The sequence below is a fragment of the Prunus persica genome, chromosome G3, assembly GCF_000346465.2.
Source record: "Prunus persica cultivar Lovell chromosome G3, Prunus_persica_NCBIv2, whole genome shotgun sequence".
In the NCBI taxonomy this organism is placed as follows: domain Eukaryota; kingdom Viridiplantae; phylum Streptophyta; class Magnoliopsida; order Rosales; family Rosaceae; genus Prunus; species Prunus persica.
In genome coordinates this window covers 8,747,576-8,798,853 of record NC_034011.1, presented here as the reverse complement: position 1 = coordinate 8,798,853, position 51,278 = coordinate 8,747,576, and the positions used below count along the sequence as shown (strand labels likewise).

The window sequence follows — 51,278 nt, the reverse complement described above, 5'->3', positions numbered from 1 at the left end:
CGAGAGAGAGAGAGAGAGAGAGAGAGAGAGAGAGTGCTAGGTTGTACTCGCTCGGTTGGTGGGGGCGTGGGAGGAGGTAGTCAAGTTGGGGTGGGACTGAGAGGAGACAATGGCAACGATATCAACCATCCCCACCCAACACCACCACAGATATCGCTGGAAGTGGGGATGGGTTGTGTTTTTGACTGTTTTTTTTTTTTTGGCAACAAGAGGGGCTAAGGGCGCAGAGCAAACAGACTAAGCACAAACAACACGGGACCTGGACACCCAATATAAGCACAAACAACATTGGACCTGGACACCCCAATAGCATCCTCAACCAAACAAGTCGCAAGAAATGTAGGCACCTCAGTAAAATACTGCACCCCAGTGCCAAACTCAGAACTCTTAGAAGCCAAGATGTGAGCTGCCACATTCTGCTCTCTGAAGATGTGCATAACAGAACATCTCCAACCAGCTTGCACCTTTAACTTGCAACACCTAATAAGGCTAAACAGGGGGTGTGTGGAAATAGTAGAGCTAGAAAGAAGAGCCACATCCACACTAGAGTCACTTTCCATCTCCACAACACGAAAGCCAAACTCCAAAGCCAAATGAAGACCCCAAAAAATGCCCCACAATGCTACAAGAACAAAACCAACACCCAGGTTCACAGAGAAACCCTTAATCCAAGCACTATAATTATCTCTTAAAAGACCACCAGCACTAATAAACCCAGAAACACTGTTACGAATTCCATCTGTGTTAATCTTACAAACTCCATAAGTAGGGGCTATCCAATGAAGTTGAACAACAAACGGCACATAAGAAAGGGAAGGCGGTTTGGTAGCGTTAAACCACTCCAAAGCATACTGAAGAAGTAAATGATGTGGTTCACCAGGCATAACAAACCTTTGATAAAAAAATTCCTTTACATCTCCATTTCCAGATAAACGACAGATAAAGTGCAAAAACCAAAGGCCAAGGCAACCCGTTATAGACCTTTCTTTTAGATTGTAGATTCCTTAACAGCCACTCATTAAAATCCACCATATCAGGGCTAGGATTATTTCCAATTTGAAGACAATTCCAAATGGCCAAAGAGAAAGGACAATCTTTAAATAAGTGAGCAATAGTTTCCATAGGATAATCACATCTAGGACAAGTAGGAACTTGAGTGAGGCCTCTCTTCTGCCTTTGCACATTAGTAAGCAACTTTCGATGACAAACAATCCAAAGAAAAGTTTTAACCTTAGGAGGGAGTCGTAACCTCCAAAGAAACTGCCAGTCCCATTTAACTAAACGAACTATAGGCTGATTTAGCCGAGAAAGAACCATTAGTCGTGAACTGCCAAATATATCTATCAGCCCCACTGCCATTAAAACCAGCATGAACACTTAAATTAACTGAATAATATGAAAAGGAAGACATTCCCTTAAGCAGTGAAAGTCCCAGACCCCCTCATCCAAAAAATCACCAACATTCAGCTGAAGCATTTCCTCAAAAAGATCAATGAGCAAATATTGATACAAAGGACCACAACTCAACCACCTATCAGTCCAAAATAACACATTATCCCCATAACCAACTCTCCACTTAACACCTTTGGAAATGACAGAATTACCATAAAGAACACCCCTCCAGACACTAGAGCTACAAGGGAAAAAAGAGTCCTTCACAGTTAAAATGTTTTGGTGTTTTAAGTACTCAGCATACAAGACCTGAGACCACAAACCTTGGTCATGTTGAAGAAGTCTTCATCCAGTCTTAGCCAAAAGAGCTTGGTTCATCCAAGCAGACCTTTTAATGCCTAACCCACCAACTACCTTAGGTTTACACACTTGCTCCCAATTGACAAGATGGATTTTAGAAGTATTACTGGTATGCCCCCAAAGAAAATTCATGTTGAGCAGATCCAATTTATCACCGACAGACATAGGCAACTTGGCAGTTTGTATAGTATAGATAGGAATAGCATCAGTAACAGATTGAAGCAAAGTAATTCTACTAGCCATAGACAACGTATGGCTCTTCCAAGAAGCTAATCTCTTTTGGACTTTAGCAATAACCTCTTGATATGTTTGTTTACTGACTCTAGTGGGACACCAAGGTACTTACCAAGGCTAGCAGTGAGAGGAGAACCACTTATCATAGCAATTGAATTAGCCAAATCAGAGCACGTATTTGGGGAAACACATATCATAGACTTTTCAAAGCTAACTCGCTGACCAGACAACTGACAGAAATCATCCAAACACTATTTCATCAACCAAGCTTGATCAATAGTAGCTTCCCCAAAAAGGATTAAATCATCAACAAAGAATAAATGGGAAATATGAGGACCTCCTTGACAAATCTGAACAGACTTCCAAGCTCTATCCTGAATCTTTTGTTGAATGAGATGAGAGAGTTTTTCCATACACAAAACAAATATATAAGGGGAGAGAGGGTCCCCCTGCCTAATACCACACTGAGGAGAGAAAGAGTCAATTAGCTCCCCATTAAGAATGGCCTTGTACTGCACAGAAATGATACACTGCATAAGCAACTCCAAAATGCTTCCTTTAATGCCCACTTCCCAGAGAACCTCCCTAATAAAAGGCCATTGCATACAATCATAAGATTTGGATAAATCAATTTTCCAAGCTATAAAACCCTTCTTCTCTTTGGCATATTTAAAATTGTGGAGCACTTCTTGAGCAACAATAATGTTATCCGTAATTTGTCTCCCTAGAACAAAACAAACTTGGCTGGAGCTGACAAGCTTAGTCATACATGGCCTAAGCCTAGCCACAAGGATTTTAGAGACCACTTTATAAAGAGTTGCAAAGGCTAATAGGCCTAAGCTGATTCATAAACATAGGCCTCTCCACTTTAGGCACCAAAGCAATCAGAGTCTCATTTAAATGATTAAGAAGGGTGTGGCAGTATTAAAGCAATCATGCAAAAAGGAAAAGATATCATCAGCGCGAACCCCCCAATAATCTTGGTAGAAAAGAGCAGGGAAACCATCAGGTCCTGGGGTCTTTAATCTACCAATAGCAAACACACTATTCTTAATCTCTTCAATAGAAACCGGACAGCTAAGACCTTCAAGATCAGCCTCTTCAAGGCTAGGATACAACTGAGGAAGCAAAGCATAGTCACCAACCATATCGTAAGCACAAAACAACCCTTGAAAATAATTAACAATAATATGTTTCATGCTCTGTTTCTCAGTAATCCAATCCCCAAAATCATCATGTAACCATTCCAACTTATTCATTCTTCGTCTAACAACTCTAGATAGATGAAAGAACTGAGTATTCCTGTCCCCTTCTTTAAGCCAGGTATTCCTGGACTTTTGTAGCCAAAAAGTCTCTTCTTGATCCAGTAGTAAATTGTAATCTTTAGTAAGCTCAACCTCAAGCTCACTAAGGAAAGGATTATGCTCATGACAAAGCTTCTTTTAAATTCCTGCAAGTCTAGCTAAAAGATGCCTTTTCTTTGTAAATAAACACCCAAAAACCTGCTGATTCCAAATGCCAAGCGGAGCCACGAGCCTAGCTGATCTGTGCACAGCATGACCATCACCAGAACTCCAAAGGTTCGTAACAAATTCCTTAAAATCAGGATGAGACATCCACATGGCTTGGAAACGAAAAGGCACATTTGTTCTATTAGGATAATGTTTGGAGTCAAGGCGCACCAAAATAGGACAGTGATCTGAATTCACCCTAGGAAGATGCAGGAGGTGAGCCTCAGGGAACAAAAGACGCCAATCAATACTACAAAGGCCCCTATCAAGCCTCTTCCAAATATTTCCTTCAGCATTCTGTTTATTACACCAAGTAAACTTTGCCCCAGTGAAACCCAGGTCAACCAAATGGTTACGATCAATCCACTCAACAAAATTTTTACCACCTTGATCTAAATTACCCCTACATTTCTCATCCACACTCACAATATCATTAAAATCACCTAGAACAAGCCATGGCAGATTGGAAGCTTCAATAAGACCATCAAAGTACTTCCACAAAGCTTCTCAAATCCCAGGGCAAGGGTTTGCATAAACAATAGCGAGGAGGCACCTATGATTCCTCAAAGTTACTAACGCAGTGATAGATTGGCTAGAGTGCGGAATAACTCGAAGAGAAACTGAATTCCCGTTCCACAACAACCAAACACCCCCAGAAAAACCAAAAGCATCAACAATATGGTAATGAGAAAAACCCAAACTCTGGGCAACACTGAGAGCCCTAGAGCCACTTATTCGAGGCTCAAGAATAGCAAACACATCAATGGGATAAGCCTTTTTTAGCGTCCTTAATAGTACTAGCACACCTATCTTTACCAGCACCTCTAACATTCCAAGCAATAATATTCATCATAAAATGATCATAATTAGGGATAATATTAGGTACAAACCTAAATCTACACATGCTCAGCCTCAACGGCTTCAAAACCATCATGCTCAAAAGATCTATCAGCTTCTAGTCCAGTATCAAACTCACAATGTTCAGAGAAATTACCCTGATGATCCATATCACTCGCATCGGAAGGCTCAACCTCATTAATTCCCATCTCACTGATATCAGGAGGTTCATGACCACAAAATGAACCTCCCTTACCCAAAGGCAACTTCGGAAAAAGAGAGCCACCTAAATCAAAAGAAAACTTCCCTCGAACATCATCTTGAATATCAGACCTCACAGGTTCAATATCATGACAAGAGAAAGATTTAGGCCCAGCTCTTTCTTCCAAGGCCTCCTTAAAACAGAACCACTTTTAACACCACCACCACTAGAATTAGCTACCACGGAATTGGAAATGTCTTTGAGAGGTTTTTCAAACACCCATGTGCCAGAGTCACGAGAGGAAGCAAATTTCACCCCAGCACTTTTCCCTTAGTAGAATAAGTATTGGCAAAAGAACCCTGTTTTTTAGAACTAGAATCACTAGTCTTAACAGGAGTAGATCCCTCCATATCCTCTTCTCTGCCAACCTCCTCAATCAACACATTGAAACGAGAACCAAAGACAGGACTAATAGCTTTCGTACCAGTATCCTTTGTATTCCTCTTGCTAAGCTCAGCACCCTTCCGTATATCATTTGTGCTATTCTTCCTAAAATTCCATGGCTTCAACAACATCAACTCCCCGTGCATCTTTGCTGGAAGCTCAGCCTCCTTTGTAGCAGCACCTAAATTCACATTAACCTGGACAGTAGAAATATCCTCCATACAATCAGCATTATCTGACTCTGGAACCTGCTGTTTGGCTTGCAAAATAATAGGGCAAGAATCTCTCCCATGCCCAAAACATCCACATTCAAAGCAAACCAAATTAATTCCCTCATACACAACCCCATATGTACGGCCTTCAATCTTAATGAATAGGCTTAGCCAAATCAAGTTCCACACAAATTCGAGCAAACTTACCACGACCTTGACTGAGAGTAGGAGCATCCCCCTTGACCGTAGCACCAACAAGATTTCCAATTTTTTCCATAACATCAACACGAAAATATTCAACGTTCAGCCCATTAATTCAAACCCAAGCAGTCATATGGGTGATCTTCTCCTCCTTCGCATTAAACCCAGGCTTCCATTTCTGTGTCACAATGTATTGGCCAGCAATTTGCCAAGGACCACCAGTGAGCACGTATCTCATATCTTCCTCATAAAGGAACTTCACAATGAAGTAGTTATTCTCTAGATCTATTAAGCTCATAGGACCCTTAAGTGCCCATCTCTGGAGAAGACGAGATCTGAGAAATGTGTAAGCCAGAGGACGACCCATGAGCTTAATAATTACAGCAAAACGCCAAGGCCGATACAAAGAGCTCTTTACTTTGCCTGAGAAATGTATTGAGGGAATTGCCCCTTGCTGAATTACAACATCATCATCGCTTAATTTTGACTTTTTTCAATTTAATGTTATGTTATTATTTTACTTAATTTTTTTTTACTTTTTTTTAAATTATTTCAAAAATAAATACTTTTTTATGAATATTTTATTGCACATCAGCAAAAAAATTGAAACTCATGTTTGCCACGTCATCATTTAACATATGTATTAATGGCCTAACTAACCTATTCTTTTTTAATAGCAAATTGTTATTATACCAGGCATAGAATTCTGAACCTATTTATGATGAATTCTTAAAAGGAATGGTCTACAATGGTAGTTTTCTATTCTTTTTCTTATTAGTTTTCTAATTTATGATGCCTTTACTATACAATTACTTTTATTTTTACACTTGGGAAGTTCTTCTCATGTTAGTAGAAATTAAGGTAGATTTATGGAAGATCTTAACTCCACTTTAAATGTTCTTCCAAGATTTCCTGCAAAACAAGAATAATAAATCGGATAAACACCAGTGTGGTGGTGGTCTTGGGCCCTCCGATGCCCAAGTCGAAAAATAGTCTCAAGGAGATGTGGGTATTTTAAAAAGGAATAGGAGTATTTTCTTAGGGAGAAAATGGGGGTGGTGTGAGAGCCACACAGAGAGAGGAGGCATGTGTGCCTTTAGGGTTTTCAAGCAAGGGTTTTGGAATTACCTCTTTTGTGTGTAACCTTTGGTTTTCCTAAAAGAATTATTCTTTCTATCCTTTTGGAAATATTAATTCTCTATTTCATTACCTTCTATGACAGCCAAGTTATCCCATATTAATATTGAGTGCTGCTATTTCTACCCACCTGTCTTATGTTTCCACCCACCTTATCTTTAAACTTTTAAAGACAAATTTAACCTCATTATATAAAATGACTTAAAAGGACTTCAGGAAAAAGAAAGAGGAAAAAAAAAAAAAAAACTCAGACTATGTTCTTACGTAACCCTATCGTTTGACAGAAAGACAAAAAAACAAAAGAAAGCTATGACTCCTAGCTCATGATTCCTCTTATGACTTTTCAATGAGCAGAACTCAATTCTCAAAGAATTTTCTTCTCTTTTCGATTCATTCAATCAAATTGTTTATGAAGAAGAAAACAATAGGGGAATGGATGTTGAAGAGAACGATTTTGGCGAAAAGGTAAGGAAATCCTTTTTGAACAGAATTTCTAAGATCTTTACAATTACTTAAAGCATTGGGAGATCAGTATTTCTTGGACCCTAATTTTTTTTCTTAAACAAATTAAAAATATGAAAACCTGAGGATGAACAAGTTTCTGTCAGCGGACCAGAAAGTTTGGAAGGTGGGTAAAGAGGTTGCTGGGTGCGTTTAGAAATTGGGGAGCGTGCGCCAGGTTTTGGTTTCAAGGGCTGGTCATTTTTTGCATGCTGACTAGCCATTGTCATCAAATTTCGTGATATGAAGTTGCTTCTTTTATCGTTTTACTACTGTATTACTTACTATTGTTTGCTTTCAGATTTCAAATTTCGTAGAAAATAAGATACAGCAAAAATGAGAGAGAGATGTGTGGGCATCATATGGAGAGAAGACATGAGCAGAGAGAATAAAGGAGAGAGGAAATGAGGTAACAATTAAAAGGGTATTTTAGGAATATTGGTGGGTGGAAAAATAGGATTGTGTTTTTTAAAATTTATATGGTGGGTGGGAAGATAAGGTATGTGGGAAAATAGGACAGGTGAGTGGAAATAGCAGCACTCTTAATATTTGTCTTCATCGTATAAGTACGCAGTTTGTTATAACAATTTGGATTTTTATATTTTTAAATAGATGATATGCAAGCATGAGAGTCGTATTGTGGATTCTCTCGCCAAAGAAAATAAATGTATCGACTTCTGATTTGATTGCAGTAATCTTAGAAGATTTTTGTTCAAAAGAATCATGAAAAAGTGTTACTTGGACTTATTAATTGGTCCACCAAGAAGGATGACATCTTTTTTTTTTTTTTTGAGAAACTCTATGATTGCATTCATAATTCAGCCAAAAACGCCACTAGTCACAAATGGCTAATACAAACTAGTCACAAAAGGGCCATTACAATAACAGAGCAAATTAAGAAAATCAGGTATGTCTCCACCAATGGTCAGGCAAGATCGAAGAAACTCTGGCATAGGCATCCCAACTAAGATTGCAAATTAGAATAATAAAAAAGAGATAAAGCTTGAAAAAACCAAGCCATAACAATACAAATAAAACTCTCACCAAGGAGAGATGAAAATCTCTAACAAATGAGAGATGAAAAACTCTCACAAAAGGAGAGGTGAAAACTACACAGAGAACCCAAAGAGTCTCTGCAACTTATTCCAAACATAAAGAAATTGCGAAAAAGATGGTGGTGGAGATCTGACGCCGAAATATAGGTGAAGATCTGACGCTGAGCCGCAGCCGCCACTAATGGTTGGATGAATATCATAACAAAACGAAGACAAATAGGGAAAACCCTTTGTCTTTGAAAATGGGGGAAGAGGTGAAAGGAGGAAGAGAGGAAGAGAAGAGAGGAGAGGAGAGGGGGGAAGAATAATGGCTTCTTCCCCCCTCAAGATGGAAAAGGCTCTAAGAGTGTTTTTTGGGAGAAAGGGGGCCAGGGTTTTTTTGTGGAGAGGTCATGTTCTTTGTATAAATGAAAACGAACCTTTAAGATTAGAAGGATGACATCTATATTCAATCGAATCGATGATTTACCAAATAACTATGGTATGACATTCCATTCTATTATACTTTTAAAATAATGTCTTCTATTTTTCTTTTGTGTTCCCGTAAAAGATTATGGTAATCTTCTACACACACGCAGTGACGGACCTATTAAGGCTTCAAATTGCCCCTTTGCTCAGCTGATGTACAGATTACCTTATTTCCATTTTCAACATTTAAGTAAATGTCTTTGTTGTTTTACTTTCATTTATTTTTATATTACTCCATTTACTTAAGTTTACAATGTAAATAAGGACGTACCCCCCATTTGGATTCAAATAAAAATACTAGAAAATTAAATTCCCACCAACTCAAAATATGAAAAAATCGGTTTTAGTGCAAAATACGATTTATGATAAAAATGATGGCTCATTAAGTCAATATATACTTCATACTAAAATTTCATAAAATTAAGTTTTCTTATTTGATGTGTAAGGAATAAAAGCCGCCAAAATTATCTTGTGAAAATGATTATTCCAAAAAACCATTTTTCATACTTATTCAATATTTTTATATAAAATAATTTTTAATGTATTATATGAATACATAAAGGGACCTAAGGTCAATTTAGGTAAAAAAAACCTTAGATGTTCAATCCACAAACATTTTTTAGCCTTTCAAAATTGCATCTTCGCTAAAAAATTCCTAGGTCCCAGTGCACACACATACACAGATATTCGTATACATGTCTACTCATACCACCACAGTTGGATCGCTTAGGACTACTTGCCCTTGTAGTGATAAAATCATTGGTGGCCTCTAACCATGTCCCTTTAGGCTTTTTGCTGGCTTGCTTGGCTGCCTGGTCGACAAAATAACACACCTTGAACACATGACCCACTCTGTCGCACACAAAACAAAATTCTGGCAATTGTTCGTATCGGAAATCTACTAACTCTATGTTTCCAGAAGGTAGAATCACCTTTTTCCTCACCGTAACGACTTGGAGACATCCAAACAAACACGCATCCACATAAATCTACCCAAACACTCCCCATCCATGCCCTATGTTACATCCAAACACTGTCCAAGATATTCCCAATTTGTCTCCCCATATTTGTCGGCTCACAACTCAGTGGTACGTTATGGACTTCAATTCAAAATTCTGCATACTTTAGATGCATTTTTTTATGGAGCAATACTACCACCAGGAATCTCAAGTTATACTAGAGCTTTTCAAAATTCCAAGGCCCACTGCACAACACCTTCAGTCAATCCCCTTCCGTCACAAAGATGAACAAAAAGATATTTTCACCTAAATCTTTCACCCCCACCTCACGAGCTGTGTTCTAAATCATCAACATCGTTTGCTTGAATGTCTCCCGGTTGAAAACATTAGTTGTAAAGACATTTCCAACCAGGCCCGTCTTGAGTCGCTCCCCCACGTCATCGACATCATTTTGTCCTACTAAATCGAATCATTCTCGTCTTTAGTTAGGATGAGTACTTTCTCCAATGAATTTACCACCTCTTCCATTCCAACTACTTGGATATAGAAGGGAAACCCTGGTATATCACCAGTTTGGTAAGAAAATAAAGAAAACCCCAGACAAACCAGGGATGGAAAACCCTAAAGAAAACTCTTGTTATGGGAGAAAAGCTCTTACCTTAAGGCCCCATTTGGTTCACAGAATGGATTTGAGGGGAAATCACTTCCCATGTCATTTCCCAAGAGATGCGAAATGAAAGTAACCAGGAGATATCACTTTATTTCTTTTCCCATGTTCGTTTTGAGTAGGAATGGAAAACAAAATTTGTATAATTTTCCAATTATACCCATATTAACTCAAATAAAAAAAGAACGCATTTAATGATATATTGTAATTCTAAATTTTTATGGGGGACAAAATGATCATGAAAAATGTGCATTTAATGTTGGTTCATTTTCCCAAACTTTCCAGTGATGAGGGAAAAAAAATCCAAGGGGGGAGGAGGGCGTCACTTTCCCCACTACTTTCCCACGTAACTCATGGAATACGTTGTCTGCCCGAGAACGCATATCCTCGCAGAATCGGGTGATCAGCCTGAAACCCATATCCGTCAAATCCCCGCGCAGGACTCAGGATGATATAATCAACCCGAGAACGCAAATCCTCACACCACATGGTTCAGGGGTCCCCGAGACTCGTGGGCATTGTCATAAATGACTAGACTGTTCCGAAGGCAACTGGGGGGGCGGTACTCTGGTGGTGGGTTTTGAAAACCATTTTCCGAAACTTATCATAAAATTCCTCTTTTTCCACTAATCCAGTTTCCAAATTCTCTCTCAAATTTCCAAAAATCAATTTTTAAATAGATAACCAAAAATCCTTTTTTAAAATGTGATCAATCCCAAAATTCCTTAACTTGAACTTGACCATGCATAATCTTTCAAAACTGTTCTCAAACTACATTCAAATATGTACAACATACTATTGAGAAAACTAGTATCCATCATTCATCGATTTCAAGCCACCGAGCATATATTTAAATATAGACATACAATCAGGCATTTAATTAATTCCTTATTCATGCCAAAATCCGGTTATCCAAGCCATTCCTTATTCATGGAAAGTAAAAGCGATAACATAATAATTCATAAAAATTTAATGAAACGGTCAAAACACAATACCATTTTAAAACAAACCTCCAACTACAATTACAACTACTAAAAGGCCTCGACCGAGCCAACAAAGCCCACAATCTAAGTCAACTGGGCTCGAAGGGCCCACAACCCCAATTGCTATATGACAATTCCTATTGGTCCATAACCAAAAGTTCAGCCCATTCTAGAAGTCCCGTCACGATCTAACGGTCGGTTTGACCCCGATCGCTGAATTTGACCAATTGGGCTCTAAGGGTCCACAACCTCCTATTTTCGATCCAAACTTTACTATAAGTCCAACAAGGTCTACTTAACAAGTTTTCAGAGTTTGGTCTCGATCACACGATCGGATGGTAACCGGTTTACTTAGCCCTAGAATCATTGATTAGGAGTATCCGAGACTCCCATTCTCGATCCACCAGTTCGAACACAAATCTTAGAAGTACGAGGAACAACGCATTAGAAAATGGGACCGATTGAATAGTCCAAACCTATTGAACCCGAATATCGCATAACAGGTGCAATATCCGTTCGACAGTCAAACGATAATCAAATCGAAATCCAAGCATACCGTCGTGCTCAGGACAACAAGGGTAACAATTTAGAACTCCATGGGCCGCCACCCACCGCCGGCAGCGCGTGGGTGTCTTAAAAGATTTTTCAGCGACGAAAAATCTCCAAACCACCAGTGAATACCTATGCCAACAGATTTAGACTTACTAGGGGATCAAGTTTTGTTCTTGGACCACGGCCAAAAACTAGTCGGAACTAGCCGAATTGAAGCCGAAACCGTTGGCTAAAATGGGTATTTTAAACGACATGTAAAACCTCAAAATTTATCCAAGATACCAACATAAACAACTAGAGCACGTGGATGGGATGAAGATTCATACCTGGATTGGGTATTTTAAAATCCAACTTTGAAAATTTTACGTTTTTGCCACTGCACTTCCGTTGACCACAACTTCTTCGTTATAACTCCGATTTGAGCCCACTATGTGTCTACGAACTCATGAGAGCGAGCTCTACAAAATGGTGTTACTAAAATCCTCAAAAACCGTCCAGATTGAAAAGTGACTAAAGTAACCCTACCCCCAAGGGCTTAATTGTAAATCCACAATTAAATAATCAATTGAACAGTATTTTTGGGATGGGGTGTTACATGCGAGCTCTCCAGAAGATTGCCACATGAGAGCTCGTGCCTTTACCTTATGGAAAGAATACTGTGGGATGCGGGTTGATCTATACTATGAAACTCAAAGCAGATGGATCCATTGAAAGATAAAAAGTTAGATCTTAGCCTTTTTTAATTGCTTTAATTATTATAAATTTAGTGAACAATTAGTATTTAAATTTTTTAGTAATTTCAAAAATTACTTAATAAATTGTAATTAATTATTTTAAATTATTTTGTGGACTTTGTTTTTTTATTTTATTTTGTACAAAATTAGTTTATTTAGTTTAATCTGTTTGAATATTCAATATGTCTAAATATTTTAAAAGTACTGTCGTGCGGCTATACTCTTAAAACTAAAATATACTTAACAGGTATAGCCGCATGGCTATACGCTTTAAATATTAATATATTTTAATAGTACAGTCGCACGGCTATACTATTAAAATATTTGAACATATTAAACAAAATAAACTAATTTTGTAGAAAATTAAAGTCCACAAAATAATTTAAAATAATTAATTACAATTTATGAAGTAAATATTGAAATTAGTAAAATATTTCAATAATAATTATTCACTAAATACATAAAAATTAAATTAATTTTAAAATGGTAAGATATTACTTAATTACAAAAAAGAACACACTTTTATGCAGTATAGCTGGTCGGCTATATGCTTGACATCCATTCAAATATTTATAGTATAGAATATTCGCATAAATAACAAGTATAGCCACTCTTTAAATATTAATTTGTTTTAAAAGTGTACTCCTTGCTTACAATGGCGGCCGCACAATAATAACGTCCAGACCGTCCGGATGAGAGAATAAATATATATATATATATATACATATATATACACACACACATTCACTTTGTCTGATAATCTTCAATTAATATAGTGGAAGGATCAAAATCAAGCTGGTATACTAATCCCAGCTTCAATTGGCCAAGCATCGAACTGGTTGTAGGCCAAGAAAAGTATATAGAGTAGAAACTGAAGCATTATCTAGACAATGATGAATTAGTAAATGTATGTTTTAACACTAGCAATTTATTTGCAAATATTAAATATATTAGAATTTTATAGCTCAAAACATGTGAAGGTATCTGAGCGAAGAAAAAAGACCTGTACAAGCACCACAAAATCAAAAAAACCAAAGAACACAACAATTTATCTTTAGTACTTTCCATTTCTTTAACCCAGCATAGGTAGCACAGGCAAGGGCTTTTGTCACACAAATAATGGTGGGCTTGACATTAACATTGAGAGGTAAGAGGGCCTTTGTTTCCATTGTAGGTGAGATCAATGTCACCGGTAGATAGCAAGCAAAACCTATGGATTATAAGAAAAATTAAAAGAGTATGGTAAAAAATAGATGAACTAACAACCACAATGGTGCAAATGGATTATTTAAGCTAAGTAGATGAATTAAAGTTGTTAAGGTGAGGCACTTTCTAGTTGGATGATATTAGAAAAAGTATATACGTAGATGCGCCAATAGTGTAGGCATGGTCTTTTCCTGTTCATCTTGTTAACTCTATCCAGGTGTGTATGCATGGTTTTGGTCCTCCTTTTTTGGAATATACATATATTGCGGGGTGTGGAGGAGGACAACAGTACTACAAACAGCTTAGCACGTTCTAGATAGAGATTTGGTGATGAATATTCTCAAGGTTAAACGGCTTACTAATTATAGGACATAAAGCTAAACTAGAATGCAACTGTGTATAAAAATAGTTAGTGATTGGTTGGATAGTTTGATGGTGTTGAGCCTTCCCAATCGGACTATAAATTGGCCTCAACTCAAAATGGAGTTTCATCATCCTTCCAAAGGGAAAAAAAAGAAAACAGAGAATAAAATAACAAATTGGAAGGAAAATCAAGATGGCTATGAAATTAAGTTTCTTGGCAATGCTTTTGTGCTTATTGTTAGCATCTACACCTAAGGCTCATGCTAGTGTGTTTGACGTGACAAGTGCAACATACGGTGCAAAGCCTGGCTCTGATGTCAGTACGGCCTTGGCCAAGGCTTGGAGTGATGCATGTGCATCGCCATCCGCGAGTAAAGTTGTCGTTCCGAGCGGGACATACAAGTTAAAAGAAGCAACTTTCAGAGGCCCCTGTAAGGCTCCTATTGAGATGCAAGTTCAAGGCACATTGCAGGCTCCAGCAGACGCTGGCCAACTCACAAGACCGGATACTTGGGTTGGTTTTCAGTACATTGACATGCTCACCTTATCAGGTGGTGGGACTTTTGATGGCCAAGGAGCACTTTCTTGGAATCAAAATGACTGCCACAAAAACAAAAATTGCAAACCTCCTCCCGTTAATCTGCGGTTTGAATTCCTCACAAATTCCAAAGTTCAGGACATAACTTCACTTAACAGCAAATTTTTCCACATCCATGTTTTCCGGTGCAACCATACTACATTTCAACAGCTTACCATCACAGCACCTGACGAGAGCAGAAACACAGATGGAATCCATATCGGGGCTTCGACTGGTATCAACATTACTCATTCAAAGATTGGAACTGGGGATGACTGTATTTCTATTGGTGATGACTCCCACAAAATCACAGTGACTGGTGTTACTTGTGGGCCAGGCCATGGAATAAGCATTGGAAGCCTTGGAAAATATAAGGAAGAAAAGGATGTGACCGGGATCATAGTTAAGAACTGCACCCTGACTAATACGGAGAACGGTGTGAGAATCAAAACATTTCCAGATTCTCCTTCGCCTAGCTCTGCCTCGGGTATACACTATGAGGATATTATCATGGTTAATGTCAGTAACCCTATCCTCATAGACCAATTGTACTGCCCATATACTAAGTGTGAACAAAAGCCTCCGTCAAAAGTTAAGATCAACAATGTCAGCTTCAAGAACATTAAGGGCTCATCTTTCACTCCACTTGCAGTCAAGCTTGTATGTACCACGGGCAAACCGTGTGAGAATGTGGAGTTGACTGACATTGATCTCACCTATGGTGGAGACAAAGGCCCTCTTACCTCTGTGTGTTCTAATGTCAAGCCCACAATTACTGGCGTGACAAAGGCTCTTGGTTGTGCTACATCGTCCTTGGCACCTCTTCCTTGATCCAAGAAGTAGAAAGTACTGATTAATGTTCTCTATACATAAATTGATGTGTTCTACTTTGCTTTTGTGCTACATGTTCTCTCCTTTGTCCAAGATAAATGAATACACAACACAATTTTCATCAATGCCAATAGGATTTAGATCCCTCTTATACCATTGTTGACCTATTTGATCCCAATTTTCATCACTGAAAACTTCCCTTGTGAATTTGGCAGTAACACCGCATGATATTTCTGTCTTATATGCCTAAACTTACCAAACATTTAAAGCAATTGATTTCTCATGAACCAAACGGGTCTAAAGGAAGAAAGTGTAGATCAATAGAGAGACTCTTAATTAGAATAGGGGCTTAAATACCTCCTCACTTTACAACTGGGTCAATATACCCCCTGTTAATGGTTGTGAAAAGGCAAATGCTCCACAAAGGCAAGTTTTGCACCAAGACGTTTAGGCTCGATTAACTTGGTAACAAATGATGAGGATAGTTGATGTCAGATCCGACTGAAGGCTCCTTATCTCTAGAACACACAGAGAACCTCTTGCTCCAGGTATTTGAACTTGGACTCGGCTGAACCATTTGCTCTAGGCATGTTCCTTTGCATTTTCTAACCACTTCATCTTCTTCTCCTTCTTCTCAACTGTATGCTATGGGTGGGTATATGTCATAACAATTGTCTGTAATGGTGGAATTTGTGAAATTAGGGCTCCTCTATTTTTAATTTGGCCTCAACTATTAGGGAAGCTGAATAGTGGTAGGAAAACAGGTTAGAAGAACTATATTGTTCTCCAATTATATTGCACATGTGTCTCACATGCCACGTACGAAGGAATTTTAGATGAAAAGTGATAAAATCTAACGGTAGGTATTAAATTGACAATTTTAATTAATTTGGGTGTTAAATTAGCTGATTTTTTAGTTCATAAAGTTAAGTTCGATTGGGGTCCTAATTTGGGGAGGTCTACGACAATTTACTCTTTATGTACAACTTTTGAATAGGATGAAAGCGTATCCAAATACTTCTATAAACTTTATAAACTGATGTGGAAAAAACTCAATAATTGATACGGTATTAATTGCAGTGGATACGGTATCAATAAGAACACGTTTGTTTGCTCGAGTTCATAACCTAATTGGAAGGCATCGTATTGCAAGATATGTCAATTCCTACGCAAGACCGGTATTAAACCGTATACAGCAATGAAAGCGTATCCAAATACTTTTCCTGGGCAAGGTTTTTATGAGGCCATGTTTGTTCGCTCAAGCCTGTAACCTTTGACAATTTAAGGAAAATTTATTAGTTCCTCTAAATAAATAAATAAATAATATCCGAATACTTTTATAAATTTTTTATAAATTAATGCGGAAAAATCTAAATATAATCGGATACGATATTAATTGCAATTCCATAGAACCAAGACCGGCAAGTTCAGATTGGTCCGGTTCTCCTAGTCATTTTAGTCAATAGCTAGACCGTACCACATCAAATGAATAATATTGATTTATATTTCTTTTTTAGGTGCGAATCAGGCCAAACTAGACCATGTCCACCCCTACAAACAGGAGAGAAGGGGTGGGTCTAAAAGCCCTCCCTTGTCGATTTTACCGTCACCTTTGACAAAGGCAAAAGCCTCCTCTGAGAGAGAGAGAGAGAGAGAGAGAGAGAGAGAGAGAGAGAGAGAGAGAGAGAGAGAGAGAGAGAGAGAGAGAGAGAGAGAGAGAGAGAGAGAGAGTGCTAGGTTGTACTCGCTCGGTTGGTGGGGGCGTGGGAGGAGGTAGTCAAGTTGGGGTGGGACTGAGAGGAGACAATGGCAACGATATCAACCATCCCCACCCAACACCACCACAGATATCGCTGGAAGTGGGGATGGGTGGTGTTTTTGACTTTTTTTTTTTGGGCAACAAGAGGGGCTAAGGGCCCAGAACAAACAGACTAAGCACAAACAACACGGGACCTGGACACCCAATATAAGCACAAACAACATTGGACCTGGACATCCCAATAGCATCCTCAGGCAAACAAGTCGCAAGAAATGTAGGCACCTCAGTAAAATACTGCACCCCAGTAACAAACTCAGAACTCTTAGAAGCCAAGACGTGAGCTGCCACATTCTGCTCTCTGAAGATGTGCATAACAAAACATCTCCGACCAACTTGCACCTTTAACTTGCAACACCTAATAAGGCTAAAAAGGGGGTGTGTGGAAATAGTAGAGCTAGAAAGAAGAGCCACAGCCACACTAGAGTCACTTTCCATCTCCACAACATGAAAGCCAGACTCCCAAGCCAAATGAAGACCCCAAAAAATGCCCCACAACGCTACAAGAACAAAACCAACACCCAGGTTCACAGAGAAACCCTTAATCCAACCACCATAATTATCTCTTAAAAGACCACCAGCACTAATAAACCCAGAAACACTGTTATGACTTCCATCTGTTTTAATCTTACAAACTCCATAAGTAGGGGCTATCCAATGAAGTTGAACAACAAACGGCACATAAGAAAGGGAATGCGGTTTGGTAGCATTAAACCACTCCAAAACATACTGAAGAATTAAATGATATGGTTCACCAGGCATAACAAACCTTTGATAAAAAATTCCTTTACGTCTCCATTTCTAGATAAACGACAGATAAAGTGCAAAAACCAAAGGCCAAGGCAACCCATTATAGACCTTTCTTTTAGATTGTAGATTCCTTAACAGCCACTCATTAAAATCCACCATATCAGGGCTAGGATTATTTCCAATTTGAAGACAATTCCAAATGGCCAAAGAGAAAGGACAATCTTTAAATAAGTGAGCAATAGTTTCCATTGGTTAATCACATCTAGGACAAGTAGGAACTTGAGTGAGGCCTCTCTTCTGCCTTTGCACATTAGTAAGCAACTTTCGATGACAAACAATCCAAAGAAAAGTTTTAACCTTAGGTGGGAGCCGTAACCTCCAAAGAAACTGCTAGTCCCATTTAACTAAAGCCTCAGCAGGTAAAAAGGAACTATAGGCTGATTTAGCCGAGAAAGAACCATTAGGCGTGAACTGCCAAATATATCTATCAGCCCCACTGCCATTAAAACCAGCATGAACACTTAAAATTAACTGAATAATATGAAAAGGAAGACATTCCCTTAAGCAGTTAAAGTCCCAGACCCCCTCATCCAAAAAATCACCAACATTCAGCTGAAGCATTTGCTCAAAAAGATCAATGAGCAAATATTGATACCAAGGACCACAACTCAACCACCTATCAGTCCAAAATAACACATTATCCCCATAACCAACTCTCCACTTAACACCTTTGGAAATGACAGAATTACCATAAAGAACACCCCTCCAGACACTAGAGCTACAAGGGAAAAAAGAGTCCTTCACAGTTAAAATGTTTTGGTGTTTTAAGTACTTAGCATAGAAGACCTGAGACCACAAACCTTGCTCATGTTGAAGAAGTCTTCATCCAGTCTTAGCCGAAAGAGCTTGGTTCATCCAAGCAGACCTTTTAATGCCTAACCCACCAACTACCTTAGGTTTACACACTTGCTCCCAGTTGACAAGATGGATTTTAGAAGTATTACTGGTATGCCCCCAAAGAAAATTCATGTTGAGCAGATCCAATTTATCACAGACTGACATAGGCAACTTGGCAGTTTGTATAGTATAGATAGGAATAGCAGCAGTAACAGATTGAAGCAAAGTAATTCTACCAGCCATAGACAACGTATGGCTCTTCCAAGAAGCTAATCTCTTTTGGACTTTAGCAATAACCTCTTGATATGCTTGTTTACTGACTCTAGTGGGACACCAAGGTACTTACCAAGGCTAGCAGTGAGAGGAGAACCACTTATCATAGCAATTGAATTAGCCAAATCAGAGCACGTATTTGGGGAAACACATATCATAGACTTTTCAAAGCTAACTCGCTGACCAGACAACTGACAGAAATCATCCAAACACTATTTCATCAACCAAGCTTGATCAATAGTAGCTTCCCCAAAAAGGATTAAATCATCAACAAAGAATAAATGGGAAATATGAGGACCTCCTTGACAAATCTGAACAGACTTCCAAGCTCTATCCTGAATCTTTTGTTGAATGAGATGAGAGAGTTTTTCTGTACACAACACAAATATATAAGGGGAGAGAGGGTCCCCCTGCCTAATACCACACTGAGGAGAGAAAGAGTCAATTAGCTTCCCATTAAGAATGGCCTTGTACTGCACAGAAATGATGCACTGCATAAGCAACTCCAAAATGCTTCCTTTAATGCCCACTTCCCAGAGAACCTCCCTAATAAAAGGCCATTGCATATGATCATAAGCTTTGGATAAATCAATTTTCCAAGCTATAAAACCCTTCTTCTCTTTGGCATATTTAAAATTGTGGAGCACTTCTTAAGCAACAATAATGTTATCCGTAATTTGTCTCCCTAGAACAAAACAAACTTGGCTAGAGCTGACAAGCTTAGTCATACATGGCCTAAGCCTAGCCACAAGGATTTTAGAGACCACTTTATAAAGAGTTGCAAAGGCTAATAGGCCTAAGCTGATTCATAAACATGGGCCTCTCCACTTTAGGCACCAAAGCAATCAGAGTCTCATTTAAATGATCAAGAAGGGTGGCAGTATTAAAGCAATCATGTAAAAAGGAAATGACATCATCAGAGCAAACCCCCCAATAATCTTGGTAGAAAAGAGCAGGGAAACCATCAGGTCCTGGGGTCTTTAATCTACCAATAACAAACACACTATTCTTAATCTCTTCAATAGAAACCGGACAACTAAGACCTTCAAGATCAGCCTCTTCAAGGCTAGGATACAACTGAGGAAGCAAAGCATAGTCACCAACCATATCATAAGCACAAAACAACCCTTGAAAATAATTAACAATAATATGTTTCATGCTCTGTTTCTCAGTAATCCAATCCCCAAAATCATCATGTAACCATTCCAACTTATTCATTCTTCGTCTAACAACTGTAGACAGATGGAAGAACCGAGTATTCCTGTCCCCTTCTTTAAGACAGGTATTCCTGGACATTTGTAGCCAAAAAGTCTCTTCTTGATCCAATAGTAAATTGTAATCTTTAGTAAGCTCAACCTCAAGCTCACTAAGGAAAGGATTATGCTCATGACAAAGCTTCTTTTAAATTCCTGCAAGTCTAGCTAAAAGATGCCTTTTCTTTGTAAATAAACACCCAAAAACCTGTTGATTCCAAATGCCAAGCGGAGCCACGAGCCTAGCTGATCTGTGCACAGCATGACCATCACCAGAACTCCAAAGGTTCGTAACAAATTCCTTAAAATCAGGATGAGACATCCACATGGCTTGGAAACGAAACGGCACATTTGCTCTGTTAGGGTAATGTTTGGAGTCAAGGCGCACCAAAATAGGACAGTGATCTGAATTCACCCTAGGAAGATGCAGGAGGTGAGCCTCAGGGAACAAAAGACGCCAATCAATACTACAAAGGCCCCTATCAAGCCTCTTCCAAATAATTCCTTCAGCATTCTGTTTATTACACCAAGTAAACTTTGCCCCAGTGAAACCCAGGTCAACCAAATGGTTACGATCAATCCACTCAACAAAATGTTTACCACCTTAATCTAAATTACCCCCACATTTCTCATCCACACTCACAATATCATTAAAATCACCTAGAACAAGCCATGGCAGATTGGAAGCTTCAATAAGACCATCAAAGTACTTCCACAAAGCTTCTCAAATCCCAGGGCAAGGGTTTGCATAAACAATAGCGAGGAGGCACCTATGATTCCTCAAAGTTACTAACGCAGTGATAGATTGGCTAGAGTGCGGAATAACTTGAAGAGAAACTGAATTCCCATTCCACAACAACCAAACACCCCCAGAAAAACCAAAAGCATCAACAATATGGTAATGAGAAAAACCCAAACTCTGGGCAACACTGAGAGCCCTAGAGCCACTTATTCGAGGCTCAAGAATAGCAAACACATCAATGGGATAAGCCTTTTTTAGGTCCTTAATAGTACTAGCACACCTATCTTTACCAGCACCTCTAACATTCCAAGCAATAATATTCATCATAAAATGATAATAATGAGGGATAATATTAGGTACAAACCTAAATCTGCACATGCTCAGCCTCAACGGCTTCAAAACCATCATGCTCAAAAGAGCTATCAGCTTCTAGTCCAGTATCAGACTCACAATGTTCAGAGAAATTACCCTGATGATCCATATCACTCGCATCGGAAGGCTCAACCTCATTAATTCCCATCTCACTGATATCAGGAGGTTCATGACCAAAAAATAAACCTTCCTTACCCAAAGGCAACTTTGGAAAAAGAGAGCCACCTAAATTAAAAGAAAACTTCCCCCGAACATCATCTTGAACATCAGAGCCCTTAACTTGCAGCCTCACAGGTTCAATATCATGACAAGAGAAAGATTTAGGCCCAGCTCTTTCTTCCAAGGCCTCCTTAAAACAGAACCACTTTTAACACCACCACCACTAGAATTAGCTACCACGGAATTGGAAATGTCTTTGAGAGGTTTTTTAAACACCCATGTGCCAGAGTCACGAGAGGAAGCAAATTTCACCCCAGCACTTTTTCCCTTAGTAGAATAAGTATTGGCAAAAGAACCCTGTTTTTTAGAACTAGAATCACTAGTCTTAACAGGAGGAGATCCCTCCATATCCTCTTCTCTGCCAACCTCCTCAATCAACACATTGAAACGAGAACCAAAGACAGGACTAATAGCTTTCGTACCAGTATCCTTTGTATTCCTCTTGCTAAGATCAGCACCCTTCCCTATATCATTTGTGCTATTCTTCCTAAAATTCCTTGGCTTCAACAACATCCACTCCCCGTGCATCTTTGCTGGAACCTCAACCTCCTTTGTAGCAGCACCTAAATTCACATTAACCTGGACAGTAGAAATATCCTCCATACAATCAGCATTATCTGACTCTGGAACCTGCTGTTTGGCTTGCAAAATAATAGGGCAAGAATCTCTCCCATGCCCAAAACATCCACATTCAAAGCAAACCAAATTAATTCCCTCATACACAACCCCATATGTACGGCCTTCAATCTTAATGAATGGGGTAAAAGGCTTAGCCAAATCAAGTTCGCCACAAATTCGAGCAAACTTACCACGACCTTGACTGAGAGTATGAGCATCCACCTTGACCGTAGCACCAACAAGATTTCCAATTTTTTCCATAACATCAACACGAAAATATTCAACGTTCAGCCCATTAATTCAAACCCAAGCAGTCATATGGGTGATCTTCTCCTCCTTCGCATTAAACCCAGGCTTCCATTTCTGTGTCACAATGTATTGGCCAGCAATTTGCCAAGGACCACCAGTGAGCACGTATCTCATATCTTCCTCATAAAGGAACTTCGCAATGAAGTTGTTATTCTCTAGATCTATTAAGCTCATAGGACCCTTAAGTGCCCATCTCTGGAGAAGACGAGATCTGAGAAATGTGAAAGCCAGAGGACGACCCATGAGCTTAATAATTACAGCAAAATGCCAAGGCCGATACAAAGAGCTCTTTACTTTGCCTGAGAAATGTATTGAGGGAATTGCCCTTTGCTGAATTACAACATCATCATCGCTTAACACCAACTGATCCTCCGCCATACCAAAATCCCCAGAAACTTTATCCTTAAAACTCATCAGGATTGGAGGAAGAGGGGGAGACGGCTCGTCCGATTACAGTCCGCCAACATCCAATATCTCCAGGGTACGAGCTCTTTTCTCGCCAGCAATAGGGCCATCGTTAAGGGAACCACCCACCCCAGCAGAGAAAACAAATTCCGGCATCACAGAGACCGTCGTCGACGACCGCTGTAATCACAGCCTTGAGCACACGCAAAACAAGTGAGGAAACAGAGAAAACCTTCAAAGCGCGTGAGGCGAGTTCATCTTGTCTCAAATCTTTTTTAGAGATATTATATGAGAGAGAATAATTGTATCTGTGTTTTTGACTTTTTTCATTTTAATGTTATGTATGTATTTTACTTATTTTTTTTTTTTACTTTTTTTTAAATTATTTCAAAAATAAATAATTTTTTATTAATATTTTATTACACATCAGCAAAAACATTGAAACTCATGTTTGCCACGTCATCATTTAACATATGTATTAATGGCCTAACTGACCTATTCTTTTTTAATAGCAAATTGTTATTATACCAGGCATAGAATTCTTCACCTATTTATGATGAATTCTTAAAAGGAATGGTCTACAATGGTAGTTTTCTATTCTTTTTCTTGTTAGTTTTCTAATTTATGATGCCTTTACTATACAATTACTTTTATTTTTACACTTGGGAAGTACTTCTCATGTTAGTAGAAATTATTGTGGTAGCAAATTTCCTCCCAGGTAGATTTATGGAAGATCTTCACTCCACTTTAAATGTTCTTCTAAGATTTCCTGCAAAACAAGAATAATAAATCGGATAAACACCAGTGTGGTGGTGGTCTTGGGCCCTCCAATGCCCAAGTCGGAAAATAGTCTCAAGGAGATGTGGGTATTTTTATAAGGAATATGAGTATTTTCTTAGGGAGAAAATGGGGGTGGTGTGAGAGCCACACAGAGAGAGGAGGCATGTGTGCCTTTAGTGTTTTCAAGCAAGGGTTTTGGAATTACCTCTTTTGTGTGTAACCTTTGGTTTTCCTAAAAGAATTATTCTTTCTATCCTTTTGGAAATATTAATTCTCTATTTCATTACCTTCTATGATAGCCAAGTTATCCCATATTAATATTGAGTGCTGCTATTTCCACCCACCTGTCTTATGTTTCCACCCACCTTATCTTGCCTTCAGGAAAAAGAAAGAGGGGAAAAAAAAAAAAACTCAGACTATGTTCTCACGTAACCCTATTGTTTGACAGAAAGAGAAAAAAACAAAAGAAAGCTATGACTCCTAGCTCATGATTCCTCTTATGACTTTTCAATGCTCAGAACTCAATTCTCAAATAATTTTCTTCTCTTTTCTATTCATTCAATCAAATTGTTTATGAAGAAGAAAACAATAGGAGAATGGATGTTGAAGAGAACGATTTTGGCGAAAAGGTAAGGAAATCCTTTTTGAACAGAATTTCTAAGATCTTTACAATTACTTAAAGCGTTGGGAGATCAGTATTTCTTGGACTCTAATTTTTTTTCTTAAACAAATTAAAAATATGAAAACCTGAGGATGAACAAGTTTCTGTCAGCGGACCAGAAAGTTTGGAAGGTGGGTAAAGAGGTTGCTGGGTACGTTTAGAAACTGGAGAGCCTGCGCCAGGTTTTGGTTTCAAGGGCTGGTCATTTTTTGCATGCTGACTAGCCATTGTCATCAAATTTCGTGATATGAAGTTGCTTCTTTTATCGTTTTACTACTGTATTACTTACTATTGTTTGCTTTCAAATTTCAAATTCCGTAGAAAATAAGATACAGCAAAAATGAGAGAGAGATGTGTGGGCGTCAGAGAGAGAGAAGACATGAGCAAAGAGAATAAAGGAGAGAGGAAATGAGGTAATAATTAAAAGGGTATTTTAGGAATATTGGTGGGTGGAAAAATAGGACTGTGTTTTTTAAAATTTATATGGTGAGTGGGAAGATAAGGTATGTGGGAAAATGGGACAGGTGAGTGGAAATAGCAGCACTCTTAATATTTGTCTTCATCGTATAAGTACGCAATTTGTTATAACAATTTGGATTTTTATATTTTTAAATAGATGATATGCAAGCATGAGAGTCGTATTGTGGATTCTCTCGCCAAAGAAAATAAATGTATCGACTTCTGATTTGATTGCAGTAATCTTAGAAGCAACTTTCAGAGGCCCCTGTAAGGCTCCTATTGAGATGCAAGTTCAAGGCACATTGTAGGCTCCAGCAGACGCTGGCCAACTCACTAGACCGGATACTTGGGTTGGTTTTCAGTACATTGACATGCTCACCTTATCAGGTGGTGGGACTTTTGATGGCCAAGGAGCACTTTCTTGGAATCAAAATGACTGCCACAAAAACAAAAATTGCAAACCTCCTCCCGTTAATCTGCGGTTTGAATTCCTCACAAATTCCAAAGTTCAGGACATAACTTCACTTAACAGCAAATTTTTCCACATCCATGTTTTCCGGTGCAACCATACTACATTTCAACAGCTTACCATCACAGCACCTGACGAGAGCAGAAACACAGATGGAATCCATATCGGGGCTTCGACTGGTATCAACATTACTCATTAAAAGATTGGAACTGGGGATGACTGTATTTCTATTGGTGATGACTCCCACGAAATCACAGTGACTGGTGTTACTTGTGGGCCAGGCCATGGAATAAGCATTGGAAGCCTTGGAAAATATAAGGAAGAAAAGGATGTGACTGGGATCATAGTTAAGAACTGCACCCTGACTAATACGGAGAACGGTGTGAGAATCAAAACATTTCCAGATTCTCCTTCGCCTAGCTCTGCCTCAGGTATACACTATGAGGATATTATCATGGTTAATGTCAGTAACCCTATCCTCATAGACCAATTGTACTGCCCATATACTCAGTGTGAACAAAAGCCTCCGTCAAAAGTTAAGATCAACAATGTCAGCTTCAAGAACATTAAGGGCTCATCTTTCACTCCACTTGCAGTCAAGCTTGTGTGTACCACGGGCATACCGTGTGAGAATGTGGAGTTGACTGACATTGATCTCACCTACGGTGGAGACAAAGGCCCTCTTACCTCTGTGTGTTCTAATGTCAAGGCCACAATTACTGGCGTGACAAAGGCTCTTGGTTGTGCTACATCGTCCTTGGCACCTATTCCTTGATCCAAGAAGTAGAAAGTACTGATTAATGTTCTCTATACATAAATTGATGTGTTCTACTTTGCTTTTGTGCTACATGTTCTCTCCTTTGTCCAAGATAAATGAATACACAACACAATTTTCATCAATGCCAATAGGATTTAGATCCCTCTTATACCATTGTTGACCTGTTTGATCCCAATTTTCATCACTGAAAACTTCCCTTGTGAATTTGGCAGTAACACCGCATGATATTTCTGTCTTATATGCCTAAACTTACCAAACATTTAAAGCAATTGATTTCTCATGAACCAAACGGGTCTAAAGGAAGAAAGTGTAGATCAATAGAGAGACTCTTAATTAGAATAGGGGCTTAAATACCTCCTCACTTTACAACTGGGTCAATATACCCCCTGTCAATGGTTGTGAAAAGGCAAATGCTCCACAAAGGCAAGTTTTGCACCAAGACGTTTAGGCTCGATTAACTTGGTAACAAATGATGAGGATAGTTGATGTCAGATCCGACTGAAGGCTCCTTATCTCTAGAACACACAGAGAACCTCTTGCTCCAGGTATTTGAACTTGGACTCGGCTGAACCATTTGCTCTAGGCATGTTCCTTTGCATTTTCTAACCACTTCATCTTCTTCTCCTTCTTCTCAACTGTATGCTATGGGTGGGTATATGTCATAACAATTGTCTGTAATGGTGGAATTTGTGAAATTAGGGCTCCTCTATTTTTAATTTGGCCTCAACTATTAGGGTAGGAAAACAGGTTAGAAGAACTATATTGTTCTCCAATTATATTGCACATGTGTCTCACATGCCACGTACGAAGGAATTTTAGATGAAAAGTGATAAAATCTAACGGCAGGTATTAAATTGACAATTTTAATTAATTTGGGTGTTAAATTAGCTGATTTTTTAGTTCATAAAGTTAAGTTCGATTGGGGTCCTAATTTGGGGAGGTCTACGACAATTTACTCTTTTTAATATGTACAACTTTTGAATAGGTTGAAAGCGTATCCAAATACTTCTATAAACTTTATATACTGATGTGGAAAAAACTCAATAATTGATATGGTATTAATTGCAGTGGATACGGTATCAATAAGAACACGTTTGTTTGCTCGAGTTCATAACCTAATTGGAAGGCATCGTATTGCAAGATATGTCAATTCCTACGCAAGACCGGTATTAAACCGTATACAGCAATGAAAGCGTATCCAAATACTTTTCCTGGGCAAGGTTTTTATGAGGCCATGTTTGTTCGCTCAAGCCTGTAACCTTTGACAATTTAAGGAAAATTTACTAGTTCCTCTAAATAAATAAATAAATAATATCCGAATACTTTTATAAAATTTTTATAAATTAATGCGGAAAAATCTAAATATAATCGGATACGATATTAATTGCAATTCCATAGAACCAAGACCGGCAAGTTCAGATTGGTCCGGTTCTCCTAGTCATTTTAGTCAATAGCTAGACCATACCACATCAAATGAATAATATTGATTTATATTTCTTTTTTAGGTGAAAATCGGGCCGAACTAGACCATGTCCAACCCTACTAACAGGAGAGAAGGGGTGGGTCTAAAAGCCCTCCCTTGTCGATTTTACCGTCAGCTTTGACAGAGGCAAAAGCCTCCTCTGAGAGAGAGAGAGAGAGAGAGAGAGAGAGAGAGAGAGAGTGTGTGCTAGGTTGTACTCGCTCGGTTGGTGGGGGCGTGGGAGGAGGTAGTCAACTTGGGGTGGGACTGAGAGGAGACAATGGCAACGATATCAACCATCCCCACCCAACACCACCATAGATATCGCTGGAAGTGGGGATGGGTTGTGTTTTTGACTTTTTGTCAATTTAATGTTATGTTATTATTTTACTTTTTTTATTTTGTTTTACTTTTTTTTAATTATTTTAAAAGATAAATAATTTTTTATTAACATTTTGTTACACATCAGCAAAAAAATTGAAGCTTCACTTAACATGTGTATTAATGGCCTAACTAACCTATTCTTTTTTAATAGCGAATTGTTATTATACCAGGCATAGAATTCTGAACCTATTTATGATGAATTCTTAAAAGGAATGGTCTACAATGGTAGTTTTCTATTCTTTTTCTTGTTAGTTTTCTAATTTATGATGCCTTTACTATACAATTACTTTTATTTTTACACTTGGGAAGTTCTTCTCATGTTAGTAGAAATTATTGTGGTAGCAAAAATTTCCTCCCAGGTAGATTTATGGAAGATCTTCACTCCACTTTAAATGTTCTTCCAAGATTTCCTGCAAAACAAGAATAATAAATCGGATAAACACCGGTGTGGTGGTGGTCTTGGGCCCTCCGATGCCCAAGTCGGAAAATAGTCTCAAGGAGATGTGGGTAATTTTAAAAGGAATAGGAGTATTTTCTTAGGGGGAAAATGGGGGTGGTGTGAGAGCAAGAGAGAGAGAGGAGGCATGTGAGCCTTTAGGGTTTTCAAGCAAGGGTTTTGGAATTACCTCTTTTGTGTGTAACCTTTGGTTTTCCTAAAAGAATTATTCTTTCTATCCTCTTGGAAATATTAATTCTCTATTTCATTACTTTATATGATAGCCAAGTTATCCTATATTAATATTGAGTGCTGCTATTTTTACCCACCTGTCTTATTTTTCCACCCACCTTATCTTTAAACTTTTAAAGACAAATTTAACCTCATTATAAAATGACTTAAAAGGACTTAAGGAAAAAGAAAGAGGAAAAAAAAACGCAAACTATGTTCTCACGTAACCTTATCGTTTGACAGAAAGAGAAAAAAAAACACGGAAAGCTATGACTCCTAACTCATGATTCCTCTTATGACTTTTCAGTGCTCAAAACTCAATTCTCAAATAATTTTCTTCTCTTTTCTATTCATTCAATCAAATTGTTTATGAAGAAGAAAACAACAAGAGAATGGATGTTGAAGAGAACGATTTTGGCGAAAAGGTAAGGAAATCCTATTTGAACAGAATTTCTAAGATCTTTACAATTACTTAAAGCATTGGGAGATCAGTATTTCTTGGACCCTGATTTTTTTTCTTAAACAAATTGAAAATATGAAAACCTGAGGATGAACAAGTTTCTGTTAGTGGGCTAGAAAGTTTGGAAGGTGGGTAAAGAGGTTTCTGGGTATGTTTAGAAATTGGGGAGCCTGAGCCAGGTTTTGGTTTCAAGGGCTAGTCATTTTTTGCATGCTGACTAGCCATTGTCATCAAATTTCGTGATATGAAGTTGCTTCTTTTATCATTTTACTACTGTATTACTTACTATTGTTTGCTTTCAAATTTCAAATTTCGTAGAAAATAAGATACAGCAAAAATGAGAGAGAGATGTGTGGGCGTCGGAGAGAGAGAAGACATGAGCAGAGAGAATAAAGGAGAGAGGAAATGAGGTAATAATTAAAAGGGTATTTTAGGAATATTGGTAGGTGGAAAAATAGGATTGTGTTTTTTAAAATTTAAATGGTGGGTGGGAAGATAAGGTGGGTGGGAAAATATGACAGGTGGGTGGAAATAGCAGCACTCTTAATATTTTTCTTCATCGTATAAGTACGCAGTTTGTTATAACAATTTAGATTTTTGTATTTTTAAATAGATGTTATGCAAGCATGAGAGTCGTATTGTGGATTCTCTCGCCAAAGAAAATAAATGTATCTACTTTTGATTTGATTGCAGTAATCTTAGAAGATTTTTGTTCAAAAGAATCATGAAAAAGCGTTACTTGGACTTACTAATTGGTCCACCAAGAAGGATGACATCTATATTCAATCGAATCGATGATTTACCAAATAACTATGGTATGACATTCCATTTTATTATATTTTTAAAATAATGTCTTCTATTTTTCTTTCGTGTTCCCGTATAAGATTATGGTAATCTTCTACACACACGCAGTGACGGACCTATTAAGGCTTCAAATTGCCCCTTTGCTCAGCTGATGTACAGATTACCTTATTTCCATTTTCAACATTTAAGTAAATGTCTTTGTTCTTTTACTTTCATTTATTTTTATATTACTCCATTTACTTAAATTTACAATGTAAATAAGGAAGTACCTCCCATTTGGATTCAAATAAAAATACTAGAAAATCAAATTCCCACCAACTCAAAATATGAAAAAATTGGTTTTAATGCAAAATACGATTTAGGATAAAAATGATGGCTCATTAAGTCAATATATACTTCATATTAAAATCCCATAAAATTAATTTTTTTTATTTGATGTGTAAGGAATAAAATCCGCCAAAAATTATCGTGAGAAAATGATTATTCCAAAAAACTATTTTTCATACTTATTCAATATTTTTATATAAAACAATTTTTAATGTATTATATGAATGCATGAATGGACCTAAGGTCAATCTAGGTAAAAAAAACACCTTAGATGTTCAATCCACAAAGAGTTTTTCGTCTTTCAAAATTGCATCTTCGCTAAAAAATTCCTAGTTCCCAGTGCACACACGTACACAGATATTTGTATACATGTTAAAACCACGACCAATATCTACTAAGGTTGGTTTAAGTTTAATGAAACAGAGGACATGCCAGGGAAGACGTACATTACGAATACAGAAGAACGTCATGAAGTTCCCTTCATGTACTGCAAATGAAGTAGAAGAGGTCCTTCAAAAATCTACAGGTATGACAAGCTGCTTTGACCAAAAAAAAAAAAAAAAAATTTGACAAGCTGGTTTGATACAATCTTTGCAGTTTTGGATAGAAAATAAAAGTGGAGAATCAAATCTGCACATTTTCCTTTCTTGTAAACTTTAGGTAATCAAAAGTCCTCATCCCAAATTTCAGTTTGTGGAATTTGGACAGTGGAAGTGGTTAGTTCTGAATTCTCACGAGAGATTGAGTACTTCAAAACAACGCCTGTCAGTCAACATTGTTCAAGTCTTGTCAGACAGAGACCTTCATTTCATTCCTGAGCACCTCAACCTGAAAGCAAGACCAAACAACCAAAAAGAGAGTTGAAAAACAAAGTTAATAGTTTTTTATAATTTGATTCATGCTGCATGTCTTCTTTAAGGATTCTCTATTTCTTAACCATATGAAGTAGCTGTTGCTCGAAGGTTGAGAGTAGCAATAATGTGTATATATATATTAGGACATTTCTTATTGAAAATGACGATAATATAATAAAGAGGAAATTCAAATTTAGATGCAAATAGGCAAGCTCATTGCCCTAGTAACTAGCCCAACCCATGTCTGCGACAATAATAGTGAATGTATATGTGAAGTAATGGGCATGATCCAATTTAGAGTTCATTGAACGAAGGAAACTTCATTATGGTATGCGAGTAGTTTATAGTGTTCATGTTCTTGCTTGTATCAAAAAATAAATTGCCAAAATAAATTGAATGGGTTCACTTGAGATTTTAGTCAGGGTTAGATTTCAAGCAATGCAAGTGACTGAGAGTTTGATTTCTAGTCAATTTAAAGACACCTCAAAGTCATTATCAAGGACACAACCCTTTCCAAAGATTACAAATTTCTTCATAGATTTTCATCTCAAATTTCTGTAGAGATAACAGATTTCAGAAAGAACTCATACATGTTGAGAGCTTTGCCATATGCCACTTTGATCGATTTTCTGTTGAAGATTGTTCAACCATGGTGCAAACAGATTCAGATATACGTACAATTTATTTACTCAGAAATTTGTAAAAGTTCAAAATTTGAAGATGGGTGCGTCCAGCAGAAGTGGGTGTCCAAAAACAGATTATGGGTGTCAGATAGAAATCCACGCTAAATCTAATATGCGCACACCCAAACCAACGCCGTTGTAACCCATGAAGAAAACTGACCTCATAAAACCAAATGCAGTCTCAGCTTCTGCACATAAATACAATCATCAAATAGGTGATAAATCATAATTTCATATTCTTGTGAGAAATCATTTTTATTCTGATACCAAGAAAAAATGGAGAGGAAAAAAAAAGAAAAAAAAAAGAAGAAGCCCAATTTATAATATACATCAAGGGCAATGAAACAATCCATCAAGCATGATGGAAATTACAAAACTCTGGGTAGCTTGCAGGTGCAAACACCACCCCCTCTATCTTAACAAAGTATTTTAAAAAATAATAAGAAAAAACTGAAGCATTATTGACTTTGACATCCACGCGCACACATCCTAACAAATACCACTCAGTATATACTAAGAGCTAAGATTTAGCTTCTCTTCTGATTCTTGGTGCGTAGCTGCAAAATCTCAACTCGTATTGATTTAGAGTGAACTCTGCAAAGGGCAAAGCTTGAAGAAGTAGGAACACGAACAGATGCTGAAAATTGAAACAAGCAAATGCGCTTCTTGCTAAAAGCTTCACCGAGATGCATGACAATGAACTTTTCCAGCGAAAATTTACCTGATGTAATGTCAAGTTAAATTAGCAAAATAGCCTGATATACAAATGACTGCATGAAAATTCAACAAAGCTTAGCAGTTAATAGAGACGAGTATTTTGATCCAGAATCACTAAACATTTTACCAAGCAATTGACTGAATCACTGACATTGAGACTCAGCCACAAATAAGAATATGACTCATACCAACCGTCACAAGAGGAAACTTTACAGTTTTTTTATATAAATTGGTATATATTAAATAAACTAAGGTCCAGTTCCAGGTAGCAATCCCACTTTGCTCTTAGTAGAACTTTAGCCCCCCTATCATTTATGAAAATTTATGACCAGCAATACAAATGGCCGCATCTAAAACAAATATATAAAGATAAATAATAAAAAGAAAAATGCATGAGCAGGGATGAGGTAGGTTCATACAGATAAAAGGAGTGACAATATTACGTGTAAAATTTAGTGTAATTAACATACATTTGGTGTAAATTTTTAAACCAAAACCATATTTTGTGTATTTAATGAAGTTGATAACTGAATTGTGTATTAGCTCAATATCGAGAATTTACAACTATTGGGTTCCTTCAAATTGAGATGCATGGACTTACTAAAGCTTTCATCTGCCATCATCTTGCTCATCCGTCTCCTCAAGAATAACATATTTTGCAGCAATATTTGTCGTGACTGATTCCTCCATGTCATCTTCACTTGTTTGACCCTTCTTTATCTTTTCGTATCTGTAAAATAAAATACAACTGATTAAAATAGAGATACATGTGGTATAGTAAATATTCAAGAGCAAGGCTTGCGTATTTGCAAGTTCTGTACAGTTTCGTCCTACTACTTCCACAGAAAACTACTTCCTTCCCAACACTCTTCCCATCTTATCCTTTTCTCTCCAACTAAAAAACTGGAGAACAAAAATTCCTCCATTATAATTTTCTGGCCCTTCTGCCTATTTTCTTACTCACTCTCATTTGTATTTAAATAAAGTGTAAATTAATGGATTATAACAATTTTCAAAGGAATGTTTCACTATTAAACATACTACAGCATAAGCAAAAAACAAATGATTCCCCCCAACCAAATGAGAACTTACTTGTACCAGTTGAATAAACTGACACCAAGCATAATTATGAAGAGCCCAGCTCCTTTCAACCGGGTAAATTCATCATGGAAGTAAATAACTGCAACCTGAGTATGCAAAATCATAGGATTAGAAATCAATACATAATTCGACAGCCTCAGCGATAGATATATATTGACGAGTACAGAAACCTGATGAGCATCAAAAAGACAAGAATGTCACACGATTAACATAAATTTTCAATGTTTATACATTAAAATCCATAGAAAGGTAAAATCAGAGTTCAAAATAGAAACAGAGGCTCAAACTAGAACATTTACATACCATAGAAGCAAAATCTGACATGTGAGTAACCAAATTGTTTTGGTGTAAATTCTCACAAGAGCTTAGAGCTAGCAAATCATGAACTAGAGTTTGGGCATAGATAGCAAAGCTTATCTGCTTAAGTGGGAATTAATTCAGGCAGTGACGCAAGTCTTCAACTTGTTTATGCAATTCCTCAAATAATTTATGAAATCTAAGATATGGCGGTATAAACATTAAGATATTGTATTAATGCACCAAAGATCAGCAAATCCATATTAGCCATTCCTCTCATCATGTATTGTATTAACTATATGTTCCGTGGACACATTTTGAACAGAAAAGAAGAGAAAAATAAAAATAAAATAAACAGAAAAGGATTTCTTTCTCTAAGTGAATACGGGTGTACTACTGCCAATGTAGCCTTTTTGGACATACCAATATAGTGAGAGCCTCCTTAACAACACCTGCTATTGTTACTGTGACAGCACTGGTTACTGAGACAAGAATGAATTCTGTTAATACCTGGAGCAAAAGGGCATCTTAGTCAGTTTAAATCAAGATTATTCCTTATAAATGCATACATATGTGTATGTATGCACGTATATAACTATTATCTCATAAGATCCTTAAATGAGGACCTGTTTTTCAACCATTCGATCATATATGAATAGCTGAGATAATTGAATGTATCTCACCCCCTATACATAGCTGAGAGAACAAATATACACACACGCACACACAGACTTAAGGTATTTAAAACAAAAGCAAAAGTTGCAGTAAACTAGTCTTGTAGTTTAAAGTCAACAGCCCTCACCAAATACTCTAATTTAAAGTCAATAGCAATCATAAAACATGCAATAGCAAGAAAGAAATCGATATACAACAAGAAAAAGTTTCCCTATTCTCCTACCATAAAAAAGGCAAGGGTTCCACCAAACAGCATCAGCAAGCAACTTCGACTGATATGCGCTGGATTATTGAAGTAATTGTTTCTCCTAAGTTCATCCCACGGATCAAAAACAAGGGAGAGAAGGGCAGTCACTACTGCCATCACTGGGGTCACATAGCTCATCAAAGTAAGCGGATTTTTTAAACCTAGAACAATTGAACAGAATTATTGTAAGCGTAAGTTATGCAAACTTACAGCATCTATATACTAATATTTGAAAATATAAGATTGTCAGAAACTGTCCTGATTCAGAAAAAATTGTTCATATATACATCTATATACCATAACTTTTCTACAGCATCAAATTTCATATTTTGGTCATCATGAAATTGACAAAAAGAAATTAGCCAGGTGTAAACTGCATGTAACTGGACTGGATGCATAGCCATAACTTCACCAGTAACATGCTTCAGACAACCCAAATGATGGAAACGAGTTGATTACCACCTAATCTTTTAGCGTCTGGAAAATGAAAGGACAAGAGAATGTTACCATATGTCCATTACCCTTAATCCCATGCAGATTTCAGCATCAATTTCATGATTCATATTTACTAATCAAGTCAAAAATGTACCAAGGCCTCTGATGGTTCCACGAAATCACACGTATCCAGATATGGGATACTGTTTCAAGGCAGGTAATGAATTGCATCTCTAAGTTGCAAAAGGTAGTGATATGATAATTTCTTTGTTGAACCTTTTGTAGCTGTGTCCAATGTGTACTCCTTTTCTCATAAGTACTCCTTGTTCTTCACATTAGAAAAAGGAGTACACATTGGATAATTCCTTTTCTAATATGTACTCCTTGGTCACTTTTATTGTACTTTATTATGATTTTTTTAATAAAAACTTTTATTGTACTTTATTATGACTTTTTTAACAAAATATGATTCTTCTAAAAAAAGTTTCAGAGGTCACAAATTTGCTGACAATCATAGTCCCAGTGCCAAACCCTTGTCTAAATACCAGTCACCAATGCCAATCTCTAAATTTGGTTTAGTTCAGTTGGGTGACTTCATTGGAAGCTAAGGTGGAATTTGTTCACACGAAGTATAAGTCATAACTTTTATGTGCTTTAATGTAGTTTAAAAAATATCCATGATTTATCTATTTGAGTTGCCTTGCCTCCCAAAATTTAAATAGACTATAACTGTTTGAGTTTGTACGCTGGCTTCACCTGAGCCATCTTACTGGAGTCTAAGATGACTAACGCTAAAAAGCAACATGTCCGATAATTACATTATAGACAAAAAACTCAACCAGTACTTCTTGGATTATGATACCAGTAATAATCCCACAAATACAATAAAGTACAGATAGTGAATATAATTACTTATCTTCACGTAAGAAAATAAACATGAAACCATAAATCACATATTTTTAGGACATAATAATGATACCACTGAAATACTTCAGGACTTATAAGTATTCACCAATTGCACTTGTTTCGGAAAAAAACTAAATACAAAAAATATCATAAAATATCATAGTATAGAATATGAAAAATCTAATGAAATCTCATAGTATAGAATTTACAAGTTAAACTATTTGTTTAAGTTATTTTAAAAAATGAAAAACTCATGCACTTGCCAAAAAAGACAAATTACTTGAATACGAAGCTGTAACTCTAGCAGGGACTGACCACATTGACATGTTTACATAACAAATAATGATGTTATCCTAGTAGCAACTGATATACCAGTGCAAGAACTCTTTCGAAGACAAATATGTGAAATTTACTATTCAAACATTCCAAAAGTGAGATTGCAATTACAGCATAGCACTTACCATAATCTTCTTTCTTTATTTCGATTTTGGGAAACCATTCATGAGCGTAATGCATAACAAAGTAACCAATAAAGATACGTAAGATTATGTAGTTATAAAAACCAAAAATTGAAAGAAAGAAAAACCAGAAGTACACAGAAAGCACACCTGCAAAAGAATTTGAGTCATGCACCAGCGGAAGCCGGACATAACAGCAGCAAGCATGACAAAAATGAATCCCCAAAAGTCAAATTCAGTCTCCTTTGCAACTGCAGAAAATCCAAAATGGGAAAATATGGAAACATTAACATCGGAAATATCATAAATGCTTAAAAGTTCCACTCCAAAAAAACTTCTTAGAAAAGCAATAACCACAAGGGCTAGAAGCATAACAGGCAACAACAATGGTAAGGACTTGAATTGAGGTTTCAGTTGCGATCTTTTAATCACAAAAACTATATGTTTAAGCATTAGCAAACAATCTGCTAAACTAAAAAAACAATGAATTTTAAAAAATGCACATAAGTTCACTGTATGTGAACGTAAAGTGGTCTTAGGATATGGAACTTGTCAAGGCCCTTTGGTATTTCCATCAATAATGGCAGACATTATAATGAAGAAGGGAAAAACCAGATTATAGGATAGAGTTACTTCAACAAAGAGATGGCAGAAAAGCCTAAAGATAAGTTCAAGAAGACTAGAAGTACAAAATGTCCAGTTCAAGTTCCTTTCGAGCAGGCAAGATATCCTAAGTCTTAGGCACATATTTTGGGAGCATTACTGCATTCCCATGATATCTAGAAGAAAAAAGACATTAAAAGATTGACGAGAGAGAATGAAACAGACATATGTACAATTACTAAACTATAAAAAGAAAAACAAGAGAGAGGAAGGAAAGAAAGGGGAAGGAAGGGAAAGAATCTTTCAATACAAGAATCGAAAAAATATACACATGAAAAAAAAAAAATCAGAGCATAATGAAATAAATGATTATAAGCCAAAGCTTAATACCTGTTAATAGTATTCCGATGGAGATAATTAATATGATCCCCGAAAGTCTAACACTTGGTGCCTCCAATCTTCCAAGCAGAAGATTTGCATTGCACGGAAGAACAAAAAGGGCACAATCAGAGAGAAAATGAAAATGACGTTAACCAAAGGTAAGCACAATGATACAGGGTGACTAGACACTGAAATGTATGATAAATTTATAGTTAATTTGTATGCTAATTTTAACCCAGAAGTCATTTTAGAACTATAAGAAACGAGGGAGAAGAAACATTTGGACGCAAATAGAGTTACAAGAAGACTGGATTACAGATATAGCAGTTATACAAAGATTGGATAGCATTCGGTAAAGATATCTATGCACCATGATTAGGGAAACAGGTCACAGAACTCTATTGGCAAGAAATTCACCTGAAAGCAAAAGCAAATAGAAGAAGAAATATAGGAGCCGCTGATTTACACTGCAAAAGTAAAAGGAAGTCAATAAGTAGTTGACAGATAATGAATGAAAAATGTTAGGATGTGAATATGTGGAGAAAGTAACCAACCATTGTGGCAAATGTGACAGATATAAAAACAAGGGATGCGTTGCTTAGATTAACATCCATTGCTGTTCCAAGAGCCGTGGGTACAACTGTGAAAGGCAAAGTCCATCTGTAGCATTAGTTGATAGCAAAGTTAATTTACTAAGTAACAGACAAGTATTAAGTATATGACAACAAAATTATAAGAAGGGAAGCATATTTTGTAAAGAACATTAACATCAGGCATCCAAGAGAGGCTATACGATAAATCAAATGCCACAGAATGTATTCTGATTTAACATTAATATCAGGCATCAAAGATAGGAACCTATACAAACAATAATAAGTACGAAATATAATCAGTTATCAAATTCCTGTGTCCTGGATCATGTGTACGTACTTTCTTCTGCTCAACTCTTTTCAACGTGCTGACCTATTTGTGTCATTCTTGTCTTCATGACGTTGCTTCACAGATTATGAGAGAAGCTCCATGCTTCATGACCTAGGTCGACCAATATAGTTTCCCTAAAAACTCTACAAATCTAAATCTTTTGCTCCTACCCATTCAGAAACATAGGTATAAACTCCAACAGCATCTCAATCTTTACACAGGCCACAACTATGATGGTTGAAGATGGTATGGAATAGATTATATATTTTTCATAACAAAATATCACTTGAATCTTGGAAAGAAGAGCGAGAAGACGAAATCTTTTTCACAATAATTGTTCCTATTTAAACCTTAATTTCAAAATATAAAAAACATATATCCTAACAAACAAAAAGAAAATAAAAACTGTAAAACAACCGGCATTTGAAATTTAAGCTGTAAGCACTAGATTATTTGGAAAAATGTTTAAAGAACTCAACTCACTTCGCAATTACCAAATTCATATAACAAAGCAAAAGGATGATGAGTTTACCTTTCACAAAGTAATCTCTCCATGACATAGAACCACCAGTTTGGAATCTATTAGACCAATACCATGTGATTCCCTTCGAAAAGACAGCTTGCATTGAGAAATGAACAGTATTCATCAATAATGGAGCAGGGAACTTCCCCAAATCATCTCCTAACAGACTTTTGTTATACCTAAACAAACCAGAAACAAAAAAAAATGGAGAAGAAAATAATTTAGCATCATTAAGTAACTTGAATATTTCACAAAATATATGCATATGATGATTGATCAAGTAGAGAGAACTTACAAAGTCAAAAACAGGCTGAAAGTGTACCACATTAGTACGAAGAACAACATTTTCAGCACATTGGAAACAGAAATAGGGTTCTTCGAATTGGGTGGTAATGCTTTATGGTTATGCATAGAACTATCTATAGCATGTACCTCCCCTTCAGAGCTATTCTCGATATCAAAGGGCAAATACTCCTCATTTCCAGTCCCACCTACGTGAGTAGAATCATCATCCAAGGTATCACCACCGTTCAACCGCATATTTCTCTTCTGAGATTTAGTATTATGGTTTCTGTCCCTATCCAAAATGTTGTTTTCTAGCTCACCCCTTTGAAGCATGGGCAATTCAAAGTCAGAGTCTTCTTCTACACTAGCATCCGTGTTTTCTAATTGACGATCAAAATGCACTGTCCGATCTTCATCGCACCAGCGAGAGAATGAGGGCTCCCTGTGAAGACCTGATTCTTGGCTTCCACTCTGAGCGTAGTTGGCTTCCGTGTACTCAACCTTTTCTGTATCCAAATCACTCTCTACCATCTCCTATTGAACTCTAAATTAGAGCCATCTATACCCTAAAACACAATCCAATCTACCCAATGGCCTCTGAATATGTTTGGTTCTACTAAAATCAGACAATAGCATTGTTCAACTTGGATGAACTACATGATCTAGCACACAGAAAAAATTCCAATCTTGGCCTAAACTCACTCCTAAGTAGCCCTTCCACAATTTTCAGCAATAATACAAAGAAACAGCTTCAGAACTCAAAAACAGGCGCTCCACTATACTGGCATTGATTGGAGACTCCAACAGTTCCTATTCAGATTCAAAATTTCCATCAAGAAAACCTTAAAATGTCCAATGTAAGCTAAACTGGAATCAACAAGACCCAACTTATCGGGAAAGAAAATTTTGAAGGAATACACTGCATATAAATGATTTAGTTAAGCTGAGGTCTTCTAAGTCTTTCCAAGATAATTGTTAATTGCTTAAACAATTTCTAGGCAACCAAACAGAGAGGTAAACCCAATGAAAGAATTGCCGTACAGAATTACAGAATCCAAACCCAAAAACCAATGTTGGTGTCTGTTCCTTTTAAACGTTCAGATCAAATAAAACACGAATGATAAATAGATACATATACAAACACATACACAAGGCAGCCCAGATCACAAGAAAAACCCAGACACTCAAAAGCCAAAATATTTGGTTTCATTCTATCAGATACACAGAAATACGTACGTATATAGATATATGTGCACATACAGATTCGATATGAAATGTCAAAGTTAGAAACTGATTACGAGAGATTGCTAAAGAGCATTAAGCGGACCTCAAATTGGGCACAAAGAGACAATAGGGTCAGACACAGAGAGAGAGAGAGAGAGAGAGAGAGAGAGAGAGAGATCTATAGCTGAGAATGAGGAGAGAGATCCAATCTGGGATTTGTTTGGTGATTTTAATTTATTTTATTTGCGATTTGTATTTGGTTTTCGCAGGTACAAAGTCATAGGGCTTCTGAAAATGCTTTGTGTTTTCGTTTTGGGTGTTTTTGTCTGTTGTTGTTGTTGCCCAGCAGCTTCTAGTGTAGCTGGTGGTGCTTGCCTTAATTTGTCAAAAGCGTTAATTATTAGTTAATTATGTAATTATCAGCTTGGTTTTTATATTTTTGGTACGATTTTGCTTTTATCGGGTGGCCTTTCCTCTTTCACCAATTGAATTGAATTGAATATGGTAGGTCAAAGACTTGAGGCTTGCTTTTATTACAAGATAACATTGAACATTATATTAAGTTTGGTGCAATTTGCCGACGTGACTTTGACCCAACTTTGGGGAAAAAATAATTTTTTGGTGCAATCACAAAACATGTGTTATAATATGAGCAAATTTATAATACTGACTACAGTCCCGATTTCTTGGACCATAGGAGTTCAGGACTGATACTAACTATTACAGTCACACCAAAACTTCGATAAGCATGTTAAGAATAGAAAAATTGAAATATCGAGTTTATTTTAAAATCAAATATGGAGGGTTTTTTTTTTTTTTATCAAATATTGGAGTTCATATCCATATAACTATAGTAGCATGATCCGGCTCATCAATCAACATGTATGTATGGTGATATTGGATGCAAAGCAAACTTATAAAACAGAAGTGATGTGAAAATGTTTAGCAACCAAAGTTTGGTACGCAAATAAAGAGTATAATTCAAGTTAATTCAAACATTATCTAATGATATTAACTTACATTTTCCCATAAACACAGAGAGTTTTTTCAATCATCTTGTCATTGCCACGAGTTCTACCCTTTCTAAAATAAGTATCCAAATATGCATAAAATGTTGACACGTATCTTATGTTGGTGAGATATCTGAAAATGGTCTCTTGACAAAAAAAACAGAAATTTTGCCCTCGCATTTCTCAAGATCTTGTCTCAAGACAGAATGGACAGAAACTTGGCTCCACAATCCCGGATATTATTTTGGAGAATTGAATATATACTATAAATACCTACTTTTGGATAATTGAATATATATTCAAAAATTAACCCAAAATTATTTTCTACAAGGTATTAGAGCAGAGATCATAGGGTTTACCTCTGGAAATTTTGTAGTGCCTATGCCACAAACATACCTATGCAAACCTACAACCCGTGCTATAGGTAGGGCTGGCAATGGGTCGTGTCGTGTCGGGTTCGTGTCGTGTCGGGATAATAAACGTGTCAAGAATGCTCAACCCGAACCCAACCCATTTAATAAACGTGTCGTGTCGGGTTCGGGTCGTCTTTTATCGTGCGGGTTTCGAGTCGTGTAACGGGTTCATAAAGAATAACATGCATGTTACAAAACTCACAACCGAAAAAATTTTAATTAAAAAAAAAACAGAGAGAGTAGAGAAAATATAAGGAAAAGAAAGAAAGAAAAAAGATAGAGAGAGGAGAGAAGAGAGAAGGAAAAGAAAGAAAAAAAAATAGAGAGAGAGAGAGAGAGAGAGAGAGAGAGAGAGAGAGAGAAGATTGAAGGAAAGAAAGAAAGAAAGAAAAAAGAGAGATGAGAGAAAACTAAAGAGAAGGAAAAAAAAAGAAAAAAAAAGGAGAGAAGAGGAAAGGAAAAGAGAGGAAAAAAAAAGAGAGAGGAGACGAAAGAAGAAAAAAAAGAAAAAAAAAAGAGGAGAAGAGAGACGGAAAAGAAAGGAAAACTCAAAAGAAAAAGAAACATTATAAATATCAAAAGACATACCATAAAATCACAAAGTTGGTTGTAGCATGGTGGATAAGATGTTTGAGAAAATGAGGATGGGAGGGGTTCGAAACCCCTTGTGTGTGTGTTGAAGTCTCCATTTGTCTTTATTTTTTAGCGGGTTAGCGGGTTGTACACGGGTTGACACGACCCGTGACACGACCCGTTTAATAAATGAGTTAGATAGGTATTATAGCGGGTTAGCGGGTTGACCCGAAACCCACCCGTTTATTAAACGGGTCAGAACGGGTTGACCCGAAATTGACCTGTTTTTTTATCGTGCGGGTTGAACCCGCTAATTTCTCGTGCGTGTATCGGGTCGTATCCGAAATTGCCACCCCTAGCTATAGGGTTGTCGTGCCTTCATCTACCCTTGCCTACCTACAATCCGTGCTATAGGGTTGCCAAGCCCACCTATACCCGTATGCCGTTCATTGTGACCTTGTCTCCATACCATGGGTGACTTAGCCATTAATCCAGAGATCACTGTACCCACTAGTTGTTAAAGTTCATCGGGAAACTTCTGATACACCGATTGGTATCAAATTGAATGGTGCCAATTTTACTGAATGATGCCAATTTTACTACATGGTATCAATACCTTAATCCCTAGAAATCTTCCCAGACCTCAGACCTCGTTCCTTTCCATTGCACTCACTACAACAGTACCAAACATAATAGAGATAAGTGCTTCAAATTCAATAGGTATCCTGATTGGTAGGACACTTTGAAAAAACGGAAGAAGCAGCAAGACAGAGTTGGACATGCTGCACTAACCAAAACTGTTCCGCTGGCCGGTGGCCCTTCTGCAGGAGCCGCACCTACTGCTCTAGGCAGCAGCGCCACAGTCACCAGCCAAACCCTTTATACACCGCCTGGTTTTGTTGCAACTGTAGAGCCCCATCATTCCCTCATGTCGTCTAATCCTACTCAGGAAAGTATGCCTTCTGGTTTGAGTTCCCAAGTTAATACATGTCAAACATTTAACTCTTCTAGCTTACATACCGATTATGGATGGATTATTGATTCAAGGGCCACGAATCATATGAACTTCGATAAATGAAATTTTAAATATCATAACACAACTCATAAGGAGCGTGGCTAATGTAAATGGTGTTTCTAGTCCAGTCACAGGCACGACATGAGCACGACCAAAGCCCATATGGGTTAAGGCTGTGGACTCGAGCCAGAATTGATGATTTTCACAAATGGACGAACCTGACACGACCAGTTTATTAAATGGGCCGAGCAGGCCCGGCACGGCCCATTTGACACTTTTTTACATCTTAATTAAAATGGACCTATATCTAAGAAGCTTTATAAAAAAATAAAAAATAAAAAACCAATTTTATAGTATTTTATTACCTTAGGAGAAGCTCTACCTAGCCAAAAGGAGAAGAGGAGAAGGGGAGAAGCTATCCGCCAATGATCAAGCCAATCGAATAGGCGGCAGCTTATTCAAGCAAATATCGTGTAGGAGCCAAGCATGCGGTAGGCGGTTCGGTCATAAGCGAGAGTCGATTTCAGAGGTCTAGTAGGTCTCAAGCCAAAACTCTGGCTCTATTCTTAGCTACGCCCGTTTCTCAACCACGAACTCCCCTTGCGGCCTCTGCCTCACCCCTCTATAATGCCTCCCTCTCGCCACCAGACTTTGGCACCTTATTTTATCAACTACATCAACATCTTGTACTTGAACTTGCATGTGCTTCAGATCATCATGATCAAAGGGCATTTTGATGGGAACATTATTAGGATGATGGTGTTGATGGAATTGGGTGAAAAAGTTTGGGAGCTCATGATGGTAATCAAAGGGATCGTAGAGGAGGGGCTCAAGCTTGACATATTCGTACAAGCTGTGATCGAGTAACCAACCGAAACTAAGAGCGTCGGTGAGGGAGTTGTAGACAATCATGTCCTCCAAGTCATCAACTTTGAAAGGCAAATCTCGCCACTATTCTGTTAAGCATGGCATCAGAGATTGATTATTATTGTTAATAATATATGAGGACATGATTATAGAGAGGAAGATGAAGAAGAAGAAAAGAGAACAAAGAGGAATTTAGAGAAATTGTAGAGAATGAATAAGAGGATTTTCTAGTTAACTTTCCAACTATTACAACACAGTTTATATACTTAGCAGTGGTAGGTTACTAACTAAGTAACTATGCTAACCAACTACATCTACTAACAGGTAGCTAACTATAATACATTTGATTGTTCTAACAATTCTAACAATCTTATGTGTGAACACATCTATTCAATTAACCATTGACACGTGGTATTCCATCATTCTATTCAATAGGTAAACACTCCCCTCAATCGCAGAGTAGGATCCTAATATGAGATTGTTGTAATGTTTGTTGAAGACTGGACCATGAAGACCTTTAATTAAGATATTAGCAATTTGATCTTCAGTAGGAAGATATTGAACAAGAAAAAATTTATTTTGGACTCATCCCTGACAAAATGGAAGTCGATGTCCAGATGTTTGATGTGAGAGTTATAGACAGGGTTAGAGCTTAAGGCCAACACACAGTATAAAATAGGAGATTATGGTAGATAAACAGGCAAATCAGCAAGAAGTTGACAAATTCAAACTATCTCAGCTGCGGTATTGGCTAATGCACGATACTCAGCTTCAGTTGAACTTCGAGAGACTAAACTGTAAAGCTCCCGAACTTACCACACCTATTGTAAAGTTCACAGTGGACTAGAGGTGTCAAACGGACTTGGCAGACCCGAACACAGCATGAGTATGGTTAGCTTAAATAAGGCCCAGATGGCACGACCTGTATCATTAGGCTGACCGAGATGAGGTAATTAGGCCCATATGGGCTAGGGCCGAGATTGAGGATTTTCATACATGGATGGGCCCGGTATGGCCTATTGATTAAATGGGCTGACTCTATACGGCCCTAACCAGCCCAACATGGCCCATTTGACACCTTTACATTGAACTTATATCCGTCTAAAACAAGAAAGGAGAAAATGAAGAGGAAAAAGAAAACTTGGAACTTGGAAATTGGGTTTTTGTAAGAGAGTAGTAAAGTTCTCATGATTATCTGACAAACTCTTTGCATACATGCATGCATCATTTAGTCTAGCTAATTTATGATATGGGAAATGCTAAACGTACACAATTTCAGTACCATATTTGTAACCATGTTTAGAATTGATGATAATGTAGTTCATATGAATTTAAATTAATTATATGGGTGGTTGAGAGTGGTTGTGTCTAGCTCATATTGAGATTGAGAGAACTAAATTTCAGAATCCTAAACCCTAAGCCCGAAGACTTCTCATATAGCTCATATTCACATTGATCGTTACATTGAATAATGATGTACAATATTGGTTTCTTCTTACTTAATAAGGAAAAAAAATCTCATTTAATTTACCAAACTTAACAACTTGCTATATATACATATTGGAATTTACTTTGATCAGTATACACTACTACAAAAAAGCAAAAAGACGACGGTAAATCACCGTCGTGTATTTGGTTTTTCAATGGTCGTGGAATCCACCGTCATCTTTTCCCTCATAAACCACGACGCTAAATAACCGTCGTTGTTAAACAATACAACGTCATCAAAAAATACAAAACGACGTCTTTGTACTGCAAAAGATCTAAAAAAAGCAATCGATGATGATAATAGACGACCAATTCTCTAAAAAGACCGTCGTTAAAAAGGGAAAATATGACACATATTAAGAGAACAAGGCCGCAAGATAGACATACAACGACGACAATAAAAATACGCCGACGTTAAATATAATTTTCACGACAATAAAAAATATGACGTCTTTAAATACATTAGAAGACGACGTTATTGATACCTACTACGTCGCACATATAAACACAACCGTCGTACAATTAATTTTCCACTTCGATTTTTTGATAAAAGATGACGTGGAAATAGTTGTCAGTGTCATTATTTACGACGTATGTGTTTCTATAGTAGACGTTGAAAAACTAAACAACGTCAGTTACAAATATATGAGAGTCGTATTAAAAAATTTATACGTCCTATTTTCAGAAACAAACAACGACCATAAATATTAGACGTTGTTAAATACAACAACGTCGGAAAACAATAAAAACAGACGTGTTTAGTCTGCTAAAGTTCTACAACGTCTCTTATTTACAAAAAACCGTCGTGAAATAAATTTTCCACTTCGATTTTATCTAAAAAAGATGACGTGGAAATAGTTGTCAGTGTCATTATTTACGACGTATACATTTATATAGTCGACGTTGTATTTATATGTATTCATTACTCACGACGCACTTAATAATATAGACGACGTTGAACGTCTAAACAACGTCGGTTCCAAATAAATGAGAGCCGTATTACAGAACATATAGACGGCGTAGATTATGATGGGAGCCGTATTACAAATAACGTCGTTTAATTGATATTAGACGGCGGTTATAATGAATTTCCGTCGGAATTAATTTCGTTCCTCTTCGTTTATAAAAGAACTTGCGACGTGGAAAATGTATGATGACGTCGTATTTTTTAACGTTCAGATTACATATCTCGTTTTTTAGACGTCGGTATTATGGGATTGGAGTCGTGTTATTTTGAATTACATGGCGGTTCTTTATCCTTCACCGACGTGATATCCTGAATAATTGCTTCACAATAGCGTCGTGGTTCTTCATTGTTACGTTGCTTTAAGACGTCGGTAAATATGCTGAATAACTGATTCACAATAACGTCGTGTTTTATTTGAACGTAGAAAGTGAAGAAATCACATTACAATATATTACAAAATTAATGTCATACACTGCCAATTACATAAGCATCATTCAATCCATATATCTTCACACCCATCTCGAATATTTTGACCGCCTAACTCACCTACCAGTTCATCAAATGTGTCAACATTTGGCATCCCTCTAGTAAATGGCTCACACTCAATTATCACATCACCTAATACTTCATCACCAATAACATCATTATATTCTCTACTAGGCATTGATAACACTACCGACCAACCACGATGCATCGGGTCGTCAACAAAAAATATTTGTTTGACTTGAGAAGCCAAAACAAATTGGTCATTCCTATGTCCAATTTTACTCAAATCTACAAGGGTAAATCCAAGTTCGTCGACTACAAGACCAGAACTATCTATCCAATCACACCTAAAGACTGGGATTGTAAACTTTTGGTAGTCAAGGTCCCAAATTTCTTGAATGACACCATAGAAACCCATATTTGAGAGAATTGGGTTTTTATCCTTGGCACTAGCAACTTGCATGGTATGTGCAAGTAAATAAACTCCACTATTTTGAGTTGTCCGCACATCATCTTGTGCCTTGATATTGAATTTAATACCTTTAATAAGATAGCTCCTATATAATGGCACTGACATGTTTGGACCAGCTGCTAGCCACCTTAAATTTTCTGATACGCCATGATTGTCTTCCTCAACTTCACTTTGAACCTGCAAATTAATCATATCTTAATTCATCCTAACATATAAATAAGAAGAAAATTAAAAGAGAAATACGTTATTCAACAACATATACCTTGAAGCGTAGCCATTGAATGAAAGTGCTATTGTGCTTATCCTGCAGCCACTTTGTTCTCTTTCTAAATTTTGGATAAGCAGTCTTGATGTGGATCATATGTTGCCTACATGACACGAAAAATTCAAGCATTACGGTCCCAAATATATAAGATAAACATAAGAAATAATTTTAAATGGAAACTTAAAGAATAAAACTCATACGTACTCGATATAAGGTAGGACTTCCTCCGTATTCTCCAAGACATATAGATGTGCTTGATTCAACAGGTCCTGATCAACTACGCTCACTGTGCAACCTGATAATGGCTTTGAAACTCCCATCTTTTGGCTTGAAGGCACTCCAACTGTACTAACATCAGATAAATGCTGAGTACAAAACTCTACCGCTTCTTCAGCTATATACCGCTCAGCAATGCAACCTTCGGGACGAGTACGATTCTGAACATACCCCTTCAGCACTTTCATATATCTTTCAAACGGATACATCCACCTAAAATATACTGGCCCACATAGACGAACTTCTCTGACAAGATGTACTACTAGATGAACCATGATATCAAAGAATGAAGGGGGAAAGTACTTCTCAAGCAAACACAGAGTAACTACTACATCTTCTTCCAACTTATCTAGCTTGGAAACATCAACAGTCTTTGCACATATAGCATTGAAGAAGAAGCACAAACGAGTTATTGCATACCTTGCAGGCTTCTCCAAAACAGAACGAATTGCCACAGGGAGCAATTGTTGCATTAAGGTATGACAATCATGTGATTTAAGGCCAAGAAGTCTTGAATCTTGTACAGATACAAGATTTTTAATATTTGAAGAATAACCTTCAGGGACCTTCATACCATAGAAAGAATTGCAAACCTCTCTCTTCTCTGCTCTTGACAAATTCCAAGGCCCAGGAGGCAAACGAGTACGTCTTTCTCCATACTCGGGTTGCAAATCAGTTTTGACCCCCATGTTCAATAAATCTAATCGAGCAGCAATCCCATCTTTATTTTTTCCAGGGATCTCCAGCAATGTACCAATGATACTATCGCAAACATTCTTCTCAATGTGCATAACATCTAGGGCATGCCTCACAGGAAGGTATTTCCAATACTCGAGATCAAAGAATATTGATTTCTTCTTCCAACAAACTCTGTCACCATTTTCAACCATATGCAGCACTTCTTCTCCGGTTAATGGCTCTGGAGGTATGCCATATTCAGGTTTCCCATTAAAAGCTGCACGTTGCCTCCTATATGGATGATTGATTGGTAACCATTTTCTATGCCCAATGTAACAAATTTTGTGGCCATTTTTCAACCTGTGACTAGGTGTATCATCGCCGCATATTGGACAAGCTTTATATCCTTTAACAACACAACCAGATAAGTTTCCATAGGCGGGGAAATCATTAATTGTCCACATTAATGCAGCTCTGAGTGTAAAGTATTCTCCATTATGTGCATCATACACTCCTCTAATCCCAACCCACAAGGATTTTAAATCATCAATCAAAGGCTCCAAGTAGACGTCTATATCATTTCCGGGTTGTTTAGGACCGGAAATCAATAAGGTTAACATCATGAACTTTCGTTTCATGCACAGCCATGGAGGGAGATTATATGTAACTAAGATAACCGGCCAACAACTATATCTGCTACTTAGAGAACTGTGGGGATTGAATCCATCAGATGAAAGAGCCAATCTCAAGTTTCTCGGCTCATTACCAAACTCAGGCCATTTATCATCAAGAAGTTTCCAAGACGGGGAATCCGCCGGATGAGACATCTGACCGTCAATTGATTTTCTAGCAACATGCCACCAAGTCAAACTCTTAGCTGTCTCATGTGATTGAAACATCCTTTTAAACCTTGGAATTGGGGGAAAATACCACACCACCTTCGCTGGCACACCCTCTTTCAAGATTGCATCTTTGCCTTCCTTCCACCTTGAGATACCACAAGTAGGACAATTAGTTGAATCCTCATACTCCTTCCTATACAAGATGCAATCATTGGGGCATGCGTGCATTTTCTCATAACTCAGCCCCAATGCACACAAAGTCTTTTTAGCCTCATACATGGAGGTTGGTATTGTATTTCCTTCTGGAAGCAAATCGCCTTGAAGTATCAATAATTCTGTAAAACAGACATCACTCATCCCATGTTTTGCCTTCAAATTATACAACTTCACTAATGCCGATAACTTCGTGTACTTTCTACAACCAGGGTACACTGGTTGATCTCCATCCCCAATCACATTGGCAAACTCATACGGATCCGAACCAAAATCACCAAAATCATTATCATCCATATCAATTTCTTCAGACACAAAACTGTACCTACTATGGCCATCATCTTCTTCAACATTTCTGCTAGCATTAGTAGTTGCTTCCCAAGGTTCTCCGTGAAATGTCCAATTCTTATAGCTTTGGTCAATTCCATTAAAGTATAAGTGATCCCTTATAATTCCAACCCCAAACAACTTCAAATTAACACATTTAACACATGGACAACGGATATGTGTTGTAGTTAGAAGATTTTCTACAGCAAAGTTCAAAAATGCTTCCACCCCAAACTCATATGCCTTCGATCTTCTATCCGAGTGCATCCATGACTTATCCATCTCCGACACTATAACCTATTATCTATAATAAAGTGAAAATACAGGCAATGACCATCACTATAGCAGATTATACAATGATCTAATCGCAAGTAATAAACAACAGAGACGACGGGTTTTAATCAAAAACAGACGTATTTGGCATATATAGACGACGGATTTTCAACAGACGTCGTCTATTATACGTAATACAAACGACGGTTTATGAAAAAACCGTCGTGTATAAGTAATACAACGACGGTAGTTTAAAAACACCGTCGTGTAATCGTCGTCGTACGCCTTAAAATTCGTCGTGTCTCAGTTTATTTTCAAGAACACAAAACCCATTAAGAACACAACATATATATGAAACCAAGCAAGAAACCAACATATACATGAAACCAAGCATGAAAACAATAAATCCATTCCCAATTCAACATAACATAGGGTGATTAAAAGATACGACAAAATAAATCCATCCCAATCA

The 51,278-nt window shown here is 37.3% G+C and overlaps 3 protein-coding genes and 2 pseudogenes across 7 annotated transcripts; 2 read left to right on the top strand and 3 right to left on the bottom strand.

Annotated features, from left to right (window-relative positions):
• On the top strand, window positions 13,607-15,426 carry LOC109947976 (exopolygalacturonase-like). The gene has a single exon (XM_020559861.1). It carries the CDS (start codon window positions 14,212-14,214, stop codon window positions 15,424-15,426), a length of 1,215 nt encoding a protein of 404 aa, XP_020415450.1. The 5' UTR covers window positions 13,607-14,211.
• Window positions 21,140-22,627, bottom strand: LOC109947975. The gene is made up of 3 exons (XM_020559860.1): window positions 21,965-22,627; window positions 21,538-21,878; window positions 21,140-21,455 (listed from the first exon to the last, which is right to left on the bottom strand). The coding sequence occupies exons 1-3, from the start codon at window positions 22,625-22,627 to the stop codon at window positions 21,140-21,142; spliced, it is 1,320 nt and encodes a 439-aa protein (XP_020415449.1).
• On the top strand, window positions 25,151-26,224 carry LOC109947974 (annotated as a pseudogene).
• Window positions 32,064-41,027, bottom strand: LOC18783158 (probable sugar phosphate/phosphate translocator At1g06470). Of its 5 annotated transcripts, none has more exons than XM_020560124.1 (13): window positions 40,745-41,027; window positions 39,428-40,227; window positions 39,142-39,311; window positions 38,243-38,328; window positions 38,106-38,155; window positions 37,698-37,765; window positions 36,855-36,955; window positions 36,708-36,720; window positions 34,882-35,066; window positions 34,407-34,493; window positions 33,678-33,772; window positions 33,187-33,315; window positions 32,064-32,589 (listed from the first exon to the last, which is right to left on the bottom strand). In XM_020560124.1, exons 2-12 carry the CDS (start codon window positions 39,946-39,948, stop codon window positions 33,195-33,197), a joined length of 1,497 nt encoding a protein of 498 aa, XP_020415713.1. In that variant the 5' UTR covers window positions 39,949-40,227; window positions 40,745-41,027; the 3' UTR covers window positions 32,064-32,589; window positions 33,187-33,194. The 5 variants fall into 5 exon arrangements, with proteins under 5 accessions (XP_020415713.1, XP_020415718.1, XP_020415714.1 ...); XM_020560125.1 differs by having other exon boundaries at window positions 32,421-32,589; window positions 40,654-41,027; XM_020560126.1 differs by having other exon boundaries at window positions 32,421-32,589; window positions 40,678-41,027.
• On the bottom strand, window positions 44,111-44,663 carry LOC109947973 (annotated as a pseudogene).

Bases quoted from the DNA above. Each gene is read 5' to 3' on its own strand.
- LOC109947976 (XM_020559861.1), top strand. From the start codon at position 14,212: ATGGCTATGAAATTAAGTTTCTTGGCAATGCTTTTGTGCTTATTGTTA.
- LOC109947975 (XM_020559860.1), bottom strand. From the start codon at position 22,627: ATGGAAAAAATTGGAAATCTTGTTGGTGCTACGGTCAAGGTGGATGCT. The intron at 21,879-21,964 runs GTGTTTAAAAAA...TTCTGTTTTAAG, and splicing joins CTCGTGACTCTGGCACATGG to GAGGCCTTGGAAGAAAGAGC. The intron at 21,456-21,537 runs GCATGTGCAGAT...TTGGAATGTTAG, and splicing joins TTTGAAGCCGTTGAGGCTGA to AGGTGCTGGTAAAGATAGGT.
- LOC18783158 (XM_020560124.1), bottom strand. From the start codon at position 39,948: ATGGTAGAGAGTGATTTGGATACAGAAAAGGTTGAGTACACGGAAGCC. The intron at 39,312-39,427 runs GTAAGTTCTCTC...TGGTTTGTTTAG, and splicing joins TTCAGCCTGTTTTTGACTTT to GTATAACAAAAGTCTGTTAG. The intron at 33,773-34,406 runs GTATGTCCAAAA...TTGCATACTCAG, and splicing joins AGGAGGCTCTCACTATATTG to GTTGCAGTTATTTACTTCCA.